Below are 72,089 nucleotides of genomic sequence, written 5' to 3' on the forward strand. Positions count from 1 at the left end.
AACATGTCTACATCTTAGTCACCAAGCCCCCCCGCCATGGTCATAATGTGAGGAAGTCATGTGAGCATGACACAACGTGTAGGGCATAGACAGAGTGGAGGCATACTGGAAGTGACACACTAGTACGAGCTCACAGAGCTATATTTCAATCTGTCCCACCAGCACAACCCAAATTAGCCTCAGCGTCTGCCAAAAGATAGCAGGCAATCCCAATTGGGATTACTCACAGACGAACCCGCTGTACTGGTAGAACCATGAGGCAAATCCACATCTCTGTTATCCATACCAGGTGTAACTTATACTGAAATGATCTCCTTTTTGCTGTTGGAGTATTGTGGTGATATCAACATCTCCTTGTACTGCTGCTGTTCAAGATCTTTGTTTATATCTTGTATTATTTTTCAATAAAATTTTATGAGAAAAAAAAAAGAATAGAAAATAACAAAATAGTATAGAATTTTAGAAGAAAATAATAGAAAAGACTAGAATAAACACATAGAAAAAGAATAGAATTCAAAACAATAAAAAAGAAAGAATATAACCATTTCCCAAGATTCAAATAGAATCAATTCAAAATTTAATAGATTAAAGTAGAATAGAATAGAAAATAACAGAAAAGCATAGAAAAAAACAGAACAAATATAACCATCTTTCGAAATTTGAATAGAAAAGAATAAAATAGAACATAAAATAAAAGAATAGAATAAATGAATAGAAAAATAATAGAATTAAAAAAAAATAGCATAGAATAGAATATAACCATTTCCCAAAATTCTAATTTGAATAAAATTGAAAATAGATTAGAATAGGAAGATGGTTATAATCTTTCTATTCTATTCAATTATGTTTTTTTTTATACTATTCTGTTATTTTCTATTCTAATCTATTCTTTTCTATTCAAATTCAAATAGATTTTATTTAAATTTTAGGAAATAGCTATATTCTTTTTTTCTATTCTTTTCTATTGTTTATATAATTCTATTCTTTTGTATTTTATTATTTTCTATTTGAATTTCAGAAGATGGCACCATTCTCTCTTTTTTATTCTAGTAGTTTTTATTCTATTCATGTATATTCTATTTTATGCTTTTATTTGCTCTTACTGTATATTTGTTTATATTCTATATTTTTCTATTTTATTCTTCTTTTCTATTTTATTCTCTTTGGAATTTGGAAAACAAATTGAAAACTTTTTGAATTCAAAAATTTCTAATCAATTTGAATAGATATAGACAAAATTAATTCCAAAAATGAATTAAACAGATTAAACAAATTCAGCTAAACAAATTTATGTAAATAACAGTAATGAAACAAAACATGTCTACATCTTAGTCACCAAGCCCCCCCGCCATGGTCATAATGTGAGGAAGTCATGTGAGCATGACACAACGTGTAGGGCATAGACAGAGTGGAGGCATACTGGAAGTGACACACTAGTACGAGCTCACTGCTCGTGGAGTATATAGACGTTTTGACTATTAACAAGTAATAATGCTGTTTTTAAAATATATTAAAACTTTTCAACGATACTGCACTATGGGGAGTTTCTTCTGCGTTGCCAAATAACTTGGACCATACCAGGAGGGACCCCCAAGAGCATCATAGAGGAAACACCTACTATCATAGAGATACACCATCCCAATAAACTGCAGGAGGACCCCTAGAGGCAGGAGGAGATAAACCTAGGAACATGAAAAGATACAATTATATGCTGTTACCTTACAGCAGTAAGCTGAAAGGCTTATGAGCACATAGGTGTCACAACACTAGAAGGAAGAGACACCAAATAAACACTTTCTCAATGGTGAAGGTATACACCCATCCATAACAACTGTTCACCATCTGCATTGAGGAAAAACAGACTCTTTACTCATATGGGTTTCCTTTTAACCAGTCACCAATTCTAATTGCACTGTTTATTAATTTAAGTTTTGTGGTTTCACATAAACTGAGCACAGTGAATAATTTATTTTGCACATGAGTAACCAACATCACTTGAATGGATTAATTATGTTATGTATGTTGAATAACCATTCTAGTAAAGACCTAGTACAGTAGGTAAATGGTGTGCTTTTTGACTTAAAAAGTCATAGAAAGGTGGTCTTTCCCAATAATTTCTCACAACCATGTTTTTGCAAATTCTGTAAGGTTGGTACCTTCAGCATGCTCTGGGAGAGATTATTATGTTGAAGACGGTTTTCCATGTCTTCCAACTTACAAGCATTATTTGGTATCAGATTTTTTTATACCTCTTTGACATTTGTATCCAATGTTAGGGTAATATCCTCTAACTCTTTAACATGGTCTTCTAAAACAGATGCCCGTATTTTCTGTACATCTTGACAGAGAAAAATAAATTCCTCCTTAAGTCCTTACACTTGTCCGGTTAAATTGCATAAAGAACTTTGACATTGTTGCACCGCTTTTAGCACATCTAATAAGGTGGGCTCTAGAGGAGTTATTGGTGATGTTGATACATGTAAACCATTAAACTGTTTATCGGTATGTTGCCCTATACTCTTGTCCTTTTCTTCCACATCACCTATCATTTGATCCAAATGTTTATGCAAAATAGTTGTATCCATTCCAGTACAGGATTCTTCCAGTTCTTCACTGGCAACATGCTGAAAAGCTTAATTTTAACTATTTTTGGTTGTCAATGCACATTTTGCAAGTTTGCCAGCTGCAGCTTCTTTTTCTTTCTCTTTTAAAGATTTATTGCTTAATATGCATTGCTGAGAAAGTCCACTAGGATCTTGCATGGGAGCTGTGACATTAGGTGCCCTCTGTCTCTTTCCTCCTCATCTTATTTCACCGACATTCCCAGCCGAGTTTCCAGTCAGACTTCCACAAGCCCCCCAGAGCTCTGCTTATCTTTGCCGGCTGCAAATCCCAACACCACGAACTTCAAATGAAGTGTCACACTTTGAGCCTCGCCACCTTCTCCCTAGGACCTCCTGAATACCCCCAAGAACTGCTGATCTCAGCCAGTGTCGGCTGATCCCCAGCAAATGACCGCTGACACTCCAAGTTTCACAGCCCCAGGCACAATCAGCGGAGAAAGGTGGTGAGGGGAGCCGCCAACCACAAGGAAGCCCCACGAGGCAAGGAAGGGGCCTGACAGAGACTCACCAGGGCGACCACCTGAAGGTAATGGGGAACAGTGATAGTGAGGGGGAGGCAGACGGGCACAGCAGACAGAGACAGAGGCAGAGATACACAGTAGACAGAAATCACTGAATCATCATGAGCGTGATCCAAATCTTCCAGCAACCGCACCAGTCCACAATCAGCAATGGCTACACTCAGAGAGCGAGGACTTATTTGAGGAGGAGAAGGTTGAGGGAAGATTAGGGTGAATCAGGACAGTTACTGCCCAGACACACTGGGCATGGATCCTGGGAGATAAATGAGGATAGTCAACAGGATGGAAAAGCCGGAGTGCATCCAACGCATGTCCACTCACATCATTTACTTGTACTTTCAACGTTCCTCCTCCCCCACCTCCCCTTGCAGCCATTTTTAGTGCGCTTACTTAATCAAAGAGATAGAGCTCTAATTCATCAAGGAGTCAGACTACTAAAGGGAGTTCTTTTCAATGGGATCAAAGTTATGTTTTTTTTAGCGTTCTAAATTTCAGTAGCTAAAAAAAAAAAAAATGCAGATATTGCAACTGTCATATTCAGTGTTATACCCTGTTAAATTTTGTAGTGGTGGCAGATGAATCTGTTAATTTTTTTGATATGCCACATGCCAGAACTGAATGGCTAGATAGGCATTATAATAGAATGAAATTATAATGTAAAAAGGTTGGGGGTGGGGAGGAGGAAAGAGAGAAAATCATGTAAACAATTTAAAGAGGGATTCCGCCCCCAAAAAAAAATATTAAAAGCCAGCAGCTATAAATACTACAGCTGCTGACTTTTAATAAATGGACACTCACCTGTCCCGGGTTCCAGCGATGCCGGCAGCCGAGGCCGATCGACCGCTCGGGCCTCGGCTGCTGCCGCCGCCATTCGAGGTGAGGGAATCAGGAAGTAAAGCGAATCGGCTTCACTTCCCGGTTCCCTACTGCGCATGCGCGAGCTGAGCCGCGCAATAGGAAATCTCCACGCTGTCACTGGGACCCGTGTGTGTCCCAGCAGACAGCGCGGCAGGGCAGGAAATGGCGTAGACTGCCGTGGGAGTCTATGCCCGGAAGTGGGTGAAAATACCTGTCTTTGACAGGTATCTCCACCCCCCTCCCCCCTGAAAGGTGTCAATTGTGACACCGGAGGGGGGGTTCCGATCAGCGGAGGTTCCACTTTAGGGTGGAATCCCGCTTTAACTGAGGTGATGTGTAATTTTCTTTCCTCCTTTTCCTCTCTCTCTTCTCTTCTCTTCTCTTCTCTTCTCTTCTCTCTCTCTCTCTCCTCCTTCTTCCAACCTAATTCTGCTTATTTATTTATACAATTGGGAGTCTTAATTGTTTATTTTTTCTCCCCTTAAAATATAGAGCCAGGTAAGAGAGTCCAGTATATTAAAGAGTGGACTCTCTTAATGTTTTTCCAATGGAAAATATTTACCTTTTTTTTCAGTTTTTTTTTTATAATAAATACCAGATGACATGGATATATTCATGCCCTCCCTTACACAGTTAGGGGGCTGACTGATCATTCCCCATTGGTTCTTAAATTAGTCCTTTATTCTGTTCAGACTTCCACCTTATGGAAAGTTAACCCTTATTGGTTTGATCTCTTTCCTTCAAAGGAGAATATTCTGCTTGACATTTTGGCCTACAGTACTGTTAACAAGTCGTCTGTATCTTTGCAGATCTATTGGGATTCCTTAAAAGCCTATATAAGAGGCGTATTTATCTCTCAAATTTCACAAATTAGGCCATTGTTTGTAGAAGTTTGGATTTGGATCTCAGTTTATAAGTTGGATACAACTCCTCTACGCAACTCCAGTGGCATGGGTTCAGGTAAATGGACATGTATCAGCTCCCTTCTCACTACAATGCGGAAAAAGAGAGGGTTGTCCATTATCGCCTCTACTCTTTGACCTGGCTCTCAAACCTTTGGCTGCTGTAATCCACTAATCTCTGAATTGTATTGGGTTTCGTAGACCTTTGGAAGAGGACAAGATTGCTTTATATGCTGATGACACATTTCTATTTTTGGGAGATACTTCATCCTCCTTAGTAGCAGTGATGTCCTAAATGGACAAGGATTTACAATAAATTGGGATAAGTCAGGCCTTTTATCTGTAGACCCCCTGGTGACTAATTTGCCAATGTCTGTGTCCCAAATAACTGTAGTCTATACATTTAAATATCTAGGCGTACAAGCTGCATCACAAGAGAATGCATATGCACTGTAGAGATTAATTTAGATCTGCTACTTAAAGAGGGATTCCACCAAAAAAAAAAAAATATTAAAAGCCAGCAGCTATAAATACTACAGCTGCTGACTTTTAATAAATGGACACTCACCTGTCCCGGGTTCCAGCGATGCCGGCAGCCGAGGCCGATCGATCGCTCGGCCCTCGGCTGCTGCCGCCACCATTCTAGGTGAGGGAATCAGGAAGTGAAGCGAATCGGCTTCACTTCCCGGTTCCCTACTGCGCATGCGCGAGTCGCGTCGCGCAATAGGAAATCTCCGCGCTGTCACTGGGACCCGTGTGTGTCCCAGCAGACAGTGCGGCAGAGCAGGAAATGGCGTAGACTCCCACGGGAGTCTATGCCCGGAAGTGGGTGTAAATACCTGTCTTTGACAGGTATTTCCACCCCCCTCCCCCCTGAAAGGTGTCAATTGTGACACCGGAGGGGGGAGGGATCCGATCAGCGGAGGTTCCACTTTAGGGTGGAATCCCGCTTTAAGTGCTTAAAACAAGTAGGGACATTTTGGAGTAAATTACCTTTAACAGTAGTTGGCAGAGCTAATCTGATAAAGAGGGTTTGGATTTCACAACTGCAATATTTTTTTACATAATTGCTCTGTATGCCTGCCTCAGAAATTTTTTAGACAAGTAGATACCTTGTTTAGAGATCTTATCTGGAGATATAAACATCCCCGCATAAAACGGGGAACTTTGCAGTTGTCTAAGAATGAAGGAGGTTGAGCTGTTCCCAATGTCAGATTGTATTATCTGGCATCACAAATTCAGAAACTATATGGTTTGAGTGTTATAGATCGTGAGGACTCCTTACAGTAAATTATATTTTCCCAACTTCCCATGGAGCCACCAGTTCAGCTAATAGTAACTAGTCATTTCTGTAGTAAACGCTGTTTTTCCACATTTCTTTTAATACATTCAATTTGGACTACTGTCCAGCATGATACTTTTCATGAAGTATATACCCAATATATGCCAATATGGAAAATTTTGAGGTAGCGGAACTTGAAAATGTTCATTTATTGAAAAGGGATGGTGTTGTGGTAACTTATCAACTTTTTTGATAATGATGTTTTAGAAACATTTTACAAATTGCAGGGAAATATCATCTAATAAATATTTTTTTCAATATCTACAGTTACGGCATGCTTTACAGAATCAGGCTATGACTTTTTTACTAAAATATAATCCATCTTTAATTTTAACTATGGCAGTAACTATAATGCCGCGTACACACGATCAAACAATCGGGTGGAAAAGTCCAGCAAACTCAAGTCCGCCGGACAATCCCCCTGTGTGTAGCCTCCGGCGGACTTTTTTGACCCGAAAGTACGGCGGACTTGGAAAGTAGTTTTGCACTCCAATCTTCCCACCGGACTTGCATTTCGGCAGACAATCCGGCCGTGTGTATGCAAGTCCGCCATACTTTTGAAATGAACTGACTTTTCCTGCCCGGAGAAAAGTCCGCTCAGTTTGAGCACGTCTCCAGGTAGGCAGGGCCCGCGAAGGATGCGTCGCTGGCCCCACCACCTGGTATGAACTTAAAGGGGAACCCCAACGCCGGAAAAAATCGGCGTGGGGGTCCCCCCCAGGTCCACATCAGACCCTTGTCCGAGCACGCTACCCGGCCGGCCAGGAAAGGGGGGGGGACAAGCGAGCGCCCCCCCCCCCCCACTCTGAGCCGTAATAGGCCGCGTGCCCTCAACATGGGCCTCTTCCCGACAACCCTGGCTGTTGGTTGTCAGGGTCTGCGGGCGGGGGGCCTATCGGATACTGGCCCCCCACCCTATGTGAATGAGTATGGGGTACAATGTACCCCTACCATTCACCTGTAAAATAAAGTACAAAAAAACACAACACACAAGGGTTAAAATAGTTTATTGCACAGCTCCGGGGGTCTTCCGTCTTCGGAAGTCTTCTCACCGGACTCCTCTCTTGTCGCTTGTCCCCCCCTTTCCTGGCCGGCCGGGTAGCGTGCTCGGACAAGGGTCTGATGGGGACCTGGGGGGGACCCCCACGCCGATTTTTTTCGGCGTTGGGGTTCCCCTTTAAGTCCATACCAGGTGGCGGAGCCAGCGACGTCTCCTTAGCGGGCCCCGCCTACCTGGAGAAAAATGAGCGGACTTTCCTCCGCGTGTGTGGGCGAGTGCGTTAATTTCAAAAGTACTGCGGATAGTCCGGCGGACTTAGTATGCCGTATTAGTCTGCTGAAAAAGTGCCATGTGTGGGCAAGTAGCCCATTCGGAAAGTCCGGCGGACAGTCTGGCGGTAAGTCCGCCGGACTAAGTCCGCCGGATAGTCGGCTACGTGTGTACGCGGCATAAATGCTCCAAACAGGGACTTACTGGGGATTTATACTCTACCCTACAAAAGACAGTTAAAGTTAACACACAAGATGGTAGTTGTACTAATGATACAGGCACACTTATTCTTATGTTTGCACGCACCACTTTTCAGTTTTTAATTTGCTAAAAAAGTTTAAATTATCCAATAGATTTTGTTCCACAATTGTGTCCCACTTGTTGGTGATTCTTCACGAAAAATAAAAATGTTATATCTTTATGTTTGAAGCCTGAAATGTGGCAAAAGGTTGAAAAGTTCAAGGGGGCCGAATACTTTCGCAAGGCACTTGTATATATAATTTCGATAAGGTGTAGTAGTTAAATTGAATATAATGGTTGGTTTTATATTGTTGTTGGCTTCATGTAGGAAGAATGTAATTATTAAATCTTTTGTGATAAAGGGTTTTAAGCAATGTTGTTTGATATGGTTGTTTTTTGGAGTGTTTTGAATGTTTTGAGCTTTGTTGTAAAATGGAAAAAATAAATAAAAATTACTTGATTGAAAAAATTAAAAGAATAATCATTTTAGGAATTGCATATAGTTTTTGTGGTTACATATATTCATTACATATATTTAGCACGGAGAGATTATTTACATTAATTTTATATTAAAGATATGGCTTCACTGGCTCTATGATGTGGTGCTTGTGAGTCCAAGAGAACAGTACAACCATTGAGATTGTGGTGCGGTGCTTCAAAAGGACCGAAAGAGCCCACCTCAAAAGTATTATAAGATACAGGAGTTGATTTATTAAAACTGAAGAGTGCAAAATTTGGTGCAGCTCTGCATAGAAACCAATCAGATTCAATTTTTTTTTTGGTCACAGCTTAATTGAACAAGCTGAAGTAGAAGTTAATAGGCTCCCATGCACAGCTGCACCATATTTTGCACTCAGTTTTAGTAAATCAACCTCATAGCATTGCTGGGCTTACAAGTCCTACACCACAGAAAAGAAAGGAAAAAGCAAATGATAAACACCACTTAGTACCCCTAACAACCAAAGGGGACCAACACAGTCACTTCCTAGAACTAAAAAGACTAAACCAAAACTCCCTCCATTGACACATCACAGCATACTAGCCCAAGGGGAAAAAAAAAAAAACACGCAATCACACGCACTTTCAGATCCCCCCAAAAAAGGGCAAACTCATTCAAAGAGCTCCTCCCACTACATTCATAATGTCAGAACACAACCCCACCCCCCCCCCCCCACCCCACACATATACCACAATGTATCCAACAGCATCCAAAATAACTCCATATAGCACTTAGTGTACCACAAAGGCACTGTCCAGATGCCTGCAACACCTACAAACCAACCACACAGTACTCCGGGGGGAGAAAAGAGGTGGTAGAAGGGGGTAAGAGGAATATAGCAGAGAGATGCATCCTTATTGCCTAAGTGCTTATAGCCAAAGTAGACTCACACCTCCTGTCACACGTACCTACATAAGGGAACAATGTAGATATATCCACCCCAGGAGCACCCACTCATACACAGACCCAACAGCACCAATGCCTCCATCCTGAACAAGTCCAGAGAAGCAGATATAAACACATCTAAATAGGAGACCAAACCTGTGACCAAAATAGCATTATCACGAGGAGGCATGGATCAGACAGGACTCACAGCAAGTGCCTGTTGTGAAGGCAAAAGAAATAAGGCTCTGGAAACAAATAACTACTAAATTAGTGTCAAATGGCTAATATTTTAATTTGCCTAACATCATATATTGTGTGTTGTGTACATGCTATTAAAAGGTGCAATATGCAGGGATCTCAGAAGGGAAAGGTATTCTGCATTTCCACCTTTTAGGGCCCATAATATCTTATCTTTGGCATTAGGACTAATAGGTTTGTTGAATATCTAACAAAAAAAAAAAAAATGTTCTAGGGTTCACTTATTTCTAAATATTACTGCAATGTTACAGTTTTAATTGTACAGCTCAACACTGTGATTATATAGGCCTCTTGTCATTTGAAAGGGTTAATTATTCTAGACTGCTCTGCAACAAAACAAAGGATATCTGTTGAATTTTTAATGACACAGTGTTATAGATGTCCGGAAGGATTTTTTCACAGGTCCACATGTTTAACTCCTGAGACTTTCTGCCCAAACAAAGGATAATTCATCCAGACACAAGTTGTGCTTCTTCTAGTCAACCACATGATAAATTCATAGAGACAGAGCTTTGCGGGTCCTACTTTACACAGATCACACACACTGACCTATTCCTTTTCTTCCAGAGAACGCAGCAAACAAACAGTAAAAGCTCCTGGCAGAGTCATGTTTGATGCAAAACACTGGGCTGCATGCTCCTATAAAAGACAAAATGTAACAAAAAAAACATAGATTCAAAGTAACAGAAATCTGAAAGACAAGAACAGCTTGTCTCCATGAATTTTCAAATCACATTTGTTTTCTGTGTTCTGGCTTGACAGCACATGCCAGTGATTTGTTTAATTGCCCTTTTCATGTATGTGTTTATTTATTTACTCTGTATTCTTCAAAAGTGTTTGTTTAATCTTATTAACAATAATTTCTAAATTGAGTAACATTAAATATAAAATAAATCATTAAAAAGTGTAATTGCGTTTACAATGCATTTTTTTTCTTTACACCTACACATAAAGAGGTTGATTTACTAAAGATGTTAAGAATTATTACACAATAAATAGTATGAACATTCACTTCAATTAACCTCCCTGGTGGTATGATTAGTTCTGGTTTTAGGTGCTGAAAGCGGTACAATTATTTTGCATGGAATTTGGCGTTTTACATTGTATGCCTGTAATTCTTAGGAATAACTCTCTTAAATCTGTTCAAACCAGAGTCTAGCAGACATTCCAGGTATGATAAAGGTAATAATATAACAAATAATAATAAAAATTATTCAATAACGTAATCAAATCCAAAAACACTGAAATTTGCTCATTTGCAGAATTGTCACTGTCATTAGATTTAGTGTTTGATGACGAATTTCCCCCAAATCGCTATCGCTCAATTCTGCAAGTGATTATAATTTATTATCGCTTCTAGTTGGTCTAAAATCACTTTTGACATAAAGGGACACTTTTTGGTTGCTATGTTTCAGGCAGAAAAAACTGTATTTATAATATAAAAGTGCAAGCAGGGCACTGCACAGACCACTAGGGACAAAGGGGGTGTGTAATTTTTTTATACAGTACTGTAATCTGTAAGATTACAGTACTGTGTGTGTTTTGTGTGTTTTTACTTTTTTGAATTTGGCGCCGATCTCCGCTCCCGTGCGCCGTAACGTCGCAGGGAACGGAGCTCGGCGGCATTCGGGCACTGTGTGAATCGAGCGGAGGACAGCTCGATCACACAGCGTGGAGGACATTGCTGGATCCAGGGGATAAGGTAAGTAACCTCTCCCTGTATCCAGCGATGCGATCCCGAGTCTGGCTAGGGGTTATCGCTTATAATAGTAAAATCCCAACCCGAGCCAGACTCGGGATCACCACCAGGGAGGTTAAAAAATATGTGAAAATTAAGTAAACATTAATTTTCTTTTCACAAGATTGGATAATTGAAGTGAATTTCCAAACAATTTATTATGTGACGCCTCATGATCTTATTAAAGAGAAGTAAATATGGCATCTTAGAATGAAATGTGACACATATATAAGTTCCTTCTGATCAGATCAGCTTTTAAATGCACTCTACTAAAATAAAATAAAATAATACACAGCAATCTGAGTTAACGCAAGGGATAATTCAAAAGATTTAAAATTGTTGTAGCAATATAAAACATATTGATTCAGGAATAACAAAAGTAGGTACATATGAAACATGCTTAATTGAGGGTCAGTAAATGTTAATTTCAGTTGTGAATGTTATTATATAATCAACAATTGGTAGCTTCCATTAATCTAGTACAAAAACAGAAAGATAGCTATGGTATTAACATGGAGGACATAATAGCAGCAGGGGTTTAGGTTTTTCTATTTAATACAATTAAAGGAGAAACAAAAACTGAGAGGTCCCAGATGGGATCATTAGAAGAAAGGAGAGAAAGAAAGAAATTAAGTTATATAGAAAAGAAGTGATAGACTCTGGCGGTAAGTTTTGATCAGGTAGAGGTTTTTCGATCTGATAAAGGTCATAAGCATTACGAAAGTATCATTTTAGTGTAGTGTACAGTACAAGGCTAGTTTATTTGTTCAGGATATCTGAATAATGTTCGGATAATTTGAACAGGAAACAAGTTGCCCAAATATCATGGAATCGAGATTCCAAACGGGATTTAGCCGCATTAAGCATGTGTTTGGTTAAGGAACATTTGTACTTTTGTAGTGGCCTAGGATTTATATGTAGTAGGCAGCCTTCAGGTGTTAAACTCAGATTTTCTTTCAGTGATCTGAATGATTAGGTCTTTGATTTGTGTCCAGTATGAGGTGATATAAGGACAGTCCCACCATGTGTGGAGCATTGTGATTGTCCACATCTCCAGCATATGTCAGAGGATTGGGGCTGCCATTGTTTGAGCTTATCTGGGGTAGTATAACATTGTGTGGTATGCTACCCCCCTTCCCCAAATCACCCACCCTCCATGTTGAGGGCATGCAGCCTGGTACGGTTCAGGAGGGAGTGTGCTTTCTCGTCCCCACCCCCTTTCCTCAACGGCCGGGCTGCATGCTCGGATAAGGGTCTGGTATGGACTTTGGGGGGAACCCCATGCCATTTTTCCGGCGTAGGGTGTTCCCCTTAAAATCCATACCAGGCGACTGGGCTCGCAAGGTGTCGATCTCGCCAATGAAAGCTGTGAGATTGACTTCCCTTTCTAGTCCCGTCGTACCTGAAGTCACATTCAAAATTAATGGACTTTAGTCTGTGTGTGGGCAAGTCCGCTCATTCGGAAAGTCCATCGGACCTCTGCCGAAAGTCCATTGGGAAGACAGTCAGACCTAGTCTGCTGGAAAGTCCAATCATGTGTACGTGGCATTTGTCCATTGATGTTTAGAGATCTCAATGCCTAGGATATTTGCCCATTTTTTTCTAAAGTAATCCACCTGTTGATCAGTACATTGTTGTAGAAATCTCTCTTCTTTGAGGCACAGTGTCTCAAAGGCTGTTAATGGTCTATTGTATAGATTTTTGGTTTTGTGTGTCATAAGGTAGCTGTTGATCTGTAGGTATGTCCAGAACAGAAGGTCAGCATGTTTAAATTTGTCTTTTAATGTGGGTTTAAGTTTGAAAATCCCTTCCTCAAAGCAATGAGTGTCCAGTAAAAGTTTCCCCCGAGGTCATGGAAATGTGTTTGTTGTTGATTCTTGGTGTGAAATCAGGATTGTTTGTTAATGGAGTAAGGGGTCCCGGAGAGGAGGAAATATCATCCTTTTTAATATGGTGAAAGGTCTTTAATGTGGCCCCAATCAAGGGGTGTTGTAGGAGTGCCCTAAGGTATCTAGATAGAGGAATCCAGGGAGTAACTTCTAATGGGGAAGTGGAAAAGGATCTTTCAATGTGTATTCAGTCTTTTGCAATATGGACCGCATAGTAATGTCTGAAATTAGGAAGTCCCATGCTTCATATATTTTTGATTTAGTCATGTGACAGAAGATAACGCGTGTTTCTTTTGTTGGCCCAAACAAAGCGAGTTTGAATGGTTTTTAGTGGTTTAAAGAATGCCATCACCACCGCCACTGATGTAATCAATATCTCTCCATCACCACCGCCACTGATATCATCCCTATCCCCACTGCCACTGATTTCATCAATATCCCCCACCACCACTAATGTCATCCCTATCCCACCACTGCCACTGATGCCATCCCTATCCCCACCACTTCCTCCACTGATGTCATCCCTATCCCCACCACCGCCACCACCACCTTCACTGATGTCATCCCTTTCCTCACCACCACCACTTTCACTGATGTCATCCTTATCCCACAACTGCTACTGATGTTATCCTTATTCCCACCACCACTACCAATGTCATCCCTATCCTCCATCACCACTGCCACTGATGTCATCCCTATCCTCACCACCACCACCTCCACTCATGTCATCTCTATCCCCCCACCACCACTGCCATTGATGTCACCCCTATCCCATCTCCACTGATGTCATCCATATCCCCACCACCACTGATGTCATTCCTATTCTCAACACTTCCACTGATTTCATCCCTATCCCACCACCGTCACTGATGTCATCCCCACCCCAAGTGGACTGATCCGATCCCCACCATCACCACTGCTACTGATTTCCCCCAAACACCCACAGTGGACTGATCCTATCCCCCCACCACTGCCACTAATCCCATCCCCCCACCACCATCAGTGGACTAATCCTACCCCGCACCACCACTGCTACCACTGATCCCATCCCCCCACCACCATCAGTGAACTGATCCCACCCCCTCACCACAACTGCCACTGATCCCCCCACCACCCTAAGTGGACTAATGCCATCACCACCACTGCCACTGATCACATCCCTCCACCACCACCAGTTCTGCTGATCCATTCCCCCCACCACCATTAGTGGACTGATCCCACCTCCCTCGCCACTGCCACTGACCCCATCCCCCCACCACCTCTGCCACTAATCCATGGGGGGGGCCTTCATGGTTTCTTGCACTGGGGCCCTAAAGATTCTAGTTACGCCTCTGGTTACATAGTTAGTCAGGTTATTAAAATAGAGTTCAACTGCTGAGCTGAATGGAAGCCTGACTCCTCAGCTCCTGCACTGAACGGGTGAAATAGCCGTATACCGCTGATCCGACCGCTCAAAAATGAACCAACCGGATCCCCACACGTTCGGGAATCAGAACGGAACATCGCGGAAACGAAAGGAGTACCGGCACCCAAAAAAATTGACGGACTTCTTTTCCTCCGGTAGCTCTCAAAATGGCGCCTGCGATACCTCACAGCAAAACGAACAGGCCTATACTGATCTGCCTGACGCGGACACCTTGAACACACAGACACAGGAAGAAGATGTGAACTCCGCAGCTTCACAGGGACCTCAGTCAGCATCCAACAGCCCAGCTAAGTCACGAATGAGGCTAGATGCTACCATCCCAGCCCTGGAGGTAAGGCCTACACTGGACAGTCTCCTCACACAGACACCAGCATCCTCCCCTATTGCGGCTTTCCCCACTACAAATCAGCCTGTGATAGACACCATGTTAAAAGACATGCTGATCTCACTACACAGCTCCCTGCACTCTAACATCGCCTCACTATTCTCAGCGTTCAAGTCTGAAATGGTCAACATGAGTGACAAAGTAAACGTTCTTGAACAGCAGATGGGCACAATGGCTGTCACAGTTAATGATTTAGTTGATGCTCATGACCACACCAGAGAAGAACAACAATGGGTTTGCGCCAAAATGGCAGACCTTGAAGACCGCTCGAGACGCAATAATATAAAAATCAGGGGGATACTCGAAACAATCTTGCCCTCAGATTTACAATCCTATGCTAGAAAAATGATTTCCTCAATCCTGCCTGATCTGCCCCCAGTTGAAACGATCATTGATCGTATTCACCGACTTCCGAAACCGCCTCACTTATCTGTGGAAATCCCACGAGATACCCTCATGAGAATACATTTCTTCCACACCAAAGATATGCTTCTAGCCAAAACCAGAAGAATGGAACATCTTCCTCCACCATACCAAAAACTGCAATTCTATGCGGATATATCTCAGTACATGCGCCAGCAACGGCGCCAACTACACACCATTACTAAGCCGCTAAATAATCACAAGATTCCATATCAATGGGGTTACCCCACCAAGCTCCTGATCAACAGAAATGGAAAGAAATACAGCATCCATACAGTTGAAGAAGGTATACAGCTTCTCCGTGAATGGGGCATTGTCCCTGACCCCGTATTGCCGACCCAGCAGCTGCATACTAAAAACCAACTCCATGGTTCTTCTGATCCTAGGGTCCACTCCAGCTACTAAATATGAGATTAGTGGTATCACTGCTTAGAAATCCACTGTAACCTCCGTTCCAGTGCCTGCTCGTTGCAGATTGTTCACGAACACTACCCCCACAGATTGCTAGGTAGTTCTACCACATTACTACCGAGCTCAACCTTTCTCCCTCTCATCCTCTCACCCCCTTCCATTGTTTTTATCTCCTTTTTATTGTTGTTTCAGCTTGTGTATATTGACTGTCCGTTTATTTCCCCCACCCATCCTTTCCCTGGAGAGCACAGCCCTCAGACCTTTACTGTCTTCCGCACCTGCTCCATCAATCGACCAGTGGATCCATCGTCTCCGCAACTTCTCCACCAACAATACCTGACAAGCCGTCAACTGTGAGTACTACTACACCTCTCACGACCCTCATTCACCTTTGCACAGAATGCCTAAATTTTTGTCTCTCAATGTTAAGGGTCTTAATCACCCAGCCAAGAGGTCGTCTCTGTGGAAAACTGCACACTGTGATGTTCTTTGCGTTCAGGAGACGCACTTTAAAATCACAGCAGAACCCACATGTACCAATAAACACTTCCCCAATATTTTTCGAGCCTCGGGGCCTGAAAAAAGAAACTGAGCTTTAAAAGCAATAAAAAATACCCTCTCCTTTTCGCTACACGATAGCCTAATAGATCCCAATGGCAGATATCTTGCGCTATATTGCTCTTTGAATAACGTCAGATATATTATTCTGGCCCTATATGCACCCAACAAAAAGCAAATTAATTTCCTCTCCAAGCTTCTGAAGAAGATAAATAAATTTAAACATGGCCAACTCATAATATGTGGAGACTTCAACATAGTCCCGGACATCACCATCGATACCTCCTCTCACACTACTAGACCTGCCTCCCAAATGGGACCCTTCATAAGGAACAATGATCTCTATGACATTTGGAGATGTCACCACACTACAGAAAGAGACTATTCTTACTTCTCCCCACGCCATAATTCTTACACACGCATAGATTACTTCTTGGTAGACAAATGGACTTTACCCCGTATATCTGCTTCAGAGATTTCTACCATTACATGGTCCGACCATGCACCGATTATGATGACTGTAGAGGACACTCCGGCCACATCCAAAACCCGGATCTGGAGAGCTAATGCCTCACTTCTTAACTCCCCGCAATATTCTGAACACCTCAAACAAGCATTGGAGGAGTACTTCTCCCTCAATGCAGAGTCTGTTAATGATAGTTTCACACTATGGAACGCTCTTAAAGCGTTCATAAGAGGAGTATTTATACAATTGGGAGCTAAAGAGAGGAGGAGGAGATCACAGCGCTTAGACACACTTACTTCAGACATCAAAATCCTGGAAGGCCAAAATCAATCCAACCCTAACCCCTCCACTAAACTTAAATTAGATCACCTTAGGCAAGAATTACGAGCCCACCTACTTGATTCTTACCAAAAAGCACATACATACTTTAGAGCTGTACATTATTCCACTGGTAACAAAGCTGGACGAGCCATGGCAACCAGAATTAAAGGCCACTGCTCCAAGATTAAATTCCTTTTATATTTCACCCCACCACGAACAAAAAAGTGATAGATCCTTCTGCTATAGCAGACGCATTCAGCCACTACTATGAATCCCTCTACAATTTAAAATCGGATCCCAATACCATACAACCCTCTCCTCAGGCCATAGAGTCCTTTCTCCAAGAAATAAAACTTCCACGACTCTCAAGTGATCAACTTCAGTCACTGAATGCAACATTCACGCCACAGGAAATTGTTAACACCATTTCTGCCCTGCCATCCAACAAATCTCCGGGCCCAGATGGTCTCACTGGTGAATATTATAAAAAATTTAGCTCGCTCCTCAGTCCATACTTTTCCAGAGTATGCAACGACGCTGCCTCCTCCTCCTCTCTACCTCCAGAAATGTTGTCTGCTCTAATCATTACATTGCCGAAGCTGGGGAAGGACCCATCACATCCACAAAATTTTAGGCCAATCTCTCTTCTAAATATAGACACCAAGATCTACGCCAAACTTATAGCTAACAGACTGATAGACTTAATGCCCCATTTAATACATAGAGACCAATCCGGATTTACCAAGGGGAGACAAGCCTTTGATGCTACCCGTAGAATAATTAATGTAGTACATGTTAGGTTGCTCGACTTCTGTAAGTAACCCCTGGTAGCCTAGGCTAGGATTGAAGAGCGGAGGTCCCTTTCACCGGTGGACAAAACATTACACATACACTGTTGTACGTGAATAATGAATGTGCCTATTGAAGCACACACAACAATTTTATTTAGTTTGAACAGAAGGACAGCCCTGTGGTTTAACCAATCAGGGACTGCCACATAAAATATGCAAGATAGTATATTTTACTACGTCATCATGGTTTTTTTGTACAAGCAATTTCTGCCTAGTAACAAAAAGCTAAATATATACATTTTTATACAGTTTAAAATGTTTCTTAAGTCTGGTGCAAGACAGGCCTGTGGTTTTAACGCCATGGAGTTACTTCTGCTCTCAAAAAGGGAAGTAGCTTAACCGCATCCATCTGTTCTAAACAGATATCTAACCTTGTGACAATTCTAAATGCCTTGTACAAGCAAAACACATATGACCTTAAGCAATAGGTTTCTATGTCATGCTAACAGTAATTTTCCAATACCCAAAATGGATGTCTTCTAACAAGATGGTTCCCTCATTTACCTTATAATCCTTCCTTTGATCATTCTGTGATTTACATAATGATCATTCCTTTTCTAATTTAATAGCACAGGCTTCATACTCCGAACCCTTGTGCTCTTGGTTTCTATACCATACCGTTGGATCCTTAACAATGGAAGTGAGTTTCAGATCCTTCGGAGCGACCGTGTTTCCCTTTTTACATAAACATTTGATTATCTTATAACAGGCATATAAAAATAGAATGAAGAGAATCACAGTGACAATTGTCATGGCAGCATTTCGGAGCCAAGATATTAATCCCCCAAAACTAAAACTGCTCGAGAAGGGATCCCAGTTTTTTCCTATGTTCCTTGCCTCTTTCTGTAGTTTATTTACCTCTTCCCTGTGTTGGGCAATAACGTCATAGTAGTCTGGGACTTCGATGCTGGTATTATGAATCCAGGTACAGCACTCATAATCCTCAGTAGTCTCACAGAGGCCAGTAAGGGCTGCACTCATACTTTCTATAGCCAACTCATGTAGTTCTAGTTGCTTCCTAATTGCCCTAGTTTCTAGATTTAGTTTGGTTATGTCATCAGAATTTTCCTCCAGAATCTCATCAATTATGCCAGTGTAATTATTTAATCTTTTCATTAGGTCAATTCCCCACCCTGTCCAGGAAGGGAACCATGCCCAGGCCATATCTTTTTCTAAAAACAATTCTCGTTTATTACGGTGTCTAAGGGGATATCTAGGATGCATGCTGGCTTCAAGGAGGTGACTTCCCTTGTTATCCCCTAATACCCCCATAATAGGAACCAGGGCTGCAAGGTAACACCACCCCTGGGGTTTGGTTGGGATCCAGGGGTGACAGAGTTTGCCGCAGCATATATATATGGTATTTCCTAGAGCTAGGGGTCGTTTATGGAACACGTTCCTAAGAGTATCAGAAAGGCCAGAGAGCACCAGAATTGACATTAATTGGTGTATTGTAGTCTTGGTACTGGAGCTAAGAAAGTCTAAAAAGGTGGCATTTAGGGTGGGATCTGAAGTATGGAAGAAAGAAGGACTGTTAAATGATGTCATTGAAATGTTAAGTTTTGCTTGTTTGCAAACCTCGGCTCCATCTGTGGTGTTTCCCAGTCGGAAACACCAGTCTGGGAAGTGGCTTCTACCTATAATTTGGAAAGTGAGGGTTTTATTTGGAAGGGTCCTAGTAACATTCGTTAGGACGATAGGGGGTGTTCCATTAAGGAGGGGGGTAAAATTCAAGGGGACTGCCATGAGAGGGATTCTAGCTGTACTGGGATGTAGCTTGCTGCAAATCCAGCATTTCTCAAAACCAGATTTTTGAGCATAGCTATATTTGAATTTTAGTAGTAACATCTTGTTAGTCAGTCCCTTAGGTGACTCATTAACGGGTACAATACTTCTACTATGTCTTTGGCCGGGGGTATTATTCATCTTAGGTGGTCCACATATCCCTTTTAATAGACCTAAATCTTCTGGATGATATATACAGTTGGCTATAAACCATGTGGGCAGGAATACAAATAGTACCAGACTACCCCAAAGGCATACAGCCTTCCCTGACACTGATGGAGAAAGCATCTTTGTTTTTTTTTAAAGTTCTGATTATTTGTTATCTAAGAGTTCTGTTCTTCTTCTTCGTTTCTCATCCCGGCAGTTGTTGGCTCTGTTTTGTCCTTTTGAGGGGGTGTGGGATCTTCCAGGGAAATTTGTTCTATGCCTCTCTGAACTTCTTGTAGATCTTGTTCTTGGGAGTTGCTGCTCTGTCACTGCCAGGGGCTCTGGAGTCGAGGGAAGCTGGGGACACTTTTTAAGACGGCTGGCGTGGATCCAGGTGTTTCCTAGGTCTGTTAACACTGCGGTCCTGGATACCTTTTCCACCTTCCATGGTCCTGAGAAAGCCGGTCCGATACTCTTTCTTTGTGCTAATTGTTTGATCAGCACTTTATCCCCAGGGATGAAGGGATGCGTTGGTTCTGTGGGAAGAGGGAAAAAAGGTGACAGAAACTTGTTCGTTTATTTCGTGGAGCATACTTACCAGATTTTTCACGTACATTTCCTGTTGGGAATAAATGTCAATATCAGTGTCTTGGTCTAATGGGGGTAATTCTATGTTTGCGGGGATTCCCATGAGGACCTCAAAGGGTGATAATTTTGTTCTTGCATGTGGATCTTCCCCTCTTTTGACCAAAGACCTTCAGGGTCTTTGGTCAATCCTTCCTTTGTCCAAAAATGGACATCATCTTCTGTGGCCATTGATTGCATCTGTGCTATAACAGTTTTAAAGTTAGGTGCTGCGAAGTGTTCCTTGAAAAACATTGTTGTGGGGGCAGGTGGGTTAGGGGAAAAGGCAGCAGCTCTTTTAGCTTCTCTGTCAGCAAGAGCATTCCCTTTTGAAACACGACTGCTGTCAGAGGAGTGTGCCTTTACTTTAATTATGGCTACCTTTTTTGGAAGAAGAATGGCTTGGAGGAGAGCACTAATCTGTGTGGAGTTGCCAATTATTTTGTTGTCTGCTGTTTTAAAACCTCTATTGGCCCATATCACACCAAAATCATGCACCACTCCAAAAGCATATCTACTGTCTGTGTAGACGTTCACCTCTTTACCGGTGAATAGAATGCAGGCCCTAGTGAGGGCTTCTAACTCTGCTACCTGGGCTGAAGAAGGAGGTAATGATTTTGCCTCCAGTACGATGTCTGGTAGTTGAACAACTGCATAACCGGTTAAAAAGGTGGAGTCAGAGGGACGTGAGCAGCTACCGTCAACGAAAACATCCTCTGCACCTGAGATAGGGGTGTCAGTGAGATCCGGTCTGGGACTGGTAATAGCAGCAACCTTTTCCGAACAGTCATGTATAATGTCTGGGTCATGTGGTAAACGCAACATGGAATGCAAAAGGCGCACAGCGGGGTTGCTGGCAGGCACATATTGGAGTGTGAGGTTATCAGTGTTCATCAGTGTTATCTCATAACCACTAAGTCTTTGCGAGGTCATATGTTGGGTATTCATGTTCTGAATAAGATGCGTGACTGAATGAGTGGTATAGAGAGTCAATGGGTGACCTAGCACTAATTTGTTTGCATCTTGTACAGCCATTGCACAGGCAGCAAGATTTTGGAGACAGAATGGCATTCCCTGTACTTGGATGGGGAGTTTTTTTTAGATAGGTAGGAGACAGGGCGGTAGCCTGTTCCATGCTGTTGTGTTAGCACGGCGGCAAAAGAGGTCCCCGAGACTACACAGTATAGTTGAAAAGCTTTACCATAGTCTACCAACCCTAGGGCGGGAGCATTTGACAGACTGTTTAATAGAGCTTGAAAAGCTTGTAGTCTGTCTTCAGTCCAATCTATTAATTTAGGGGCTGTCGAGCCAGTAGCCTCTCTTAGGATACTATCATAATGAGAACAGTCAGGGATCCATTGGCGGCAATATACAATTGCACCCAAAAATGAGAGTAGGGCGGCCTTGTCTTTTGGGGGACTGAGAGCTCGAAGGGCTGCGGCACGTTTGGGGGACACTATCCTTGTCCCTTCCTTTAGAATGCACCCTAGGTATTCTACCTGTGGCTGGCACCATTGTATTTTCTTCCTTGAGGCTAGATGCCCGGCGTGAGCTAGGTGTTGTAACAGTGATGTTGAATCGACCGCACAATCTTCAGCAGTTCGACTGCACAGGAGCAAGTCGTCCACATACTGTATCAGTACCGACCCTCGCTCAGATGTCCAAGACTTGACAGTCTCGTTGAGTACCATAGAGAAGGCGGCTGGACTGTCTACATACCCTTGCCAGGTTAGTTGGCCCCCGGCCCAGGAGAAAGCAAACATAGGTTGGGCTTCCTCTGCAATGGGAATGCTAAAGAAAGCATTCGCTAAATCAATTACTGTGTAGCATAGAGAGTCTGCCGGTATGCATGAGAAAATAAAAGTGATGTCTGAGACTAGGGGTGGGAGGGGAATCACTTGTTTGTTTACTGCTCTGAGGTCTTGGACGAGTCTCCACTCGCCACTGGCCTTCTTTACAGGGTAAATGGGCGTGTTCCAGGGACTGATGATTGGTCTCAGGATACCTTTTGATATGTAATCATTAATTTGAGGGGAGATGCCTTTGACTTTCTCTGGGGGTAGGGGATACTGTTTTTGATATTGTATCCCTGCATCTGACCGCATTTGGGGTGCATATGGTGTGCAATTAATAAAGCCCACACTACCTTTGTTTTCTGCCCAAATTGAGTGATGGTCAAGGGAGGAAGGTATCATTAGAAAGAAACTCCTGTGTGCATGTCTTTTTGGGAACCCTCTGTGTGCATGTCGCTTAGGACCATGTAAGTCACATAATGGTGAACTAGCGGTAAGGGAACCTTCTCTATTAAACTTAATGATAATACACAGTTGTGCCAAGAGGTCCCGTCCCATAAGGGGCACAGGGCATGAGGACAAGACGGCAAAAGTTTGGGTACATAATTTCTGTCCTTCTGGAGTGGCTACAGTCAGTGGTGGAGTGATGGGATGGGTGACAGGTGTCCCATTAATACCAACAGAGTTTCCCTCGGAGCATTATTTGTGGCTGTGTAGGATATTGGGGTAGTGGTTGACGAGGGTTCTGGTATGGCAGATAACGGGGATACTGTGGGCGGGTCTGGGGGTTAAATCCCCTGCCTCTGCCTCTTGCTCTAATCTGTCCAGTCCTATAAGGGCACTGGGATTTCCAATGTCCTTGCTGTCCACAATTGCCTATATTTTCCAAGGCATTTGTTCCATGCACAGAAACAATCCTTCATGTATTGTGGGTCAGCCCCTTTGCAGGGAGGATAAGAATGCTTATGTACCTGACAAATTTTACTGACTTCTTGCCAGTCTTCCTCTGAACAAGGACCTTGGGGTCCTGGGTCATGTATCCCCAATTGCTGACACCTTTCTCGGACTTGTGTCCAAAATGGTTCTACCTGGGGGCCAGGGATCATATTACTGACAAATTCATAGGGTGATGGGGTGGCCATGGCTTGGGTTGCTGCAGTATTCCCCATCTAGTAGTCTGGGCAGTGTGTGTCTAGTGGCAGGACACAGGTGATAACACCCGGTTTGTCCAACAATCCGGTCTCTGGTCTGGGAGTAGGATCCCTGATCTTTTTTGGGGCAGATGGACTTATATAAAAACTATGAAGATTCACCCTTAATATATGATAAAGGGTAAATTTTTCCTGGTGGCGGGATATACCCCTCTTACACCAAGTCTGCAAGAGAACCCCCCTGGTCTGGTGGTCAGTAAAATCCACTTGTCATCTATTCTTAGGAAGAGTAGACCTAACGTGCAATGGGGGCAGGCGGATGCTATGTCACTACAAGAGGGCTCCTCATATTCTGCACTCATTTAAACAACAACAATTATTTTCCTTATACTCTATATTAAAACTTATACTCTATATACTTACACGTGTACCTAGAGAGAAACAGACATATTCTTAATATACTTTAAGACATGACATAACCGTATTGCAATACATTTATCAATTTATAGTGCACTTTTTTTTTAAAAAAAAATTTTTTTTTTTTTTTCAAATGGGCGTCCACTCCACCAATCCCTTTGTCACGGGCGTAATCTACTACTTCCCGTGTTAAAAATACTATCACCAATAGTTTTAAGTCAGACCAACCTAGTCGGACTCCCCTAAACCTATAAATTCCTTGCGAGCCCTTTTAACCTCCCGAGGGACCAGCCTAGTTCCTCGCGAAGGCACAGTTACTTCTTTTAATTTTAAACTAAGTTCGTAGCGGCCGCCCGGACAGAGTAAGTGTTTACACCATTCACCAATCAGGTAAAAAAGAGTAAAGTGACTTACCTGTCGCAAGACGAGACGAACCCCACTTTGCTGGTACCAAAACTGTTAGGTTGCTCGACTTCTGTAAGTAACCCCTGGTAGCCTAGGCTAGGATTGAAGAGCGGAGGTCCCTTTCACCGGTGGACAAAACATTACACATACACTGTTGTACGTGAATAATGAATGTGCCTATTGAAGCACACACAACAATTTTATTTAGTTTGAACAGAAGGACAGCCCTGTGGTTTAACCAATCAGGGACTGCCACATAAAATATGCAAGATAGTATATTTTACTACGTCATCATGGTTTTTTTGTACAAGCAATTTCTGCCTAGTAACAAAAAGCTAAATATATACATTTTTATACAGTTTAAAATGTTTCTTAAGTCTGGTGCAAGACAGGCCTGTGGTTTTAACGCCATGGAGTTACTTCTGCTCTCAAAAAGGGAAGTAGCTTAACCGCATCCATCTGTTCTAAACAGATATCTAACCTTGTGACAATTCTAAATGCCTTGTACAAGCAAAACACATATGACCTTAAGCAATAGGTTTCTATGTCATGCTAACAGTAATTTTCCAATACCCAAAATGGATGTCTTCTAACAAGATGGTTCCCTCATTTACCTTATAGTACACCATGCTGAACTTACTAAAACGCCTTCTCTGCTTCTATCTTTAGATGCAGAGAAGGCATTCGATAGAGTACATTGGGAATATATGAAAGCAACCCTACTTAAGTTTGGATTCCAAGATACGATACTCTCCGCAATTTTGGCTCTACACTCATCACCATCTGCCCAAGTATATACCTCTGAAATGTTATCTTGACCCTTCCAGATCACTAATGGCACACGCCAAGGGTGCCCCTTATCGCCACTAGTTTTTAACTTAATAATGGAACCCCTGGCTGAACACATTAGAACACATTGCAACATAAAAGGATTCACCATTGGCCAGACAGAACACAAAATTAATTTATTTGCTTCCCTGGCTTCGGTACAATCATTATTGAAAAGGTTCGGAGATGTATCCTATTATAAAGTGAATGAACATAAATCCCTTATTTTAGACATGGGTTTGGATGCGACCACTGGCAACCTCCTTAGAAACGTGTTCCCTTACTCTTGGGCTGACACTGGTTTACCCTATCTGGGTATACATATTACTAGATTCACAAAGTTACTCTTATCCCGTAACTATGCTGACATCAAACAAACACTACTCCAAGACATGGAAAAGATATCGAAACATGAATTTTCTTGGGCAGGTCGTCTAGCTGCCTTCAAGATGATGGCATTGCCTAAACTGTTATATGTCTTTCGTACACTGCCTATACCCGTACCGCTTGCTTATCTTAACTCACTACAATCTGCATTAACACGCTTCCTCTGGCAAGGCAAGAAACCATGATGCAATCATACAAAGCTCATTAACCACTTTCAGACCGGACCATTTTGCTGGTAAATGACCAGAGGTCTTTTTACACTTTGGCACTGCGCTGCTTTAACTGGTAATTGCGCGGTCATGCAATGTTGTACCCAAACAAAATTTGCGTCCTTTTCTTCCCACAAATAGAGCTTTCTTTTGATGGTATTTGATTGCCTCTGCGATTTTTATTTTTTGCGATATAAACGTAAAAAGACCGCAAATTTTGAAAAAAAATGATATTTTCTACTTTTTGTTATTAGAAAAATCCAATAAACTCAATTTTAGTCATACATTTAGGCCAAAATGTATTCAGCCACATGTCTTTGGTAAAAAAAAAGTCAATAATTGTATATTTATTGGTTTGCGCAAAAGTTGTCACATCTACAAACTAAGGTACGTTTTCTGGAATTTACGCAGCTTTTAGTTTACGACTGCCTATCTCATTTCTTGAGGTGCTAAAATGACAGGGCAGTACAAAACCCCCCCAAATGACCCCATTTTGGAAAGTAGACCCCCTAAGGAAATTGATAAGAGGCATGTTGAGCCCATTGAATATTTTATTTTTTTGCCTCAAGCGATTGAATAATGACAAAAAAAAAATTTTTTTTTTTTTTTTACACAAAGTTGTCACTAAATGATATATTGCTCACACATGCTATGGGCGTATGTGAAATGACACCCCAAAATAAATTCTGCTGCTTCTCCTGAGTACGGGGATACCACATATGTGGGACTTTTTGGGAGCCTAGCCGCGTACAGGGCCCCGAAAACCAAGCACCGCCTTCAGGCTTTCTAAGGGCGTCAATTTTTGATTTCACGCCTCACTACCTATTACAGTTTTGAAGGCCATAAAATGCCAAGATGGCACAAAACCCCCACAAATGACCCCATTTTAGAAAGTAGACACCCCAAGCTATTTGCTGAGAGGCATGTTGAGTCCATGGAATATTTTATATTTTGCCACAAGTTGCGGGAAAATTACAAACTTTTTTTTTTTTTTTTTTTTTTCACAAAGTTGTCACTAAATGATATATTGCTCATGCATGCCATGGGCATATGTGAAATGACACCCCAAAATAAATTCTGCTGCTTCTCCTGAGTACGGGGATACCACATATGTGGGACTTTTTGGGAGCCTAGCCGCGTACGGGGCCCCGAAAACCAAGCACCGCCTTCAGGCTTTCTAAGGGCGTAATTTTTTGAGTTCACTTCTCACTACCTATTACAGTTTTGAAGGCCATAAAATGCCAAGATGGCACAAAACCCCCACAAATGACCCCATTTTAGAAAGTAGACACCCCAAGCTATTTGCTGAGAGGCATGTTGAGTCCATGGAATATTTTATATTTTGCCACAAGTTGCGGGAAAATTACAAACTTTTTTTTTTTTTCACAAAGTTGTCACTAAATGATATATTGCTCACGCATGCCATGGGCATATGTGAAATGACACCCCAAAATAAATTCTGCTGCTTCTCCTGAGTACGGGGATACCACATATGTGGGACTTTTTGGGAGCCTAGCCGCGTACGGGGCCCCAAAAACCAAGCACCGCCTTCAGGCTTTCTAAGGGCGTTACAGTTTTGAAGGCCATAAAATGCCAAGATGGCACAAACCCCCCCCCCCCAAATGACCCCATTTTAGAAAGTAGACACCCCTAAATTTAGGGGTACACTAGTGAGACTAGGTAATAAATGGCGGGTGCCCTGAAACTATAAAAAAATAACTAACCAACCAGCGTCACCTGTAACAGTTATATGGTGATCACTGGTGAAAGGGTTAACTAGGGGGCAATCAGGGGGCTTTATGCGGTAGTATATGGGGGTCCCTGGCGCTATAAAAAGCTGCGGCGAACCTAAATACCTACCTGCCTAACTAGCGTCACCTGTGACACTAATACAGCGATCAGAAAAACGATCGCTTATTAGGCTGGGTTCACACTGGAGCGATGCGGGAACGCCACGAATGCGCGGCGGGTTCCCGCATCGCATGCCTCCCGGCGGCAGTTCACACTGCCCTATGCGAACTGCTGGGAGTGTCAGTGAAATGTTAATGACACCCCCAGATCAGTTCGCATATCGCAGTGCGATCTGCAAACTTGGATCGCATGGTGTGAACACCCATGCGATCCGATTCTGCTGCGGACCAAAAAAAGGGTCCCGTGCGAGTTTGCGGCGGGTGCGACACGAATTCAGCCATACTATCTGTATAGCTGAACTCGAATCGCACAGAGATCGGATGTGATTTGCACTGCAGTGCGGTGCGAATCACATCCGTTCTCATAAACCGCTGCAATGTGAACCCAGCCTTAGTGACACTGGCGACGGGGGGTGATCACGGGGTTAAACCTTTATTGGGGGGGTTAGGGGGGTACCTTAGAACTAAAGGGGGCTAACCCTAACTGCCCTAACAGTTATTAGTCACAAATGACACCTGCCGGGTGATCAGGGGGTTAAACCTTTATTAGGTAATAAATGGCGGGTGCCCTGAAACTATAAAAAAATAACTAACCAACCAGCGTCACCTGTAACAGTTATATGGTGATCACTGGTGAAAGGGTTAACTAGGGGGCAATCAGGGGGCTTTATGCGGTAGTATATGGGGGTCCCTAGCGCTATAAAAAGCTGCGGCGAACCTAAATACCTACCTGCCTAACTAGCGTCACCTGTGACACTAATACGGCGATCAGAAAAATGATCGCTTATTAGGCTGGGTTCACACTGGAGCGATGCGGAAACGCCGCGAATCCGCGGCGGGTTCCCGCATCGCATGCCTCCCGGCGGCAGTTCACACTGCCCTATGCGAACTGCTGGGAGTGTCAGTGAAATGTTACTGACACCCCCAGATCAGTTCGCATATCGCAGTGCGATCTGCAAACTCGGATCGCATGGTGTGAACACCCATGCGATCCGATTCTGCTGCGGGCCAAAAAAAGGGTCCCGTGCGAATTTGCGGCGGGTGCGGCGGGTGTGGCGGGTGCGGCGGGTGCGGCGAATGGCTGAACTCGAATCGCACAGAGATCGGATGTGATTTGCACTGCAGTGCGGTGCGAATCACATTCGTTCTCATAAACCGCTGCAATGTGAACCCAGCCTTAGTGACACTGGCGACGGGGGGTGATCACGGGGTTAAACCTTTATTGGGGGGGTTAGGGGGGTACATTAGAACTAAAGGGGGCTAACCCTAACTGCCCTAACAGTTATTACAGTCACAAATGACACCAATGCAAAAAAAAAAAAAAAAAAAAAAAAAATGACATTGGTGTCACTGTGACTGGGGGGCAGGGGTAATTGGGGGGGTGATCGGGGGGTAAAGGGGGGGTGTGAGTGTGCCTGGCATGTTCTACTGTGTGTGGGATGTGTTGGTGCAACTCACTGATCCGCTCTCCTCCGTGTCGGAACGAAAAATACCGACACGGAGGAGAGAATACATCACTTCCTCTCCTGTGTTTACATTACAGGAGAGGAAGTGATGTCACCGGGGATTTCCATTCGTCGGGAGCGATCGCGAGGGGGTGGCCATGAATGAATGGCCGTCCCCTCGTCCGGGATCGCTCCCGAACGAAAACCGACCGCCGCAGGCACCGGGCGGGGGCCCGATCGGGCCCCCGACCCGCGGGAGGCAAAGGACGTACATGTATGTGCTTATGCCTGCCCGTGCCATTCTGATGACGTACATCGGCGTGCGGCGGTCGGCAAGTGGTTAAACACAGATTAGTAGGTGGTATGGGACACATAGATATTAAGGATTACTATATTGCTACCATATATCCCAGACGAAAGAATGGTTTAACACACACACCAATATCCTGTGGGGAGCTATAGAGAACACAATGACACCTGGAGCTAATCTATCCACCTGGTTGTTTAGCACCTCCACTAAGTTTCCACAATTATCTCTGTACTCACCTACCATACAAGCCACTGTCAAAACTTGGAGAACACTACACTACACTTACTGGACGAATCTTCCCCTGCGACCCATACCCATCCCCCTTGAAACACTACAACTACTTACTCCCGACCTTCACATTCCTGTATGGATATCTGCTATGGCAACTTACACGTCGTTAAATCCAATTCGCATACACTCACGCAACAACAGTCGGCCACTCATATGACGGACTATCTAACGTACTACAGGATAAGACATTGCCTCGCTGCTCACCCATCTTTAGAAAGTTCTTTACCACTAAACATTTGGAAGTTCCTCTTCCTCAACGACCATAACTCTAAAGGGATCTCAATAGTATATTCCACCTTACAGGGAAAACACACGTTTTACAAGTCCAAACCCCTTACAGACTGGGAGACAGATCTTGAAACACAATTCTCAGATTGTCAGTGGCAACAAGCAATTAAGTCCACTTACACATACACTGCTTGCTCCGCACTTTGGGAGCTCGCCCAAAAACTTACAATGAGGTGGTACTTGACACCCTATAGAATGGCCAAATTCAACAAACAAGCAACACATACCTGCTGGAGAGAATGTAACATGCCTGGGACACTCCTACATATTTTCTGGTCATGCCCGCGTATAAAACAAGCCTGGTCCAAAGTAGAAACACTACTACACAAAGTTCTGCACCTACATATTCCACTTACTCCTCATCTGGCAATCCTCAATATCACCATCAATGATATTCCACCAGACCTACGTTTAATCACCACACACATTCTCTTAGCCACAAAACTCTTGATAGCAAGGAAATGGAAGACAACTGCAGCCCCATCACTGGATGAAATTATCATGGTAGTCCAAACCCACTATACATATGAAATTGTCCTCTCTAGAGGGAAACACAACCATCATCGCATTAAAACTCTCTGGTATCCCTGGTCGGTATGGTATGACCATTACCGCAATGTTTGATTAACTCTTTGATTCTGGATAATACCACAGCTCTCCGTCCTCTCTTGCTTCTTCCCCTCCCATCCCCCCCCTTTTTCCCCCCCTCATCTCTCCCCCCCTCTTTTTCTTAACTCCCTTTCTTCTCCCCCCTCCAACTCTCCTCCCCCCCATACCTCTCACCCTTCCCTATCATTATTCCTGTTTATAAGCTGATATTATAGACCGTTATGTACTAAAATGAACATTATATTGTACCTATTATACCTATTGTACCTATTATACCTATTGTACCTATAGTACCGTTTGTACCTACTGCTTATTTGCATTGTTGTATGTTTGCTAAACTCAATAAAAACTATTTTGAAAAAAAAAAAAAATAGAGTTCATCTACTTCAGTGTTTCTCAACCTTTTTTTCTGTAAAGACACCCTTTAAAAAATATTTACAATCTCGAGGAACCCCATTCTAAAATGTAAAAAATTAAACTAATAGTTTTCCATAATGCAGCAACATCCACACATGTAGGACACCCAAACTTAGCGATCTAAGCCGGCCACACATGGGTCAAAATTTGGCTGGTTCAGCAGGGAAAGTTGATCCATGCATGGGCACTGTGGTTGTACAAAAGTTGATCTACTGATCGACTTCTGTACAACAGCCCTGTTGGATTTTCTCTACTCAATTAATGCTGCAGGCTATAGCCTGCTATGCTGATCAGTGTATTCTGATGACAGGGAAGTCTCCTGTTGTCAGAATACAATAATACAGTGGTGTGGAGCCCCTCATCCACCTCGAATATGTGGTTTTCAGGTCAGTTTTTTTTGTTCAACCCACTGGGTTGACTCATCTATGGGTTGCCTTTGTCTTCCAAAGCAAATACAACTTTACACCCTGGTACTGACTAATATTCTGGCATTCTCTTCTCCCTCAGTTTTTCTCCCTCAGTAAGCTAACATAGCCCCTGTGCTGACAGAGAAGAGCAGGGGAAGTCAAACAAAGATGATTTACAGCTGCCTGACTTCCTCCTTATCAACCAATGAGGGCTAGATGGTTGTAATAGTGCACAGTGAAAATATGCGGCTTTCTGTAAATAAAAGGCAGGCTTGATCCATCTACTGGAAGTATGCACTTTTTGGGCAATATTTAGGCATTTTTCCAAGACCCTAAAGAAACCAGAAGGAACCCTAGGGTGCCTGAGCACCTTGGTTAAAAAAGGCTGATCTTTAGCTTCTATTGACCATAGCCAGGGCATGGAAAAAATTCACCCACTTCACAAGTCAAATCCTGAATGGACAGTTTTTTCATGAACGAACAATTATCTATCATCCTCGCTAATAATCATATCAAATTTAGCAAAATCTGGGGCCCCTGGATAGCATACCACCATCCAAACCTAGCTGTCTAATCCAAACCTTCATTGATCCAGCTGTTAATAGTATACAATACTTCCCGCATCGTCCCCCTATCCCCCACTTTTTTCCCTCCTCTATCTCCATCTTATCCACTCTTTTTTATCTCATTTTTTTTTGATAATTTTTCCTAGCCATTTCTGTCTCCATCAGCTAGTCGCATAAATGCTTTAGCTTTAACCTGTTGAGCACCAAATAGAGGTCCCTGTCCCTATGTTTGAAAACTTTTTTAATGATGATAGGACACTGTTAATGATGGATATTGTATCAATTACTATACTCAGGTGCTATGTACTGACATCAGTCTAATGTACTGTCATTAAACCTTGAAAAATTCAATAAACACATTGAAATGAAAAGGGCTGATCTAGTTCAACCAATAATGTTGTGCATAACTTTACTTTTTTCCTTAAATTGTGTTACTAAACTCAGGACCCTGCATTCACTATATCTGGTCTCCCACAGCACACAGAACATGGAAATGCAATTATTTTAGCAAATATAAACTGCTAAATACTTTTTTCTCATCAGCAGTTACAGCAGTCTTGTGACTTATAACAATGTCCAACCAGGCACTGGTTAAAGCTTGTAGGAGGGGTTTTCTGACTGTCCTATGGGACTGCAAGACCCCTGACCCCTTGCCTGGACAGTGTTGATTGGCTCTGTGCTGATCCCATGCACCCTCCCAAGAACAAAAAAATCTTTCTAGCAATAAACACCAAACTGAGCATGTGCATGTGTAAGTAGGGGAGGATCAGAGAAGACAGGATAAAACATCCTTTTTACACAATCTGGTGGATTAACCCCTTAGGTTGCACAGTGAGTATAACAAGCATGCTTTACTGCATATATAGACTGATTTTACCACTGCCGGTTTCCAAAAAATTGTGCGTGGGGGCAAAGTGTGAATTGATAGAAGATCAAGGCACCATCCCTAGGAGAACAAATATATAAATACAACAAAAGAGAGTTTGTGACTTCGCATGTATCTCCCTGGGTTCAATAACCACTTGACAAAATAGATTTAACCACTTAAGCTCCCGACCATTTTCCAGCTAAAGGACCAAGCCCTTTTTTGCGATTCGGCACTGGTCCCTTTAACTGAGAATTAAGTGGGTGTGCTATGTGGCTCCGAAACAAAATTGTCGTCCTTTTTTTCCCACAAATAGAGATTTCTTTTGTTGCTATTTGATTACCCCTGCGGTTTTTATTTTTTGCGCTATAAACAAAAAAAGAGCAACAATTTTGAAAAAAAAAACAAATTTTTTTTTACATTTTGCTATAATAAATATCCCCCGAAAATATATAAAAAAATATATTTTTTTCCTCAGTTAAGGCCAATACGTATTCTTCTACATATTTTTGGTAAACAAAAAAAATCGCAATAAGCGTCTATTGATTGGTTTGCACAAAAGTTATAGCCTCTACAAAATAGGGGATAGTTTTATGGCATTTTTATTAATCATATGTTTTACTAGTAATGTTAGCGATCAGCGATTTTTACTGTGACTGCGACATTATGGCGGACACGTCGGACAATTTTGACACATTTTTGGGACCATTGGCATTAATACAGCAATCAGTGCAATTCAAAATGCACTGATTACTGTAACAATGTCACTGGCAGTGAAGAGGTTAACCACTAGGGGGCAGTGCAGGGGTTAAGTGTGTATGTGTTTTTTTAACTGTAGGGGGACATGGCTTGGCGTCTGACATCACTGATCGTCTTTCCCTATAACAGGGAACAGACGATCAGTGACAGCCACAGTAGGAAGCACGAGGAGAGGTTTACACTTACCTCTCCTTGTTCTTCAGCAGGGTCCCACGGTCATGGAGCTCAGGACCGGTGGCGCGCTCACGACCTACGGCTGGGCACTTAAAGGGCAACGTACCTGTACGTGCTTGGGCCCAGCTGTTCCATTCTGCCGACGTACATCGGCGTGAGGCAGTCCTTAAGCAGTTAAAATAATTTTTTTACTTTTTTTCACTTTATTCAAAGTACTATACAATTTCTTAAAAGAGGGGTTTGTTCTTTTGACAACAGGTTAACAAACTGGTTTGTCCACGTTACTGTTATTCTGGGCTTGAGATCCGATTTTTATGGTCAGCGCATTTTGTGGGCTGGTCTGTTTCGCCAGGGCCTCAGATATTGTTATATACTGTAACAATATGCAAAACAACATTTTACATTTGAATCAAATCAACATTTAACACTTAAAATTAACCACATTTATTCAGTATTTGGTTACATAAAGCATTTACTGTTAATGGTTAAAAATGTTATCGGCTGCAGCAATTCACAAAGAAGGGTGAACAACATTATGTGGAATACAACCTTATTCATATATATATATAAATTATAATACATTATAATGCAAGTAAGTATATAAAAGATCACCTGTGTTAATATTGCATCAAAGTTGGCAATAGGTAGTCTGGGGAGCCCGTGGGGAATATCTCCAAACCCCCTAAAGAAAAAGTTCAATCCCAAGCATGGACAATGCCAACAATCTGTATGTCAAAAATGTTCACTGAGATTAATCTTTATATATCCAGCATTTAAGGTGAATCAGAAAGGGGAAAGGAATAGGAGAAAGAAGAGGAAACATTTGGAAAAACGGGGAACAGGAAAAAGGGGGGAGGCAGGGGGAAAGGGGCAAAGGAAAATAAATAAAGGGGGGGGGAGTGAAGAGGAGGGAAAGGGAAAAGGAAAAGAATGGGAGATGGGTGGAAGGAGGGAAGGAGGGAAGAAAAAAGGGGGGGAGGAGAGAATAGGAAAGAAAGAAGAGGGGGAGAGGGGAACAAAGGAGGGGAAAAGGGAGGGAAAAAGGTGGAGGGCGAAAGGGGAAGTGGGAAAAAGAAAGTGACAGGGAAGAAGGTGGAGAGCAGGGAGTACAAACAATGCTTACCTGTAGTCTCTGTAAATATAGTTTAACTATGCAGGTATCTTAGAGATGATGAAGGATATAGGATGGGAAGTCCTGATTGGTATGTAAATTCGGTGGCTTCACTAAAATTTCTAGGTATAAATTAAATTAGATAAAGTGCTAAAGAAAACTTCCCTTACAAGGAGAAATTCAATATTAGCATGTGTTCATTATATATGTACATGGGCATTCGTTTTCATCGGAATGCATTTTCGTCCGAATTTCGGGTATTTTCATTATCATTTTAACAAACGATAACAAACGTGCAGAATCCGAAAACCGAAAGATCCAACATAAACAAATGCTTTATTTTCATATTCATTGCAACAGTTCGATATAGATTCGACATGCCGCTGTCAATAGCGATCTGTGTCCATCGAACCTGTGGTCGAATGTGCCTAATCTTAGCTCTATTAGTTCAAGATTATTCTACATAGAGAGAAAAGATTTGACATTATAGAGACAATAGCAAAAAAGGTCGAATGTGCCTCACCTAACTCTATTAGTCCAAGATTATTCGACATAGAGAGAAAAGATTTGACATGAAGATTTGACGAAGCAGTCGCCGTGAGCTGACATTTATGGTCAAATGCTCCGCCCATAGGCTGTAGAAGAATTCTAATTTTGATTGACTAGTAATAATAATTAATAAATGTAATTATTACTAGTGTCATACAACATTAAAATTCTACTATAGCTTGTAGGCAGAACATTTGACAGGATATGTACGATTGTGGTGCCGTACAGTTTAGCTGCTCCGTCAAATCTTCTTAGAACATTCGACAGACACCATGAGCCTTCAATGACAGTTTCAACCTTAATTATTTCGAATTTTCAGATTAATGCATTTTTTAACAAAACAAAATAACTAAAAACGCATTTCAGGAGTAACTAAATACATTTATTTTTCAGCCGAAAACAAAATTCTGAAACAAAATATTTCAGTGTGCGCATGTCTATTATATATAAAGTGTATCCAAGTAGAGGGCATAAAGGAAAGGTTTAAGCATCCATTGTGATGATTTACCTGTACTTCCAGTGACATGGAATGCGTCCAATGTAATACATGTCCCAATGCTACTGGCAGGCTGCACATCCATGCCAGACAATCTCGGTTTATATGTGAAGTGCAATTAATTAAGGGGGAGGAGACTTCCCTGAGGATGCCACTGCCCGGGTGTAAGATCTGGAATGACCTAGAGGCTCGGGGGTGGGGGCGGGCTCATCTCCCGGCTAGCTTAATGGTGCTAGGTAGGTGAATGCACCACTGTGAACTCCCCACCTAGGAAATCCACCTCCGGGTCTTACCATAGATGGCAAGAGGGTTGAGGAGTTCCCAGTTGTGTTTACCCAGCAGGGGAAGTGTCTCAATGGGGAAAGGGGGGTGAAACTCTGGCACAACACAGGCCATGGCGCGGTCCTTAGACAGCGTCATCATCGAGTGTGGTACAGGCCTCAATATATAACAAGATCTGAGGCCCTGACAAAGTGGGTCAGTCTGTGAAATGTGTTGGCCAAAAAATTAGATTTTCTAGCCCAGGATAACAGCACAATGAACAAATCAGTTTGTTAACCTGTTTTTAAAAGAACAAACGCCCTCTTTTTAGAAATTGAATAATACTTTGAATAAAGTCCAATTGTTAACTTCTCATTGTTATTTGTTAGAACAAGATCACACAAGCAGATTGTGTGTAATAATAACAGGCAGCATATGAAGTAAGATATGCAGGTGAAATATAAAACTAAGATTATACTGGAAGGCTAGGCAGCACTATAGAACTTTCTGTTATAACACAACTAACTAAAGAAGTTAGGAATCAATAAATTGTGTGAAAATGCACTTCAGTTAACCAATCATTTAAAAAACGAATTTCTAATAGGAATTTGCATTTCACATGATTGGATAATTGAAATTAATATTCACAAAATCTAATAAGTGAAGATTCTTAAATCCTTAAGTAAATCAACACAAATGTGTAGATAGCGGTGTAGCTCTGCTGTTGTAGGCTATGGACAATTATGGTCATATAAAGTCTTTGTACTTTGAGTTTTGTCCTATTCATCCATGGTTACCTCCAGCTGAGGAGTGAGGCAAGGCATGGGCTGGGCTAAGAGGTGGAAGGCTTCAGTATGGCCTAAGAGTAACATCTTCCTCTTTGCTGCACAGCGTGGGCACCACACATCTACAGTGCCTTGAAAAAGTATGCATACCTTAAAATTTTACACATTTTGTTATATTGCAACCAAAAACATAAAAGTATAATATTGGGATTGTATGTGATGGACCAACACAAAGGCAGATAATTGTGAAGTGGATGGAAAATAATAAATAGGTTTCAAATTATGTTTACAAATAAATATTTGAATATCTGCCTGTTTCTACCAGCTGTGCACATCTAAATAATTACATTTTTACCAAATGGCTCAAGCTCTGTCAGATTGGATAGAGAGCGTCTGCAAACAACAAACGTCTTGCCACAGATTCTCAATTGGATTTAGGTCTGGACTTTGACTGGGCCATTCTAACACATGAATATGCTTCAATATAAACCATTTCATTGTAGCTCTAGCTGCATGTTTAAACCTCTGCCCAGTCTCAAGTTTTTTGCAGACTAACAGATTTTCTTATAAATTTGCCCTGTATTTGGCTCCATCCATCTTTCCATCAGCTGTGACCAGCTTCCCTGTCCCTGCTAAATAAAAGCATCCCCACAACATGATGCTGCCACCACCATGTTTCATGAGGAGTGTGTGTTTAGGGTGATGTGCAGTGTTAGCTTTCTGCTACACATAGCATTTTGCTTTTAGATCAAAAACTTACATTTTGGTCCCATCTGACCAGAGCACCTTCTTCCACATGTTTGCTGTGTCCCCCACATGGCGTCTTGCAAGCTGCAAACAGAACTTCTTATGGCATTCTTTCAACAATGGCTTTCTTCTTGCTACTCTTCCAAAAAGGCCAGATTTGTGGAGTGCACAACTAATAGTTGTCCTGTGGACAGATTCTCCCACCTGAGCTGTGGATTTCTGCAGCTCCTCAAGAGTAACTACGGGCCTTTTGACTTCTTCTCTTATTAATGCTCTCCTTGCCCGGCCTTTCAGTTTAGGTGGATGTGCAAGTCTTGGTAAGTTTGCAGGCATACTCTTTCCATTTTCAGATACTGTATTGAACAGTGCTTCATGAGAAGTGCAAAGCTTGGGATATTTTTTTTATAACCTAACCCTGCTTTAAACGTCTCTACAACTTCATCCCTGACTTGTCTAGTATATTCCTTGGCCTTCATGAAGCTGTTTTGGCTTGGCAGAACAGCTCTATTCATACTGAGAATTACACACAGGTGGACTCTATTTACTAATTAGTTGACTTCTGAGGCCGCGTACACACGGGCGGATTGTCTGCCCAACTAAGTTCGTCAGACAATCCGACAGACAGTCCGTCCAACTTTTGAATGAACGGACTTGACCACACACGATGAACAGACAGTCCGCTGAAAGCTTGCGCGATGATGTGTACAGCACGTACGACGGGACTAGAAATACAACGTCCAATACACTGCAATGCAACCTTCGGCGTGTAAATCCTTTCTGAGCATGCGCCATACTTAGTCCGTCCAACTTGCCTACACACGAGCGGACTGTCCGCTGAATCCAAGTTTGGACGGACAAAATTACGGAAATTCCGAAAGACTTAGTCCGTCAGACTGTCCGCTGAAAAAGTCAGCTGAAGCCCACACACGAGCGGATTGTCCGCTGAAACACGTTTCAGCGGACTAAGTTGGGCAGACAATCCGCCCGTGTGTACGCGGCCTAAAGGCAATTTGATGCACTAGATTTTAGTTAGAGGTATCAGAGTAAGTGCCCGTTCACACTACCGCTACTTGTCAGGCGACTTAGCTGCCTGACAAGTCGCTCTCCGTTCTGTACTATGGAACCTTTCTAATAGGAGCGACTCAAGTCGCTCCGACTTAGAAAAAGGTTCCTATACTATTTTTGGGGTGACTTCAGGCGACTTGCATTGACTTCTATACAGAAGTCGTTTTGCAAGTCGGCACTGAAGTCGTGTGCAGGTCGCGTCTGTGAGTTGCGCTGCAAGTCGCGTCGCCCCTGTGTGAACGGACACTAAGGGGGGCCCGCTACTCTTTTCAGATATGTATTTATTTATTTATCATTTTTCTTCCACTTCACAATTATGTGCCACTTTGTGTTGGTCTATCACATAAAATCCCAATTAAATACATTTACCTTTTTGGTTGTAACATGACAAAATGTGGAACATTTCAAGGGGTATGAATGCTTTTTCAAGGCACTATACACTGCTGTAAAACCACATGCTCTCTGGTGAGATGCATTGCAGCAAAAGGGGGGTTTATTAGTGAAGGTGGATGGTGACCATTAAGCACATAGAAAGGTCAAGGGGGATGCACCAAATAGTAGATCTTATCATAGGTACAAGAAGGGATCCATCTGTCAGAAATGCAGCTTTGGTTTACTGATTGCTTATTGGGTAATTTATGACCTTTTGTTATAGGAAACACTGGCAGACTAATATCCTTACTACATGTTGAGGCGTAACAGTAAGAGGGTTTGCACAATGTAAAAACAATGTAGCCTGTTATGTGGTTTAAATAGCAGGGGATAAAGAGAGCCCAGATATGTATCTATATATAGACACCACAGTCACAGGTAATATCCATACCAGAGCTGAAGGGCCTGGTATAGAATTTGGGGGGACCCCCACACAATTTTTTAAAACATTTTGGTTCAGGGTTCCCATTTATACCAGACCCCAAGGGTCTGATAATTGACTGTGTGGGGAATCCCATGCCGTTTTTTTCAGTGACTTTTATGTGTATTGCCGGGACCAACAATTCATTATAGCCACGAGTAGGGATGAGCCAAACACTCCCCTGTTCGGTTCCCATCCAGAACATGCGAACAGGCAAAAATGTGTTCGAACACGCGAACACCATTAAAGTCTATGGGACTCGAACGGGAAAAATCTAAAGTGCTAATTTTAAAGGCTAATATGCAAGCTATTGTCATAAAAAGTGTTTGGGGACCTGGGTCCTGCCCCAGGGGACATGCATCTCGATCACCGCTGGACTCCCCCGATCGGTCGGGGGACACAGAGAACCGGGAGCTGTGTGTGTAAACACACAGTTTCTGATTCTCTGAGCAGGGAACTGACAGATGGTCTGTCCATACAGAGTATGGACAGCGATCTGTTAATTTCCCTGCACAGTCCCATCCCCCCTTCAGTTAGAACACAAATAGGATACATATTAACACCTCCCCTGACCCCTAATTTTAACCCCTTTACTGCCAGTGACATTTTTACAGTAATCAATGCAATTATACTGATCGCCATATTAATGCCAATGATGCCAAAAATGTGTCAAAATTGTCAGACGTGTCTGCCATAATGTCGCAGGCATGATAAAAAATTGCTGATCGCCAACATTACTAGTAAAAAAAAAAAATTATTAATAAAAATGCCATAAAACTATCCCCTATTTTGTAGACGCTATAACTTTTGCACAAACCAATCAATATACGCTTATTTCGATTCTTTACCAAAAATATGTAGAAGAATACATATCGGCCTAAACTGAGGAAAAAATTGTTTTTTATATATATTTTTTGGGGATATTTATCATAGCAAAAAGTTAAAAATAATGTGTTTTTTTCAAAATTTACGCTCTTTTTTTGTTTATCGTGCAAAAAATAAAAAATGCAGAGGTGATCAAATACCACCAAAAGAAAGCTCTATTTTTTTTTTTTTTATTCGTTTTTATTGAGTTTTTATCAAACAAAGAAAGACAAGAAGTGTACACATTACACTGCATGTGCAATAGTAATACACAAAGTAGGGAGAGATGTATATGTCTAGCATAGTAAGTTTACATACATACATGTAGTTCTTATCACTGTATGGAAAACATAATCCATCGCACAGAAAACGAAAAGAAAAAGGGAAAGGGAAACATAAAAGCAAAATAAGGGTGACAATTGGAGGAATAAAAGCAGGGGAAATACAGGGAACTCGGACCAATGGAGATACAGACAAGGAGGCTAGCAATGCAGTGCAATACCTTAAAAATTTCTATTAACGGGAAGTAGCAAGAATATACTCGTAATCAGGAGCAACAAAAGACATCTGGACATCAATGATTCAATTCAAACCAGTCAACCCATATTTTCCATTTACTGTCAAGTTTCTTTAGAGTTCCATTTCTACTGGCTATCAATGACTCGAAGATGTGATTCTGTCTAGTTAAATCTAGCACATCAGAGAGATTGGGAGCCTTATTGGACTTCCAGTTTCTGGCAATCAATAGTCTAGCAGCTAATAGGACGTGTGTGATAACCGTGCGGCAGCTATGGGGAAAACGCTGAATGCCCAGGTTTAAAACTGCAAGTTCCGGGTTTAGTGGAGTTAATATCCCTGTGATGCGTGAGATGCAACGGAACACAGTATTACAGAAACTGGTAAGGTGTTTACAGAACCAAAACATATGTGAGATGGTGCCCACTTCGCCACATCCCCTCCAACACAGAGGGGAGTTGGACGATGAAAATTTTGCTATAAGAAATGGTGTCCAGTACCATCTCAAGGCTATTTTTTGTGAAAGTTCCCAGTGATTCACGCACTTGGTCGCTTTATGGATAGATTGAAATGCGACCTGCCAGTCTTGCGGGGCAAAATGTTTATTAAAGTCCGAAGCCCACTTAGCGAAAGGGCCAAAGTTAGTGAACGTAAGTTTGTGTTGAAACACATAGTAAAAAAGGGAAATCCCCTTAGGGGAGGGCGGAGACTTGGTATAAAATTGCCAAATTTTATTTGGAATAGGAACGTAAGGGGAGCGTAACGTTTTGAGAAGGTGTGTTGTTTGTAAATAGCGGTAGTATTCCGTAGGAGGTAAATCGAATTCTACTCTAAGTGTGTCGAATAGTTTAGGTGAATCGCCTTGATATAGATTCTCAATGAGGGAGATACCCTGGGCTTTCCACCTCGAGAAATCTGTATGTGGGATCATGTGATCTAAAATTTCTACAGATACAGGAATATTAGTAACTGAGGATGACGTGTCAGCTAGGCTACATACATCCCTCCAAGCCATCAAAGAGGCCTGAAGAGTCGGAGGAAGGCCGCGTAAGGAGAGGGGTCTCCATGCGTCCAGAACTAAAAGCAGACGCAAATCCTTTGTTGGACTGAGAGTTTGTTCTATTCCACACCAGAGAATATCCGGCGAGGGAGAGAACCAATATTTAAGTGAAGTGAGTATGGCTGCTCTATAGTAGTCTTTTAAATCTATCATACCCATTCCCCCTACCGACCTATGTTTAATTAAAAGAGTTTGGGGGGATCTAGGTCGTTTACCCCCCCCCCAGATGTATTGTCGGAAAATACAGTTAAGTGTTTTTAAATGGCTATTTTTAAGAGGTATGGGCAACATACGAAACACGTATAATATCTGAGGTAGTAAGAGCATCTTGAAAGACGCTAGTCTACCTGACCAGGAAAGTTCTGTTTTTGCGAGCCTGTTCGCCTCTTTTTCTATCTTGGCAATAAGTGGAATATAATTGGCATCAGCCAATTTTGATGAGTCAGACGTTATCTGTAAGCCTAGATAAGTAATACTTGTGTCAGCCCATGAGTAGGGGAAATTGTTTTTTAAACTAAGTTGTAGTGGAGGTGGGAGATTAAGGCCTAGGATGAGGGATTTCGTAAAATTGACTTTATAATATGATACACAACTAAAATCATTGAGAATGGAGTGAGCACTGGGCAAAGAAGTAGATGGGGAGGAGAGGAATAGGATGACGTCGTCTGCAAAGAGGCTTATAGTATGGGACTTACCAGAGAACTTTAATCCTGATATATCAGGGTGGGTTCTAATTTTTTCGGCAAGGGGCTCTATCAGCAAGTTAAAAATGGAGGGGGACAGGGGACAGCCCTGCCTAGTGCCATTTGAAATGGAAAATGGGGAAGATAACATGTTGGAGGTATATACCTGGGCACAGGGGGAAGAATACAAAGCTAAAATTGCCGACAGTATGGGACCTGAAAACCCAAACCTACCCAGAGTCTGAGTCATATATCCCCAGTGGACCCTGTCGAACGCCTTCTCCGCATCCAAAGATAACAGCAGAGAAGGCATCCGACAGGATCCAGCATGGTAAACTACATCTACCACCCTCCTAGTGGCATTTGATGCCTGTCGACCGTTTGTGAAACCAGTTTGCTCCGGTCCAATCAGGGATGGCAGAATAGGAAGGAGCCTATGAGACAGGATTTTGGCGTATAACTTCACGTCAGTGTTTAATAATGATATCGGCCTGAAGTTAGCTGGGGTAGTAGGCTCCTTCCCAGGTTTCGGAATAGTAACAATAAATGCGTTAAGCATTTCAGGGGGGAATGAGGCAGAGGACACAGCGGCTGAGAAGACCGCTTCTAGAGCTGGGGACAAAATTTCCGAGAAGTTCTTGTAGTAACAGTTCGGGAGTCCATCAGGTCCCGGGGACTTTCCGTGAGGAAGAGTTTTTATAACCCGTCGGATCTCAGGCTCCGTGATCGGCGAATTAAGGGATTCCAACTGCTCCTGTGATAGAGTGGGAAGGGAAAGGTCGGCAAAGAATTTTTGAATGTCAGCAATAGTAGGTTGTGGTGTGGCTGAATCATTCCTAAGGTTATATAAGGAAGAGTAGTATTCTGCGAAGGAATTTGCTATGTCTAGAGGCCTGAAGTTAGCTGGGGTAGTAGGCTCCTTCCCAGGTTTCGGAATAGTAACAATTAATGCGTTAAGCATTTCAGGGGGGAATGAGGCAGAGGACACAGCGGCTGAGAAGACCGCTTCTAGAGCTGGGGACAAAATTTCCGAGAAGTTCTTGTAGTAACAGTTCGGGAGTCCATCAGGTCGAGCATGTCGAAAGAGGTACTACACGGAAACCTTTCCACGGATCTGACTTCCTGACGATCTCGTACAGGGTCAGGAAAAGCTCCATAGAGACCACGGAGACGAAGCTCACATCGAACTCCTTGCTGTTCGCGGGATGTATGACCGCGAACAAGTCAGAAACTTTAAAGCGTAATCCCAGCAGGTAGTCAATAACTTGACCCCTACTGGGACACGCGGACGTCCCCTCCCACCTGAGCTGCACCACATTCCGCCTGCGCCTTTCCGGACCCCCTGTACCCCTTGACCAAGCCTGCGCCCCCTGGAGCTGCTCCTCAGGGGAGGCCCTGAAGTTCTGGGCACCAAACTGGCCATACAGGGGGCCCAGAGGGACAGAGGGACAGAGGAACCTGCCACCTGGACAAATGAGCGCCCAGTTTTCAGGGCACCTAAGAGGTTTGCCTCTTCCTGCGTGCCCAAGATGGGATTTGGGACTGTGGGGGAAGGGCCAGACCCCCGCTGAGATGAGCCCATGGGCTCTGACGGAGCAGCACACGCCCCCCCACTCCCACCCTCTACCCTCTTCCCAATAGCCATAGATGGAGATGTAGTCACACCCCCCACAGCGGCGGAGGCTTGAGAGGAAGCCACCTCCATCTCCTGAGCCATATCCTGCTCCTGCCGCTGAGACCCCTCCAGCTCCCTGATAAAGCTTAGGGCCGGGCATTCTCCCCCTAGCTCCCCCATAGGGGACTCCCCCCAACTTGTTTGCTTACCGGGTAAAGCTTCACCGGAAGATTCTGGGGCACCCAAGGCAGCAGCCACCAGAGGAGTCCCTGAGACTCCCAGAGCTCTCACCTGGCCTAAGGGAGCAGGAGACTCGGCTGCCAAGGCCCGGGGTGTCCCCACCTCCTCAGCACACATTTCCGCGACCTCCGGGGCCACCACGAGCGGCACTTCCGGGTCACGGAGGTCACTTACGGCCACACTCCCGGAAACAGGAAGTGACACATCCACCTCCTCGCCCCCACATTCCCTAGTGTCTGCAATGGATGTCTGTCCACAATGTTCCTTCTGAACATAGTCCGAGCTTGCCGGCACCTCCCCCTCACTACATGCGGCTGTCTCGGATGCTGCGGGCTCGATCGAGGCCACTGGGGGGGGCCACACAGCAACGTCGTCCATCAACCTCCGGCCACAGGTCTTCACAAGTCCCTCCGGGGGGTTTCTAGTGAGGACCACCAACAGCTTCCTCCCATGCTGTTCCGTCTGACTTGCCTCTCCCCCGGAGCTTCCCTGCGCATCATGGGGTGCCCTACCCGGATCTACCTGCTTCACAGCTTCTGGCAGAGCAGGTGAAACAACAGGGATCCGGGGACCCTCCGCACCTACGGCTCCAAGGGCCACGCTCACCTGGCTGGTCTCCACCTCGGGGCGCTGATCTTCCTCACCCATCGAGACTACTTCCTCCACCGGGGTTCGCAGCTTCTCCTCCATTTCCAGCAATGCTTTCTGGTAGGAGCCCTTTCTCCTGGCTGCCTGGGATCCCTCCTGGCTTGCTCTCAGGAGCTCTTTTTTTACTTCGGAGAGGAAGCCCCTCTCACCAACTCCGCGTTCGCAGAGACCGCCCAGCAGCCGCCACAGGTCTCTGCACTCATGTTTCAGGCCTTCAATGGCCTCCCGGTACTCTCTCCTTCTGCTACTGGCTGAGCGGTCTCTGCGATTCCGCAGGTCCGCTAGCCTCTCCGACTTCAGTACATAGGCCACCGTGGCCTTCTGTACAAGGACTTTGATCCTTGTCCGGCGCTTCTGCATCCTCCCGGGGGCCTCTCCGGGGTGGGCCAGGGTCAAGTCCAGCCGCTCAAACTGCGTTTGCAGGAACAGTCTTTCCTCCCTGGAGAGGTCTTTCGCTCCAGGGGGATGAACCACGGTCCCAGGCCGGGAAGAGGGCCCCGGATCTGGGCTGGCTGACGCCATCAGCTCCCACTCCTCCTCCACCTCCCTGGAAGCTCTCACTCTCTCAAGACAGCTCAGAGCACGCAGCCAGCATGCACAAGCTCCTACCGCTGACTGCAAGCTCTATTTAAAACGAGCAAGGTAGTTTGCTATATAGGTGGATATAGCGGTGTATACTGGGTTCAGAGTACACAGACAGCACGCACAAGCTCCTAACACTGACTGCAAGCTCTATTATAAAAGATAGATATATCGCTAGCTATAAAGGTGAATATAGCGGTGTATACTGCGGTCAGGGCACGCAGACAACAACCACTACAGAAGAGCAAGAACTAAAAATCGGCCGATAACGATCGGTGTATACTGTGTTGAAGGTACACAGAACACCCACTAACTGCTTCAGACGCCAACACACTACACAAGGCTGCCGCGCTGACGGCCTTATATAGTGTGGGGCGTGTACTACACAGCCTGAGCTATGATTGGCCACAGGCATACTGCCTGTGGCCAATCATGGCTCTCCTCGCTGCCGGCGCTGTGATTGGCCAAGCATGCGGGGTCACAGTGCATGCTTGGCCAATCATGAGCCAGCAATGCACTGCGCCATCGCAGTGCATTGTGGGCCGTGAGCGCCACACGAATTTGGCGCGAACGGCCCATAACGTTCGGAATTCGCCGAACGGGCGAACAGCCGATGTTCAAGTCGAACATATGTTCGACTCGAACACGAAGCTCATTCCTAATATAGATAGATAGTGCCGCGCTACTACTGACCATTAATGCATAAAACCTGTGCTATAATCCAATATTATGCATATTATAAAGTGAATGAAAAAAAAAAAAATATATATATATATATAATATATACCGTATTTATCGGCGTATAACACGCACTTTTCCCCCCCTAAAATTAGGGGGAAATCGGGGGTGCGTGTTATATGCTGATCCCCCACTGTTTCTATACCCGTCTGCCACTCGCTGCGGCTTCCCGGCTATTTTTGGCCATTCTCGGACATTCTCAGCAGCTTTCGGAAAGCCGAAACCCACTGAGAACGGCCAAGTGTGGCCGAAAATAGACGAGAACGGCCGAGTGCTGTCGAGATACACAGGACATCTGCTCTATCTCGGCGGTGCCATTTTTAAATCAAATCATTTTCAAATGACTGGCAAGGCTACAGTAGAAGGCTGCAAATGACTGTCAAGGCTGCAAATGACTAACAAGGCTGCAATTGACACTGACAAGGCTGCATTGATGGGCATTTAAATGTAAGTTTTTTTCCTTAACTAGTTGCTGACCGCCGGCCGTCAAATGACGGCCAGGCGGCACAGCTATTGTGGCGGGAGGCCGTCATATGACAGCCTCCCGTTTAAACAGGGATGCGCGCGATCGTGCGCGCGCATCCCTGTTTCTTCGGTGGCGGCGTGTCACGGAGACACCGCTCGCCACCGAAGGGGGTGAACAGCCATTCGTTATGGCTGTTTACCACGTGATCGGCCGTGATGAAGTCACGGCCGATCACAGATGGTCACACCCCCTACGTGCACGGCGCATGCGCGCGATCGCGAGCGCGCTGCGCGTGCACGTCGGTGGCGGTGTGTTCCCCGGGAACACTGCTCGTCACCGACACTGGTAAACAGCCATTGGCTGGCTGTTTACCCACGTGATCGGCTGTGATCCTTTCACAGCCGATCACTAAAATGTAAACAAACCGCGGTAACGGGATGTTACCGGGTTCTCCTCCTCACACACCGATCGTGTGTGAGGAGGAGATTGTGGTAACATCTCGTTACCGCATACAGTGTACACCAAACATACTGATTGCCCCCCCCCAATAAAGAGGACCTGTCACCACCCCTCATAGTACCTGTCAATCACAGTCCATCAGAGTACCTGTCACAGTCCATCAGAGTATTTGAGTACCTGTCCCAGCCCATCAGAGTACCCGAGTACCTGTCCCAGCCCATCAGAGTACCCGAGTACCTGTCCCAGCCCATCAGAGTACCCGAGTACCTGTCCCAGCCCATCAGAGTACCCGAGTACCTGTCCCAGCCCATCAGAGTACCTGTCCCGGCCCATCAGAGTACCCGAGTACCTGTCCCAGCCCATCAGAGTACCCGAGTACCTGTCCCAGCCCATCAGAGTACCCGAGTACCTGTCCCAGCCCATCAGAGTACCCGAGTACCTGTCCCAGCCCATCTGAGTACCCGAGTACCTGTCCCAGCCCATCTGAGTACCCGAGTACCTGTCCCAGCCCATCTGAGTACCCGAGTACCTGTCCCAGCCCATCTGAGTACCCGAGTACCTGTCACAGTTCATCTGAGTACCCGAGTACCTGTCCCGGCCCATCAGAGTACCCGAGTACCTGTCACGGCACATCAGAGTACCCGAGTACTTGTCATGGCACATCAGAGTACCCGAGTACCTGTCACGGCCCATCAGGGTACCCGAGTACCTGTCACGGCCCATCAGGATACCCGAGTACCTGTCACGGCCCATCAGGGTACCCGAGTACCTGTCACAGTCCATTAGAGTACCGAGTACCTGTCACAGTCCATTAGAGTACCGAGTACCTGTCACAGTCCATTAGAGTACCGAGTACCTGTCACAGTCCATTAGAGTACCGAGTACCTGTCACAGTCCATTAGAGTACCGAGTACCTGTCACAGCCCATCTGAGTACCCGAGTACCTGTCACAGTTCATCTGAGTACCTGTCACCGCCCTTCAGAGTACCCAAATACCAGTCACCAAACCATCAGAGTACCTGTCACCAGGCCATCAGAGTACCTGAGTACTTGTCACCAGGCCATCAGAGTACCCGAGTACCTGTCACCAGGCCATCAGAGTACCCGAGTACCTGTCACCAGGCCATCAGAGTACCCGAGTACCTGTCACCAGGCCATCAGAGTACCCGAGTACCTGTCACCAGGCCATCAGAGTACCCGAGTACCTGTCACCAGGCCATCAGAGTACTCGAGTACCTGTCACCAGGCCATCAGAGTACCCGAGTACCTGTCACCAGGCAATCAGAGTACCCGAGTACCTGTTCCAGTCCATCTGAGTACCCGAGTACCTGTCACAGTCCACCTGAGTACCCGAGTACCTATTTGCAGCCCATGTCTCATAGAATATACGTTGGGGTGTTTACTTTCCAAAATGGGGTCATTTTGTGGGTAATTTCACTGTCCTGGTGGTCCAGGACCTTCAAAAGTGTGATGGGTAGGAATGAAATAAGATGTGTCATTTATGCTCCTAGAACGCCTGAACGTACTACTTCAATGTTTGGCCCATCTATGTGGCCAGGCTGTGTAAAAGTCCTACACATGTGGTATCGCCATACTCGGGAGGAGTAGCAGAATGTATTTTGGGGTGTAATTTTTGCTATATACATGTTATGTGTTAGAAATATCTTATAAATTGACAATTTTGTGTAAAAAAAAAAATGCGTTTTAATTTTTTTCCACATATTCCAAAAACTTCTGGAAAAAAATGAACCATTCAAAAGACTCATTATGCCTCACAGATTATACGTTGGGGTGTTTGCTTTCCAAAATGGGGTAATTTTATGGGAAATTCCATTGTCCTGGTACTCCAGGGCCTTCAAAAGTGTAATAGGTGGTTGAGAAATGAGATGCGTCATTTTTGCTCATTGAACGTCTGAAGGTACTACATCAATGTTAGTGCTCTGTATGTGGCCAGGCTGTGTAAAAGTCTCACACACGTGGTATCGCCGTACTCGGGAAGAGTAGCAGAATGTATTTTGGGGTGTAATTTTTGCTATATACATGCTATGTGTTAGAAATATCTTATAAATTGACAATTTTGTGTAAAAAAAATGCGTTTTAATTTTTTTCCACATATTCCAAAAACTTCTGGAAAAAAATGAACCATTCAAAAGACTCATTATGCCTCACAGATTATACGTTGGGGTGTTAGCTTTCCAAAATGGGGTGATTTTATGGGAAATTCCATTGTCCTGGTACTCCAGGGCCTTCAAAAGTGTAATAGGTGGTTGAGAAATGAGATGCGTCATTTTTGCTCGTAGAACGTCTGAAGGTACTACATCGATGTTGGTGCTCTGTATGTGGCCAGGCTGTGTAAAAGTCTCACACATGTGGTATTGTCGTACTCGGGAAGAGTAGCAGAATGTATTTTGGGGGGTAATTTGTTGTATACATATGCTGTGTGTGAGAAATAACCTGATAATATGACAATTTAGTAAAAAAAAAAAAATAAAAAATAAAAAATCTTCATTTTGCAAAGAATTGTGGGAAAAAATGACAACTTAAAAAAACTCACCATGCTACTTACTTAATACCTTGGGATGTCTACTTTGTAAAAAGGGGTCATTTGGGGGGTATTTGTACTTTCCTGACTAGTTAGAGTCTCAAGAAATGAGATACACCTGATGTACTGAAGGCCTCATCAGAAGTGATCAATTTTCAGTGATTGGCACCATAGTTTGTAGACTCTATAACTTTCATAAAGACCAAATAATATATACTAATGTGGGTTATTTTTACCAAAGATATGTAGCAGTATAAATTTTGTCCAAAATTTATGAAGAAAAATTACTAATTAGCAAAAATTTATGACAGAAACTAAGAAAAAGGCATTTTTTTCACAAAATTTACGTTTTATTTTATTTATAGCACAAAAAATAAAAAACCCACTAGGGATTAAATACCACTAAAAGAAAGCTCTATTTGTGTGGAAAAAAGGACGCAAGTTTCATATGGATACTGTGTTGGATGACTGAGTAATTGTCATTCAAAGTGTGAGAGCGCTGAAAGCTGAAATTTGGTCTGGTCAGGAAGGGGGTGTAACTGCACTGTACTGAGGTGGTTAAACTTCCCTCCTAAAAGTTTTTTTCTTTTAAATTCCCTCCTAAACTTGGGGTGCGTGTTATACACCGTTGCATGTTATACGCCTATAAATATGGTATATAAAATAAAGTGTTTGTGCTCTGTGAATCACACACAGTCCAAAGTGAATAAAATAATTCAACAAAGTCCATAAAATAAGAAATGAACAACAAAGTCTTAAAGACTTAAAAATTAAGCCTAAAGTAGTGAACAGCAGATGGTCAGGTTCATTCAGATGTATTCTATTAATGTGCTGGCCGCTGTATGCTGATGCTCCACACTGGTCACCTTCTGCTCAGCTTTATATGGATATCAATGTCTCCTGGTTGCTTCCACCAAGCCTCCTCACATATGCCACATAAGGAGAATAGAGGCATGCAATAGTGTAATACCATCTAAAAAGTTTAATCTTTAAAATCCTCAATTTACATACAACTCACACCTATATATCAAAAACATTGTTTATAACGTGCTGTAGTAGTGAGGGGGGGATAAGGTCACCTGCATCCCGGATCTGCAGCCCTGGTTACACAGTATTCGATATCTCCTATACCTCCTCTCCAGACTACTTCCTACTTCCCACATGTCAGACAATCAGGCTCCTCCCACCATCTCCACCATCTCTACAAAGGCCATATTTGAGGCCTTAAATCTCAGGCAACAAATTCCAACAACAAATTCCCATCAAACATTTGTTGTCAGAATGTCTCATAGTAGAGGTACTCTTTCAGGCTTGTGCATAGCCACTGATATTTGGAAATTGACAATTTGTTCTACTTCAGTGTTTTGCTAATGTACATAGATTGAACTCTTTGTTTTCTATTGAGTTTATATTTAATAAAAATGCTGATTTTAATAACTTGAGACTACTAATTAGGCTGTTGGCACCTTTAAACTCCCATACAGACTTATATACCCATATCTTTTTTTTCTTTTTCTGTGGTTGTTTATTATATGCAGTGGATGTGGTATCTAGGTTATCCATCAGTCCAATTATGATTGTTGGCAGTTCCCTGGTGGGAGGTCAGGAAAAAACAAAAAGTCGTCATGTCATATGTCAATCTATTTTTCAATTCTTGGTAACCCTATGTTTTCTCTACGATAAGTCTACACAGACTTTGTATTCTGACCTACACGGAGTCTTGCACATTTGAAAGACATGTTTGTCCGAAACCATGAATCAGACAGAAGTACAGTTAAATCACACTTGTTTAAAAACAATAATACGGAAAAGGTAAACATAGTCAAAACATAGCCAGAGTTCAGGAACCAGAACCGATAGTCAGACAAGTCAAAGCGTCAGGGAGCCAGAGATGAGCGCAGCAGAACTGCAAGCAGGATCTGGAGCCAGAAGAAATGTCAGCCAAGCAAGTCTTTAACAGGAACACAGGAGAGTGTCTCTAGAGATGTGACCAAGGAGAAGGCAGAGATCATCTGGGCTAGACGGTTTAAGTAGGCAGGACTGATGAGCAGGATATCAACAGGTGAGTCACTGTGGAGAGAAAAGAGCTGGCAATTAGCTGACATCTGAGCAGCCAGCTTTGAGAAGGAAGGGCTAAGCCCAGCCCTGACAGTACCCCCTCCTCAATGGCCCCAAGGACCACCAGGCTGGAGGGGAAAACATCTATGGTGAAAATAACGAAGGGGGACAGGGGCATGTAGGTCCGAGTATGAGACCTTGGAGCGCTCCTCCAGACCGTACCCTTTCCAATACACCAAGTACTGTATGCGCCCACGGAACCTATGGGATTCAACAATGGACTATACTTCATACTCCTCACGGTTCTCAACCTGTACAGGGTGAGGACGAGGCACTGATTTGTTCAAGTGGTTGCAGACCAAAGGTTTTAATAATGAGACATGAAATACATTCGAGAAATGCATATTAGAAGGAAGGTCTAATGCGTAAAGCCACTGGGTTAATCCTGCTAACAATACGGAAAGGCCCAATAAACCTATGTGCGAATTTCAGAGAGGGAACACAAAGTTGGCGGATGTGAGATGACAGCCAGACCCTGTCCCCAACCTAGTAGGAAGGCGCAGTCATGCATCTGCACCTATCATTAGCATGTCGCAAAGCCTCCTCGACTTGTGCCCAAGTGGAACGAAGACCACGCAGATGCTCCTCTAATACAGGAATACTCTGCGGAGCAAATGAGTCAGGCAACATGGTAGGTTGGAAAACATAGTTCGCCATAAACGAGGACCATCGTAAAGCAGAATTCAAGGCAATATTGTGAGCAAACTCTGCCCATGGTAAGAGGTCTGACCAGTTATGATGGTCAGAAATATAGCAACTTGAGAACGGGTGCATGCATGAGGCTCGACATGGAGGACGCAACCCACTAGAGCTCCGCACTCCCTGCTGCATTAACGGGACCCGATCAAGCATCTAAACCGCTCAGCAACCCCACTGTTCCAGAGATTTCATCCTGATACACCACTGCCTCAACCGGGATGGTTCTGACAGGCCACCATGGCAAAAACAAGCCCAAACCTATCAAGGAAGCTCTGGCCAGTGCCTCCTCCAAAATGGTAGCAAATGCCCTTGCTAAACAGCACACTGCATCTCCGGCCAGCTCAGGACAGGCTGACGGTGAGGAAGAGGATGAGACTGATCTTAACTTCAGCAGGTCTCCTACCATACCACAATCGGGTATGCACCACACAGATTTTCTTAAGAATATGGAGACAATGCTTCAGAGAGCCCTTAAAGCTACTTCAGACTAAATCACCAACAGGCTGTCATGGGAGATAAGAGAGCTAGGTCAACGCACAGCAGACCTAGAAACCAGGGTAGACGATATGGAGCTTATTCTACAGGAACAAGCTCAGGAACAAGCACCACTCCATGAGGAAAATGCCACACTTCTCTCACGTTTGGAGGACCCTGAAAACCGCTCCCACAGATCCAACCTGCAGCCCCGAGGCATCCCTGAAATGATCGATGACCTCCAATCATTCACCACAGCCTTTTTCCAGGAACTCGCTCCTTCTACACCTATCGAACGTTTAGAATTTAATAGAATTCAAATAGTCTCTCCCTTAATGTAAAGGGAATAAACTCCCCCAATAAAAGGTTTAAGGCCTTTCATACTTTTGCAACCCTAAAAGCCACTTTTCAACCCAAGTGACCCCTAAACATTTCAGTTCAAGGTACCTTCAGGCATTCACTGCCTCTGCCACTTCAAAACAGAGAGGCATCTTAATAGCCTTCCACCATACCCTACCATTCACTCCGACAACCGAGATTAAAGACCCCGAAGGCCGTTATATTATTCTAGTTGGGCTTTTACAAGATGTTGAGACCACAATTGTGTCATATTACACCCCTAATAACAACCCAAATTCCTTCTTTTCACATCTTCTGCAAGTGATATGTACCAATTGCAAAGGCACACAGTTTATATGTGGTGATTCTAATTTAGTATTGCACCCACATCTAAATAAATCCCCATACGCCCCTGAACAATATTCCTCCTCCATACGTCTCCATAAACTACTTCAGCAAGCCTCCCTAATAGAAACTTGGAGAGATTGTAACCCCTCTAAGAAAAACACTTTCTATTTGTACCCACACAAATCCTTCTCAAGGATTGACCATATATTTGTTCCAGTAACATTCTCACCAGTATTAATCCGTTACTGCATACACCCTATAACATGGTCGGACCACTGTGCAGTAATTACAACAGTCCCCTCTCTGATCCCACAAGCTAGAGATCGCACCTGGTGCATAAATGATGCACACTTCACAACCAGTCGTATTGTTTTGACATGCAACTTGCCCTTAAAGAATATTTACTACACAACACCACTCCTGACATCTCACCAGTCCTCCTATGGGAAGCACACAAACCTGTGATCTGAGGGACCTGCATCTCCATCTCCACTCACCTCAATCGAGATAAAAAACTTAAAATACAACAATTGGAGGCAGATTTTCACCACCTCTTTCTCCAATTTTAATCTTCCCCAACTGAACCCCACAGAATAATACTTGAGAAGACTAAAGCTGAGCTGGACCTGCTTCTGGTGGAATCAACAGATAAGGCCATTTGTAGATCCAATCACACAATTTACACCAAAGCCAACAAGCCTGATACCTTCCAAGCACTGCATCTTCATTGTCCGGAATGGGTTCACAACCCCATCAGACTCAGATTGACTAAAGACATCCACACAAGCAACCCTATCAAGATGCTTTCTGAATTTCGCAGGCAGCTGGTTGAATTATATAAAGCAAAAATCTCCTTTCCTCTGAAATAAGCTGAATCATTATCCCAAAATATCACTATCCCCAAACAATCGTGAGTCCATGGAGTGCCCTGTTACATCCAAGGAAGTTTTCTTTGCTATTAAATCACTCAAACCTCACAAAAGACCAGGTCCCAAATGAACTCTCTAGCACATACTTTAAGAAATTTACTACTACCTTGTCCCCCCTTCTTAATAATCCTTTTAACACTCTTTTGGTCGAGACACGTTGACAGCTACCATTTCCATAATACCCAAACCTAACACAGACAACTCCCTCTGGTCCAACTACAGGCCCATATCCCTACTCAATTTGGACATTAGGAGCATGGCCAAAATGATGGCATTGCGCCTCAATCCAATCATAGGAGGCCTAATTCACAAAGACCAAGTGGGCTTTATACCACGATGACAGGCCAGCGACAATATCCAGCGTGTAATCCTACTCCAACACCTAGCATGATCATGTAAAATACCCATGCACCTCCTATCGCTCGATATAAGGAAGCCGTTTGATACAGTCTCTTACATAGTTACATAGTTAGTCAAGTTGAAAAAAGACAAGTCCATCCAGTTCGGCCTTATCTACATTTTATATTGCAACGCTGGGGTTTCGGCCCAAACTTCCTGCAGTGAATAAACTCTCTATACAACTGACTGCATGCTTACGTTAAATACTCAGGGTTTCACTGTTTCCAAATACAACGGGGGCGAGACAGGGTTGCCCCCTTTCACCCTTAGTCTTTGCCCTTGCAATCGAGTCCCTAGCTGCCCTGCTCAGAGCAAACCCAAATAATTATGGTTTGGAAGTAGCCTCCACATCCCATAAATTGTATTTATTTACTGATGATGCACTATTGTTCATTACCTTACCACGTACAACACTCCCAAATTTTATTCAGATCCTGGACAAATTTTCTTTAATTATGGGTCTGGAGGTCAACCAATCCAAATCCAAAGCCCTCAACATGTCTCTCCCGCAAACGGAACTCGAATACATACAAGAATACTTTCCCTTCATCTGGTCCACAATACCGATAGCATACCTCGGAATAAAACTAAGCAGTAACCCGACCCACCTTTTTCAAATAAGCTATCTAGCTATGCTGACACACCTGTTCTCCTTACTAGACACAGTACACAGCCGCTGTTCATCTCGTGGCTTGGGTGAGTTGCAGCCGTGAAGATGTCTCTACTCCCTAAACTTTTATACAGTATCTATACAGGGTTCTTCCAGTCCCAGTCCCTCCCTACTTCCACCAAATTATACAAACCTGAGTGTCCAAATACATATGGGGCTCCATCAGATCCAGAGTGTCGAGGTCTATACTACGTTGTAGCAAACTTAGTGGAGGGCTGGGGCTACCCAACTTCTTAAAATATTACCTTGCGGCTCAGCTGGCCCAGATCACCCTTCTGCATGCAATGACAGAAATACCTCTGTGGGTCAGTATGGAAGCGATCGACCTCTATCCCCTCACAGTGACTAACTTGCTATGGGTGTCCTCCACCACCCGTGGCCCCATAACCAACCCCATAACACTGCACTCTCTCAAAATATGGGACAAACTATTTGATGTCCCCTCACTTCCCATTACTTTCTTTCCTGGGTCACCCAAAATTATATCTGGCCTTCGTTGACCCAGGATCATTTCAGCTCTGGTCCCAAGTTGGACTGAGTCGTATATGTGATCTTGTTATGAACACTTCCCTGAAATCATTCTCAGCCCTACAAAGCCAAGCTAAACTCCCCCTTAAGAAGTATTTTAGATACCTCCAAATTGTCCACTTTGTCTGCACAATTATAGGCTCACGCTCTTCACTAAACAATCTTTCTATGTTTAAAGGAATTTGTAACTCAGACCCGCACGCTCCAGGCATTATCTCCCACCTCTATATCTACCTAACATCACCTCTAGCTAACCTCCCATCATACGATACACAGTGGACCACAGACATGGCAATAGAACTAGATGCAGAAGACTGGTCAAATATATGGGCTAATACAAAAATCTCATCCCACAATGTAGTCGCCTTGGATGTGAACCATAAGGTCCTAATGCGGTGGTACCTAGTCCTGGCTAGGATTTCCAAATTTCTGCCTTTTCTCTATCTCATCTTTCTCTCTCTTCCCAATTGTCTGCCTTATTCATAATCTCACTACTGGAAATGTTCACTACTGATTACACAAATTTTACAAGATCCTCATCCTCAAATCTCCAAGGAACTTTCTCACCCCAAGCATGCAATTGCACTGGGATTTTGCCTCTTTTTTCAGCTTCCACAATGAACATGACATTTGTACACTTGATGAAATGATAATATTCTGTAGAATCACATCTAGCAAATGTTTCTTTTTTAATATCTTGCTGTACAAAGAGATGCTATGTAAGTTACGCTGTCAATTGTCACACTGAGATTATCAGTTGATGTTTATGTCTTATTTTCAATAAAAAAGTTTGAACAGAGAAATATAGCAATGTAGGAATTGCTCCAAGGACTGATTGGCTTGTTTTACGGTCCATTAGACTGCGGGTGATATGCAGAGGAAAAAGCAAGCTGAATTCCCAACTGTGCACAAAAGGCTCACCAGAACTGGGACACAAACTGACTACCCCTGTCTGAGACAATCACCTTGGGTAGCCCATGTAAGCAAAAGCTCTCCCAAGAAAAAAAAAGGAAGCCAGTTCTTTAGAAGTCTGCAACTTCTTAAGTGAAATACAATGGGACATTTTGGAGCACCGGTCAACCACCAAAAGGATAATTGTGTTATCCTGGGAGTTGGATAACTCCACAATGAAATCCATAGACAGGTTGGTCCAGGGCCTCTCTCCATTGGGTATGGGTTTTAGGAGGCCCTCTGTAAGGTGTCGCGGAGTCTTACTCTGAGCACACATGGAACAGACATTGTTAATAAATTCCTGAAAAACTTCCGGGGTGTTAAAAAGGCCAAAAGGCATTATGAGGTACTCATAATGGCCTGTTCTGCTATTAAAGGCAGTTTTTCACTAGTCGCCCTCCTTAATCCTCATGAGATTGTATGTCCCTCTCAAAATCAAGTTTTGTGTTCCGTAACCAACAGAACCACATAGGCATTCTTAATCGTGAAACAATTTAGACCCCTATAATCAATACAAGGTCTCAGTTAACCACTCTTCTTCTTCACAAAGAAGAAACCAGCACCAGCAGGCGATGAGGATTTGCAGATGAAACCTTGAGAAAGTGCATCTGCAACATACTCCTCCATGGCCATATCCTCCAAGACCAACAAAGGGTAAACCCGGCCATGAGGGGGTATGGCACCAAGTTGAAGGTCAACTGCGCAATCATATAACCGGTGTGAAGGCAAACTACCGGCTTGACTTTTGTCAAAGACATCACAAAAATGGGGCTGTGCCTCTGTAACCAAGGATAACCAATAACCAGTGGAAACTTAGATGAGGAAATAACTTGGCATTGGATTATCTCATGGTGAAGAGCCCTTAAGATCATGGACAACGGAACAGTCTTATGAGTCACAGGGCAGGCTGTAGAGGTCTCCCATCAAGAGTCTCAATGGCAAGGGGAGTGTCATGCAGCTGCAGCGAATTTGAGTGCTTCGATACAAAGTCAGCATCAATGAACAGGCCTGCAGCCCCAGAGTCGATTAGACAGATGACTCAGCCAAGAAAGGGTAACCGAAACCAAGGGCTTATCCTTCTGGATAACTGCGGATGAAACAACGCCACCTAAGGTCTGTCTGTGACAGAACCTCAAGGTTCAGGCATTCTCTGGATGGGTAGGACAAGACTTCAAAAAGTGATCAGCCTGGCCACAATAAAGGCAATAAAGGCACCATCTCTCTCTCCTCCTAAGGGTTCATCTTCACAGACTGACTCGGTACCAGGAGGCATAGAAGGTGATGGAGGCAAGGGTGGGACTGCAAAGTTCGGAGACAAATGTACTGGAGGCTTTCTCAAGCGCTCCTTAAAAGTAAGTCTTTCTCTGAGTCTGGAGTCAATGAGGATGGCAAACGTGATCAACTTCTCCAGCTCAGTGGGTATATCTCGGGCTGCTATCTCATCCTTGATCAGCCCTTCATCAGGATCCCCTGATGAAGTCATGGGATTGACGTAACACGTAGGGAGTGGCCGTGAGTCAAGACGTAATACCGGAAGTGATGTAAGACTGGCGGAAGATGCCAGGAAGTCATTTTTCTTATGTGCTGTTTTCATTTCTTTTAATGTGAGAGTCTAATCGTTATTTTAATAAATTGAACCATCCGTTTTTAAAATACTACACTATTGGAGCCTTTCTCCCTTCTCCGTATATTTATATTGAGTGGCATACATTTGTGGAGGTCGCTGCCTGGTTCCTAATATAGCTGATACAGGGATGAACAACCCCTTGGTGGTCCAGTTTGGATGTCCACAATTTTCAAGTTGCTAACAATAGAAGACCCCCTGGTGGTAAAGGAGAGAACGGATACAAAATTCATTATTTACTTCACTTGATGTGCTGTTTAATCAAGGAGTGGAGGTGAGAGTTCTGAGAGCCCATATCTTTCCATACAATATATTTTTTCACCTTCTGTTTCTCTGACAGGTATTCATTTGAGTACTTCTGGTGTCGTTTAAATCATCTAGAGACTTATTATATGGACATACTAATGGTGCCTGCTTTCTAAATATTTATTATATATATTTAGTTTTTAATAGCACTTTGCACTTTATAGATTTATCATTATTTTATACACATATTATTTGTGCAGGATCATTATGGATTTTATTTTTATTTTTGGTATTATGTGAATCAGGGGCGTAACTAGAAATCACAGGGCCCCATAGCAAGATGTTGTATGCCCCCCCCCCCCCCCCCCCACAAAAAAATAATTAACTAATGCCATTGAACAACAGACTACCACATCCATGCGGCACAGTACCCAGGAAACGGTTTATATTATTTTTTAACAACAAAGTATGCAGTATACTGTATGCAGCCCCTGAAGGGAACCCATTGCTGACCTCCATGCCTTCTAACCAATTTCTGTTCTGTTATATAAAACAAAATAGTTCAACTCACCATAATGCAAAATCAGTGGGATCCCTGAACGTGTCACTTGCCATCATCGCCTGCCACCAGAAGCAGATTTTAACTTGTCACACGTTGCAGAATGTCACCTGCCACATGTTGCGGATTGTCCTCTTGCCACATCCCAGATTGTCACTTGCCACGTCACTTGCCACGCATTATGGATTGTCACTTGCCACGTCCTGGATTGTCACTTCCCACACATTAAGGATTGTCACTTGTCACATCACCTGGCACACGTTGCGGATTGTCCACTTGCCACGTCCCCTGCCACCAGGTGCAGATTGTCACACGTTGCAGAATGTCACCTGCCACATGTTGCGGATTATCCACTTGCCACGTCCCGGATTGTCACTCGCCACACATTACGGATTGTCCCTTGCCACGTCCTAGATTGCCACTTGCCACACATTACAGATTGTCACTTGCCACGTCCTAGATTGCCACTCGCCACACATTATGGATTGTCACTTGCCACGTCCTAGATTGTCACTTGCCACACATTATGGATTGTCACTTGCCACGTCCTAGATTGTCACTTGCCACACATTATGGATTGTCACTTGCCACATCCCGGGTTGTCACTTGCCACGCCACCTGCCACACATTACGGATTGTCACTTGCCACGTCACCTGCCACACATTACGGATTGTCACTTGCCATGTCACCTGCCACACATTACGGATTGTTACTTGCCATGTCACAGATTTTCACTTGCCACGTCACCTGCCGCATATTATGGATTGTCACTTGCCACATCACCTGCCACACATTACGGATTGTCACTTGCCATGTCCCAGGTTGTCACTTGCCACGTCACCTGCTACACATTATAGATTGTCACTTGCCACGTCACCTGCCACACATTACGGATTGTCACTTGCCACGTCACGGATTTTCACTTGCCACATCACCTGCCACATGTTACGGATTGTCACTTGCCATGTCACCTGCCACATATTACGGATTGTCACTTGCCACATCCAGGTTGTCACTTACCCCATCACCTGCCACACATTACGGATTGTCACTTGCCATGTCCCAGGTTGTCACTTGCCACGTCACCTGCCACACATTATGGATTGCCACTTGCCATGTCACCTGCCACACATTACGGATTGTCACTTGACACGTCACGGATTTTCACTTGCCACGTCACCTGCCACACGTTACGGATTGTCACTTGCCACGTCACGGATTTTCACTTGCCACGTTACCTGCCACACATTACAGATTGTCACTTGCCATGTCCCGGTTGTCACTTGCCACGTCCCCTGCCACACATTATGGATTGTCACTTGCTCTGTCACTTTCCTGCTGTGTCACAGAGTCAGGCAGCAGATAGTCAGGCAGCAGAGAGATAATGTCATCTCTCTGCTTCCTGGCTGCCTGCACAGTGAGGGGGAAACTGCACTGCAGGGATGCAGGGCGGGCGCCGGGCAGTGAGAGATGATGTCATCTCTATGGTCCCCCACCCGTCAGCTCCCTGATTGGCCAGCCCACTCACGCCTGCTCTCGCCCGCGGACCACCCGCAGGCCACCGGCTCTCACCCGCGGAGCCACCCGCTCTCACCCGCGGAGCCACGGACCACCCGCGGAGCTGCGGGCCACCCGCTATCACCCACGGAGCCGTCCGCTCTCGCCTGCGGACCACCCGCGGAGCCGCGGGCCGCCCGCTATCACCCACAGAGCCGCGCCACCTGTCCTCACCAGGCCCCACTTGACTGCGGGCACCAAAGCGTCCGCATGTGTTGATATGGCGGTAATTCCGCCACTGATGTGAATACTATTAGATCCAGCTGCACTTACTAGCACTTTGTTTGCTATTTGCACGTGTATATTCTTCATTTATTGCTGCTAGCACACGTTTCATTTTATGAGGATTTTTTATAGCACTTATTGTAAGCACTTGTTTGCTATTTTTAGTTTTCGTATATGAGATTTACTACTATTTATACCATACTCGTAGTTTTCACTTTTAGGTAGTAGCGTGAAGGCCTTCTTATATTATCATTCTTGATGGTATCCGAGAGACCATGAGAAAAAGCAGCCACACAGTCGTCATTGTTCCAAGCAACCTCTGCTGCCAGAGTATGGAATTAAATGGCATAATCGGCAACAGTTATCATACTCTGATGATCATGAGACACTTGGCAAGAAGCAGAGCATGTGGGAGCATCAAATACCCTTTTAAAAGAAGCCTCAAACTCTGGGTAACTTAAGACAACAGGTTTTTGCGTCTCCCATAGAGGGTTTTCCCCATGCTAAGGGTCTCTCAGAAAGCAAAAGATATCAAGAACCCGAATTTGCTTCTGTCCATGGGAAACGCCTGGGGTGGAATTTCAAAGTATATCTCAACCTGGTTGAGAAACCAAAAAGTATAACAAATAGGGATGAGCCGAACACCCCCCGGTTCGGTTTGCATCAGAACTTTTCGAACGGACCGCAAATTCGTGTGAACTTTAGAACCCCATTGATGTCTATGGGACTGGAACGTTCGAAATGAAAAGTGCGAATTTTAATGGCTAATATGCAAGATACTGTCCTAAAAAGGGTTTGGGGACCTGGCTCCTGCCCCAGGGGACATGGGTCAATGCCTAAAATGTTTTTAAAAATGTCAGTTTTGGTGGGAGCACTGATTTTAATGATGATTAAAGTGAAAAGAAAGTGATATATTCCTTTAAATATCGTGCCTGAGGGGTGTCTATAGTATGCCTGTGAAGTGCCACGTGTTTCCCGTGTTTAGAATAGTCCCTGCACAAAATGACATTTAAAGGTAAAAAAGTCACTTAAAACTGCTTGCGTTTTTAATGTAATATCTGGTTTCGACAAGATGGATGAAAATCATTGAGAAAAATGGCATGGGTAGCCCCCCCTGCCCATTACCAGCCCCTTTGGGTCTTGTACGGATATTAAGGGGAACCCCGTACCCATATTAAAAAAAGGAAAGACGTGGGGCCCCCAGGCCCTATATACTCAGAACAGCAGTATGCAGGCAGTGCAAACAAGACAGGGACTGTGTAGGTTTGTTGTGTCAAGTAGAATCTGGTTGTAATTTTGAACTGGTACATTTTTAAAGTGTAGCTCCAGTCAAAAAATCTATTTTTAAGCTTTTTGGAAAACATAGGGAAGGGTTATCACCCCTGTATAATTTGTTTTGCCGTCCGTCTTTTTTCATCTCACTTCCTGTTGTCTCCTTCCGTTTGCAAGTAGGAGACGTTTGTAAGCTGAATGTTTGAAAGTAGGGGCTTTATATCAAGAATTGTAATTACATGCCCCTGTTAAACCGGGGCTGAAAAATTGGGCCTTAGGCACTGGTGCTGGTGCCACGACACTGCAACCTCTCCCATATACTCTAGTTGTAGTGCAGGAATGAGCCCTGCTGCAAAGCATTGCATCAAAAATTGTAATTAAATGCCCCTGTCAAACGGGCTGAAAAATTGGGCTGGTGGCACTGGTGCTACGACACTGCAACCTCTCCCATATACTCTAGTTGTAGTGCAGGAATGAGCCCTGCTGCAAAGCATTGCATCAAAAATTTGTAATTAAATGCCCCTGTTAAACAGGGGCTGAAAAATTGGGCTGGTGGCACTGGTGCTACGACACTGCAACCTCTCCCATATACTCTAGTTGTAGTGCAGTAATGAGCCCTGCTGCAAAGCATTGCAAAATTGTAATTAAACACCCCTGTTAAACAGGGGCTGAAACATTGGGCTAGTGGCATCACCCAGAACCAAAAATGTTCTTCCAACATATCAGCGAACAAATTAAATTAATTAAACAAATTAAATTAATTAAACAAATTATTCGGTTACATCAGCTTCAGATGCTTGGTAACTGTGGGTGATCCAAGACTGATTCATCTCTATGAAGGTCAGTCGATCAACTGAGATGGTGGACAGGCGCACCCTGTGATCGGTAACAAAGCCACCAGCAGCACTGAAGGTGCGTTCTGAAAGAATGCTGGATGCAGGACAGGCCAGTAGCTCAATTGCATACTGTGCAAGCTCTGGCCAGTGATCCTGGTGATGATTTTTGGTGGGAAAGGTGTCCAAGTCTGACCTTGCCCCTAGGTATTCCTGCACCATGTAAATCAGACGCTGGCGATGGTTGCTGGAACCGATCATACCTTGGGGCTGCGGACTAAAAAATTGTCTGAACGCATCAGTCAGGCGGCCACCTTCTCCACCGTTCATTCTGACCGATGCCTCAGCAACACGTTGTCAAGGACCAGGAGTTTGTAACCTCCCAGTCTCTGGGAACGCGTTGCACAGACCTTTCTGCAAGGCCTCCCGGAGATGTCTCATCCTCTGCTCCCTCTGCGATGGCAAGATAAGGTCTGCAACCTTACCCTTATACCGTGGATCAAGGAGAGTGGCCAGCCAGTAATGGTCCCTCTCCTTGATCCGAAGAATACGAGGATCCTTCCGCAGGCTTTGCAGGATTAGGGAGGCCATGCAGCATAGGTTAGCTGAGGCATTCAGTCCGGAGTCCTCTGGGTCAATAAGGACAACATGATCCGCAGCTACCTCCTCCCAGCCATGTACTAGTCCACGGGTTTCTTGGGACTGTAAATCATCCCTACAAGACTGCTGCTGATGCTGAGTGCCAGCCTCCACCTCCATGCTGACACAATAATCCTCCTCCTCCTCCTCGTCCTCTTCCTGTGTGATGGGTGGGACAGCAGGAACACTGTCTGGATAAAGGGGGCCTTGAGAGGCAAGGAAGTCCTCCTCTTCCTACCTCTGTTCTGCCTCAAGTGCCCTGTCCATTATTCCACACAGCGTATGCTCCAACAGGTGGACAAGAGGTAGTGTCACTGATGCATGCACTGTCACTGCTCACCATCCTTGTGGCCTCCTCAAACGGTGACAGGACCGTGCATGCATCCCTGGTCATGCCCCACTGGCATGGTGAGAAAAAAACCGAGCTCCCCTGACCCTGTCCTGGTACCGTAGTCGCACAGGTACTCATTGATGGCCCTCTGCTGCATGTGCAACCACTGCAGCATGGCCAACGTTGAGTTCCACCTGGTGGGCATGTCACATATAAGGCAGTTCTTGGGCAGATTCAACTCCTTTTGGAGCTCAGCCAGCTGAGCACAGGCATTAATTGATCGGTGGAAATGCACACAGACTTTCCTGGCCTGCTCAAGGACATCCTGTAAGCCCGGGTACCTGCCCAAGAACCGCTGCACCACCAGGTTAAGGACGTGAGCCACACAGGGCACATGCGTCAGTTGTCTCTGTCGGAGGGCGGAGAGGAGGTTGGTGCCATTGTCGCAAACCACCATTCCTGGCTTAAGCTGGCATGGCGTCAACCACCTCTCGGCCTGCCCCTGCAGAGCTGACAAAATATCTGCCCCAGTGTGGCACCTGTCCCCCGAACAAACCAGCACAAGCACGGCATGGCATCGTTTTGCCTCCGTACTTGCGTAGCCCCTTGAATGCCTACGGAGCACTGCTGGTTCTGAGCACTGGAAGAGGCCATGGAGGAAGAAGAGGAGGGGGTGGAGGTGAAGAGATCATTCTCCCGGAAATTATTGTTGGCGTCTCAAGAAGAGGAGGGGGTGGAGGAGAGAGGTGTGTCACAACCAGTAGTAGCATTTTGGAGGCGTGGTGGCGGAACAACCTCCAACACTACTGCACCTTGTCCTGCATCCTTCCCAGCTGCCAGAAAAGTGACCCAATGGGCCGTGAAAGACAGGTAACGTCCCTGTCCATGCCTGCTGGACCACGAGTTAGCGGTAATATGCACCTTACCGCTGACCGCCCTGTCCAGCGAGGCAAGGACATTGCCTTCCACATGACGGTAGAGAGCCGGAAACGCCTTCCGTGAGAAAAAGTGGTGTTTGGGGACCTGCCACTGAGGAACCGCACATTGTACAAACTCACAGAAGGGGGCCGAGTCTACGAACTGAAAAGGCAGCAGTTTAAGTGCTAGCAATTTAGCCAAGCTAGCATTCAACCGCTGGGCATGTGGATGGCTGGAAGTGAACTTCTTTTGACGGTCCAGCAGCTGGGGTAGGGAAATTTGCCTGCTATAATCAGACGTGGGTGTACTGCTAGCAGAGTGCCCGGAAGCACTTGGCTGTGACACACCTAATTCTACACCTTCATTCCTCTCAGAGCAGGTTTCAGAGAGAACTGAAGGTCTAGGGGGGTTGGAGATCACAGCTGATGAGGAGCAAGGAGAGATCCGCTTTGTTCTTTTGTGTGGGTCTTTGAGGTACGCTTGCCAACGAGCTGCATGGCAGGTCAACATATGTCTGGTCAAGCATGTGGTACCCAAGCGGCTGATGTTTTGGCCATGCGAGATACGCTTGAGACATATGTTGCAAAGAGCAGCGGTGCGATCTGATGCACTCATCTCAAAAAATGCCCACACCAAAGAACTTTTAGAATAACGCGCAGAGGCAGCGCCCTGCAGAGGCGGAGCTCTGCAGTGTGATTCAGTTGGTGTGCTGCCCCTAAGCTGGCCCCCGGAGGGCATCCTGCCTCATTGGACATGTGCCTCCTCCTCCTCTCTCCTACCAGGCACCCATGTGGAGTCAGTGCCCTCATCATCCCCTCCCTCTTCATCGCTGGAGCAAACGTGGCAGTATGCTGCAGCTTGTGGAACATGACTGCCAGATTGCTGTCCTTCTTGAGCATCCCTTCTCTCTGCGCTCACGCTACTGCCTTCCTCTAGCTGAGTATCATCATCAGAGCCTACAAAACATTGGGCATCCTCCTGGAGCATGTACCCAACACTGTGCTCAAAGAGTTCAGGGGACTCCTCAGGAGGACGTGGTGGGTCTAGGGAAGGAGTCACTGATGATGACATTGAGACAAGGGAAGACGATGCGTTGGCAGCTGCTTTGCTAGTATCCTGAGCCTGGGTGAGAGAGGATGAGGAGGATGAAGAGGGCTTGGTCATCCACTCTACCAAGTCTTCGGCATGATGCGGCTCAACGCGTCCAGCAGCCAAAAATAAGGACAAGCGTGTCCCATGGCCACGTGCTGTTGACGATGCACCGTGTCCACAACCATCACTGTTTTCTCTAGACACAGAGCCTGCTTGCCCTCTTTTATCGGCTCATTCCTGTCTGCCTCTCCTTGTTGGCCTTCCAGAGATGGTAATGGCCTGTAGGGAGATGGGAAAACCAGCAATTGGGTAGTGTATATTGTGCTGGAGGCACACAACACCCACTAACTCCTACAGCTGCCTTTATTATAGAACAACAGGAATTAAAGGGTAGATACCGATGTATACTGTACTGTGCTGGAGGCACACAACACCAACTAACTCCTGCAGATTGCAGATGGCTCAATTAGAGAAGAGCAAAATAGGTGGATAATGGTGTATACTGCACTCAGGTCACACAGACAACACCCACAAACTCCTGCAGCTGGCTGAAAGCTCAATTACAGAAGAGCCAATATAGCTATATAGGTGCATAATGGTGTATACTGCGGTCAGGGCACACAGACAACACCCAGAAACTCCTGCAGCTGGCGGAAAGCTCAATTACAGAAGAGGAATATAGCTATATAGGTGGATACTGGTGTATACTGCGGTCAGGGCACACAGACAACACCCACAAACTTCTGCAGCTGGGTGAAAGCTCAATTACAGAAGAGCAAGAACACTAAATCACTGGATAACGGACTGTGTATACTGCGTTCAAGGTACACAGAGAACACCCACTAACTCCTACAGACGCCAACACACTACACAAGGCCACCACACTGGCCGCCTTATATAGTGTGGGGTGTGTACTACACAGCCTGAGCTATGATTGGCCACAGGCATCCTGCCTGTGGCCAATCATGGCTCTCCTCGCTGCCGGCGCTGTGATTGGCCAAGCATGCGGGGTCACAGTGCATGCTTGGCCAATCATGAGTCAGCAATGCACTGCGATGGCACAGTGCATTGTGGGCCATGAGCGCCACATGAATTTGGCGCGAACGACCCACAGAGTTCTGGCTTCGCTGAACGGGCAAACAGCCGGTGTTCGAGATGAACATGCGTTCGACTCGAACACCAAGCTCATCCCTATTGTCGACCTTACTAATGTATTAATGAATGTGGATGCGAATAGGTCCATGTCCGGAGTACCCCATCTGACATATTGCTAGGAAGATGTTGAGGTGAAGAGATCATCCTCCCGGAAATTATTGTTGGTGTCTCAAGTAGTACGCCTGAAATATTAAAATTGCCGATAGGCAATGAGTTTTGTGTTCTGCCAAAGCTATTCACCTCTTTTTATTTATTTCATGTAAGCCACCACCGTGGCTCTGTCAGACCTAATCCTGTCAGGACAGTCCTGTAATCTGACCACCAAGATTCTATGGCCAGATGTACTGCCAGAAACTCCCAACAAAGTTGATAGGCAAGGTCCTCTAACCTGGACCATCTCCCCTGGACAGAATCTTCTTCCAGGGCTGCTCCCCAGCTTAGAAGGCTGGCATCTGTTGTTCACACCTTGCAGGATAAAGATTTTCCCTCCTGCTGGATAACAACCACCAATTTAGGCTCTGACCTATGTCAGGAGCCAGGCCCGGACTGGCCATAGGGCAGACCGGGCATTTGCCCGGGGGGCTGCCAGGCCGCTGGGCTGCATGTCTGGGACATGCAGAGTCGGCCGCGGGTTCTGTCATGCTGCAGGACCGGTGTACTAACACTGGCCGTTGATGTTCCGCCAGCGGTGTAATAAGTGGGGGCGGGCCACCAGTGACAGGCTCTTTGAGAGCTGTAGTTGCTCTTTGCAGTGGGGGGTGGGTGCATGCTAGCCTCGGAGCCGCACTCGAGTGACACACGTAGCCACATGGGGGGGCGGAACCCGCAACGATTCCCCTTTTCTCTGGCACAGTGGAAGCAGCTCTGATCAGTCTCGGTTCGGCTGTCTCCCACAGCCGAGCAGAGTGAAGCCGCCTCCCCCTACCCCTCCTCCTTTATGTCTACACAGGGGGAGGGGACTCGACATGCAGTCCTGTGCTGATCTCAGGACCTGGGACTAAGGTACATTATGGGTCTGAAGGGGAGGTCTGTAATGTGGGGGGGGGTTCTGTAATGTAGTGGGGTCTGTAATGTAGGGGGGGTTCTGTAGGGTAGGGGGGTTTTATAATGTAGGGGGGTCCGTAATGTAGGGGGGTTCTGTAGTTTAGGGGGTCCGAAATGTATGGAGGTTCTGTATTGTAGGGGGTTCTGTATTGTAGGGGCGTTCTGTAATGTAGGGGGTTCTGTAATGTAGGGGGGTTCTGTAATGTAGGGGGGTTCTGTATTGTAGGGGGGTCTGTAATGTAGGGGGGTGTGTAATGTAGGGGGGTTCTGTAATGTAGGGGGGTTCTGTATTGTAGGGGGTTCTGTAATGTAGGGGGGTTCTGTAATGTAGGGGGGTTCTGTAGTGTAAGGGGGTTCTGTAGTGTAGGGGGGTCTGTATTGTAGGGGGGTTCTGTATTGTAGGGGGGGGGGTTCTGTACTGGAGGGGGGTCTGTAATGTAGGGGGTGTCTGTAATGTAGGGGGTGTCTGTATTGTAGGGGGGTCTGTAATGAAGGGGGGTCTGTAATGAAGGGGGGTCTGTAATGAAGGGGGGTTCTGTATTGTAGGAGGGTCTGTATTGTAGGGGGGTTCTGTAATGAGAGGGGGTTCTGTATTGTAGGGAGGGAGTCCGCACTGTAGAGAGGGCATTTGCACTGTAGGGGGATCTGTGTAACATGCAGGGGGTCCAGGGTGCTGTGTAATGTAAAGGGGTCCAGAGGTTCAGGGTGCTATGTATTGTAAAGGGGTCCATAGGTGCAGGACGCCGTGTAATGTAAAGGGGTCCAGAGGCCATGCCCCCCCCCCCCCCGGGCTGCTCAGTCTAAAATGCCCGGGCCTATTTTTTGTCCCAGTTCGGGCCTGTCGGGAACCAAACGTATTGGAAACAAACAAGGCATGAATCCTCTTTATTCCAGACCAACAGGATGGTGTCATGAAGCCGTCTTTGAATAAAACTGCACGTAAGGGACGGCCTTGAAGGAGGCCACCGATTCCCCTAAAAATCTCCTGCAGCCAAAATGAAGGAATTTTCCTTTCCTGATAAGTTGAATTAGTCCTACAATGGAACTGATTCAGGTCTGAGGTAAGAATAATTCTGTATGGTATCTATAACCAGCCCCCAAGTTACCTCCTTGATGGTTTTAAGGAGAATCTTCCTAGGCTGAGAATCCAACTTAAAGATTTCAGCTATCTACAGATGAGATCAGACTCTGGTTTTAGACCTGAGGCTGAATGATCTATTCAAAGTAGATCTTCTAATAGGCTAGGACCGCTATGCCTTGAGCCTTTAACCTGGCTAAAAGAGGTGCCAGAATCTTTCAGAACACTTGTAGTGCTGTGGCTAAGCCGAATTGGCAGTGCCATGATTGATAAAAATAATTTTATATTTCAAACCGCAGAGATTTCTGGTAAGCGGGAAACTTTGGCACATGGAGATACGCAACTCCCCTCCTTGCAGGATGGACACAGCCAATCGAATTATGAAAGGATCAGATATTTACGTGCCAATTCAGATCTCCGAAATCTAGAGTGGGTCTTAGCCCACGTACATACGGTCGGAGATTTTGCCAACCAAATCCGTCGGATTTTGCCCGTCGGATTTAGTCCGACGGATTGTGTCCGAAACTGTTGCATACACACGGTCGGGCCAAGTTGGCGAAGAATCCGATCTTTCAGAACGTGATGACGTAATTTCGTTACGATGGGACTACATTCAGGCTAGTAGCCAATAGCTTTGATGTAGGAATTTGATCTGAGCATGCGTGGCACTTGGTCCGATCAAAATGCTCTACACATGATCGGATTAGGTCCGTCCGGCCCAGTTGGTCGGGAAATATTTCCAACATGTTGGAAAATTGGGTCGGACGGAGATTCGGACGGAATCAGTCCGATGCATATCACACACAGTCGGATTATCTGACGACACGGTCCGATAAGACTCATTCCGACAGATTCTCCGACCGTGTGTACAAGGGCTTACCTCTCTGCTTGGCTCTGGGACCTTAAATGGTTTGAGACAAAAACCCCTGTTCCACTAAGGGAATTTGTGATATCACCGACTGGGATAACAGCTGATCCAGAGACCAGAAAGAGACACTTCTCTTTTTTCTTTCTCCTTTTTTTTCTCTCTGGAACCTTAGGAGCATTCTTTGAGCAGACGGACACTCTTGCTTAAGTCTGCCGCATCAGCAGCCCCAAGGACCCCACAGGCAGCACCCAAACAGAACCCGAACCCTGGACCCTTGGATCGAAAGCTGACTGGGCCATCCGGGCTCTTGACACTCTAGATGTAACCTAGAGAAAAAAAAAATTGTTTAGTCCTACTATGGAGAGACATCATAGCAATAATCTTTTACATGGTATAAGAAAAACATGTTTGTATGAAATAGAGGGACAGAAGTATTCTACCCTTGACGGCTTCATCTGACTGCCCGTATTTTTCTTTTTACCTTCCGGGGAGGAAGACGGACATTCTTTTGGAAGTGTTTTTAGTTTGTTGTATACCATTAACCCTTAGAGGGGTTCCTGGTCCCTTTGTCACTCAAAGCTTACAGTCCAAAGCAGAAGCAGTACCAGAAAAATAATGTTTCACTTGCTAGGCTAGTACAGTACAATAACTGCTATTAATCGTAGCTATACAGTACAATGTTGTCAATGAAAAGGGAGATGCCTGTGTCACCAAACCTGCCAGCAACCATTCTGCTCTGTCCCTCCACCGCCAGACTTCAGCTTTTCCCGCATAGCTTAAAATTCTTCCTCCACTTGTGGCTGGCGTCTGACACTGTTTAGCCACACCCCCCCCATGAAAAAGGACCCCCCCCTCCCCTTTCAACTAGGGAAGTGTATGAGTGCTGGCAACATGGCGGGCGGGCGGGTGGCCGGCGGCGGCGGGGGGGGGGTGGGTAAAAGGGGCACGATTTGCCCCAAAAGCAAAACTTTTTTTTAGTTTGAATAATTTTTATTCAAAGTTTTTCTTCATAACAGAGAAGAAGAAAATACAATATAACAAAAATAATCATCCACATTTACATACATGTAGACAATAGAAGCGAGTAAAGACAGAACCGTTGACATCCCGGTACGTTATATTCACATTTACTTTTAACTAGTTCGGTAAACCGATCTTAAAGTCATATACCCGTGGTATTTAATCTACTTCTAAAATAAGAACATACCCGGCTAAAGTTCACAGCCCTCAGACCCCCAGGCGCCCCAATTGGGATCCT

At 44.5% G+C, this 72,089-nt stretch overlaps 1 long non-coding RNA gene across 1 annotated transcript; it reads right to left on the bottom strand.

Moving 5' to 3' along the window:
• Positions 1-17,921: 17,921 nt before the first annotated feature.
• Positions 17,922-24,803, bottom strand: LOC143934461 (uncharacterized). The gene is made up of 2 exons (XR_013263273.1): positions 24,199-24,803; positions 17,922-20,335 (listed from the first exon to the last, which is right to left on the bottom strand). It is a non-coding gene; the product is annotated as an uncharacterized LOC143934461 (long non-coding RNA).
• Between the last annotated feature and the right edge of the window lie 47,286 nt (positions 24,804-72,089).

This window comes from Lithobates pipiens, unplaced genomic scaffold (genome assembly GCF_037356315.1).
Source record: "Lithobates pipiens isolate NorthernLeopardFrog02 unplaced genomic scaffold, aLitPip1_a1.2 Scaffold_10, whole genome shotgun sequence".
Lineage (NCBI taxonomy): Eukaryota > Metazoa > Chordata > Amphibia > Anura > Ranidae > Lithobates > Lithobates pipiens.